This window comes from Lactuca virosa, chromosome 7, assembly GCF_052849685.1.
Source record: "Lactuca virosa cultivar CGN04683 chromosome 7, Lactuca_virosa_CGN04683_v6, whole genome shotgun sequence".
Lineage (NCBI taxonomy): Eukaryota > Viridiplantae > Streptophyta > Magnoliopsida > Asterales > Asteraceae > Lactuca > Lactuca virosa.
The window spans coordinates 21914076-21986164 of record NC_136432.1 but is presented as its reverse complement, the minus strand read 5'-3'; the positions used below and the strand labels follow the sequence as shown (position 1 = coordinate 21986164).

The 72089-nt window shown below is 37.1% G+C and overlaps 3 non-coding genes across 3 annotated transcripts; all 3 read left to right on the top strand.

Annotated features, from left to right (window-relative positions):
- Positions 1–1412: 1412 nt before the first annotated feature.
- On the top strand, positions 1413–1519 carry LOC145127952 (small nucleolar RNA R71). The gene has a single exon (XR_013716556.1). It is a non-coding gene; the product is annotated as a small nucleolar RNA R71 (small nucleolar RNA).
- A 61191-nt stretch (positions 1520–62710) lies between these two features.
- On the top strand, positions 62711–62789 carry LOC145128156 (small nucleolar RNA U83). The gene has a single exon (XR_013716757.1). It is a non-coding gene; the product is annotated as a small nucleolar RNA U83 (small nucleolar RNA).
- Positions 62790–62823: 34 nt separating this feature from the next.
- LOC145128151 (small nucleolar RNA snR60/Z15/Z230/Z193/J17) lies at positions 62824–62910 on the top strand. The gene has a single exon (XR_013716752.1). It is a non-coding gene; the product is annotated as a small nucleolar RNA snR60/Z15/Z230/Z193/J17 (small nucleolar RNA).
- Positions 62911–72089: the final 9179 nt, after the last annotated feature.

Here is a 72089-nt window from a genome sequence, read left to right as displayed (position 1 = left end):
AATTCCTCTTGGATGCGTCACCGAACGATTGGCCATGTGGATGGTCATTTTTGTTGCCTTCATTTTCTGAATATTTAGCTTTTGGTAGAACGAAAAAGGCATCAAATTTATGCTAGCCCCGGAATCGGCTAAAGCATAAGTCTTCAAATTGTTACCAAACTCACATGGAAGAGTGAGGCGTCCGGGATCTCCCATCTTCTTAGGTAACTCTCCCAATACAGCTCTTGAGCTTTGTTCACTAAGAATCACTTGAGAATTCTTCTTTAACTCATGTCGAGTGTCTATTAGATCTTGTAGGAGCTTCACGTATTCTGGAATTTTTGATAATGAATTAATAAAATGAGTATTAATTGGAATACCCTTTATTTGTTGAATAAACTCCAGATGTTCCCTTTCCAGTGGACTAAGATTAGCTCGGGACGGGAATGGAAAAGGCGGTTTAAAAGCTGTAACAGATACGAAAATTTTCTGTTCAGACCGGGTCCACGACGTGAGCATAGCGGGCTCACGACGTGAACTGGGTATTCCAGCAGATTCTTCATTTTCGAGTTTTGGCTTCTTCGCCTTTGGATCGGGCTGCGTTGGTTCCACTTCTAATGCCTCCAAGAATTCAGAGATTGCCTCTTCTTCAGTATCAAAAGCCATAACATGAGGTTGAGCTTTCTTTTTGGGAAGTTGTGAAGATAATTTATTAGTCACCAAAGCAGTGAGTTGACCGACTTGGACTTCTAGATTATTGATTGATGCTTGATGATTCTTTAATGAAGCTTGCTGGTTAATCATCATTTTGTGTTGTTCTTTCATCATATTCATGTGTTCCTTTAGCATTGCATCAGTATCATCATGTCTTCTCTCGGATGCTTCCATAAATCGGGTCAACATATTTTCCAAGTCTCCTTTCTTTTCGGCCGGTGGTTGCTCTTTTTGATAGAAGCCTCGCCCTGTCTGCTTATATTTTTCTTCTTTTTGCCTCTTGTACTCATCGTAAGGCAACCACTCTTTCTTTGGTTTTCTCCAGTCTTCATCATACTTGTCCCCAATTGAGTAGCAAACTTGAGCCTTCTTGTTCCCATGTTCATCCAAATGGCAATCCTTAGTCAAGTGTGGCCCACTACACCTTTCACACCCAACCCTTATTGCATGAATTGATTGGTCCATTTGGGTCAATCTCCAGTCCATAGTATTCAGCATCGCCATCATAGCAGCTATCTCTTCAGATTGTGCCCCCCCCACTGCCTTTTACTCCATCTTGTCTTGGGTTGTGGTACTCTCGAGAGTGTCTTGCGAATTCTTCAATTAACTCCTTGACCTCCCTTAGATTCTTCTTTGTCAATGGCCCTTGAGAGTCAAGGAGTTGTCTTGTCATAACATTGACTCCATCATAGAAAATAGACATCTCTTGTTGGATGTTTAGGTCATGTTGAGGACAATTCCTTAATAACCCCTTGTAGCGCTCCTAAGCTTCGTATAATGACTCCCCCGGTTGTTGCTCAAAGTTGGCTATTTCCTTCTTGAGTTTAGCTATCTTGGAAGGTAGGCAAAACTGATCTAGAAATTGCTCTCGCATTTGAGCCCAAGTAGTAATTGTACCAGGAAGAAGTGCTTTCAACCAGTCTTTTGCAGCTCCTTTGAAAGTTACTGGTAGCGTCCTTAGTAAGATGGTGTCTCTGTTAACATTCGGGACATTGAAATAGTCAGCAATGTCGTTGACTTCATTTAGATGCTTAAATGCATCCTCATGATCCTTCCCATAAAATGGGATATCTTTTAGTGCAGTGAGGATATGTCCCTTCAGCTCGAATGTGGTAGTGGCAGGTATCGCTGGTTGTACTAAACCTGGACCAACATCTTCACGAATTCGCTTCTTGTAAGCTCCCATTGACATTTCTTCAATGTTTGCCATTTCGTTCCTTGGCTCGTTCTCGGGTTCACTTGTATAAAGACCAAATTCTGTTTCTGATTCGTACTCGGACTCGTGTGGATTAGGAAATTGATCGAGAACTTCAAACTTGCTCTTTGAGGCTGAACTCGATTCTCCCGTTTTCTTTCCCGACTTCCTTGAAAAGGCTGATTTCAGTTCTTGTAAAGGCGACTTCTTATTATTCTTTTTGTGCAGCGTAGACTCCGGATCTTCAAGCGGTAGCACCAAAGGTGTGTTGGACCCTCTGGTTATGTACTCCTGAAAAATAAACAAAATAAAAAACGTAAATCTGAACTAAAATAGAAAAACAAACTAAAAACAAAGAAAACTAGGATCATAATATTCACGTCGTGAGCCTGTAAAACTCACGTCGTGAGTTCTGTAATGCCAAAAAAAATGAAACTGAAAAATAACTCTTTGCAGGTTTTACCCACAAAAAGGATCGATAAATTTAAAGCAAATAAATCAGCAATTACTAAGTCGTTCCCCAGCAACGGCGCCAAAAACTTGATGTGCACAAAAGTAGCCACTAATTTTATATTTATAACCTAACTAACTTAACTAACTAAAATGCACATAGGCAGTGTACCTAGTCGAATTATAGAATAGTTGGGTAAGTTGGGTGTCGATCACAGGGAACGGTGTTAACTAATTAATCTACTTACTACTAAATTAACCTATTTATTAACAGCTTAAAAGGGTTTTATCTGATTTTACAATATCAGACTAACTTTACTCAAATTTAATCAATTACTAAAAACACTCTTGTTTAGTTCGAATCCACTTCTTCCTTATGGTTAGCTAACATTTATGGATCATCAAGTTGGTCACCAAATATTTTATTATTAGCAATTTAAGTCCAAATTTGCTAATATTTGACTAATTCATGTAAAACTATGTATGGTCACACACAATCAAACACATAACCAGTTATAGATTATAGGTATGCCATGTAAGATTTATTATGCAAACACAATTATGGTCATAATTTATGTTTTCTAGCACAACTAAATTTATTTACTTTAATTACTATCTAAGATTTTGGTCGATCCTAGCTCTAGCAATTTAGTGTTCACTAATTCACTAGGCTAACAAGTTCATGCAGTTTAATGTTCACTAACTACACAGAACATGAATTCAAGCAACTAAAGAAATAATTATTAACATGCTAGGTAGTAACAAATCGAACACAAGCAAATTACCAACTAACAAATCCAATAGTCATTAAACTAAACCATATGTCAGAAGCTTCATCTAGCTAAACAGGAGTAGCTAGATTCAGCTACTCATACCAGCAAACAAACAAGTATAATTCATATTCAAAGATATAAACATATCAAAGTACCAAACAATCGAATGAATTATGTACTCTCTCTTCCATTGGTGTGAACTTTATTTCAGAACTTTTTCTTCTCTAAAAATCGTCTCCAAGTCTTCCCTCTATCAGCCAATAGGTCCCTATAGTTGTAATGGCCAAGAGTTTATATAGTTTTCCCGAAAGCCGTAAGTCACGTCGTGGCAAGAAGCTCCACGTCGTGATTTCAGAGTTATCCGTATCGGGCAAGGATTCTTGCTTCGAGCGTACTTATCTTCTGGAATATTCTTTCCACGTCGCGGGTATGTGATCCACGTCGTGGCATCGGTCTAAATCCGTGAACTTCTTCAACTTTTGAACTCCAAGTCTCCAATGTTCCATGTTTTGTCAATTTTTGTCCTTATCTTCGAAAATGCTTCTATTTGGCTGCAAAATATAATTTTAACTTATAAGTACCATTATTCAATGCAAATAACCAATTTATTAGTAAAAATGTAAATAAATATTGCCTAAAAATATGTATAAACATGGCAATATCAAAAATGCATGTATAATTATAGAAAACATAGATCCAAAGTATCTAGGGTTGCATGTGCACCATAGGAGTGTTATAGTGCTTAAAACCCAACAATGGTATCAGAGCCTAGGATTGTTTTCTGTTATATTTGATGCTTGTTAATTTTCAAAGCTAAAAAAATCAATTTCTGGCCTCTGACTGATGAACTAGCCGAGTCCACTGGTTGACTCGACGAGTGTGACAACCGTCAAAAATTGAGTCAAGTCCAAGTCAAACAAAGTCAACAAGTCAAAACCAATCGACTCAAGTAACCCTTGTATATTAGGGTTTACACTATGTAATTACTGTACAATGCAATATTTTAATGAGAGAAACATCATTTGGAAAGTTCGTGTGTTGAATTTCCTAAGTCTCAAATGCAATAAACATTGAACCAAAACGATAAAACATTATTGCACACTCATCGGGAGTGTGTACGACACTAAAACACGGTTTAACGGGGTTTACGAACCTTGCGTTATGAAGCCGGACACTCAAATTAATCACAAACGAAACCTCTCTAAATCGTTTTCACTCTATCTCTTTCTATTTGAAATCTCTCCCAAATCTCTCTTAAACGTTCCCATAACTTTTTGGAATCATTCGGGTCATCCCGACCCTTAACCGGGTCAAAAACCACTTGAAACGGGGTAAAAACGGGTAAAATAGCCTTAAGGACCCAAAACGGAAACTTCATGACCGAAGCCTCTCATCCGAAGGGATCAGGATCCGAAGCTCGCAGGATCCGAAGCTCTCAGGCCGAAGCCCCAGGACCGAAGTCCTTGTCCGAATCCGAAGTCTCGGCCCCCATCCGAGAGGCCTCGCAGACGGCCCCTTTTTACCGGTTTTTCGACTACGACTTCGTTTTAACTCCGTTTTTCATTATTTTAACGTGAGATTTTCACCCAAAACTTTATTTTATAAACTAAGGCCCCAAAATATATAAATCTCCAGGGTTTTTATAAAAATTTATTAAAAGAATTGGTGGTTGGACTAATTATTGAGGGAATATTTGCTTTTCCTTATTTTATGACAAAAGCAAGCCGCAACCACCTCACTCTATGATTAGCCACTCTTTCCCACTACTCCTTGTCACCTTAGTAGACCTTTACACCCAATCTCCAGCTCTTCCCACGTTCTAAGAGCTGGAGGATTGATCCTCTCTCCTCATTCTCCATAAAGTTCTTTCATTCTACACTTAGCAACCAAAGGACACTCTCCAAAATTCTCTCATCTTTTCTCTCAACTTCAAGAACTTCAAGGCTTTCTCCAGGGATTTCTTCCTTCAATTAGTAAGTATCTTCATCATTCACATAATTATTAAACTCCATTCTACTCAAATCATTGATATCTTACACAAATTCCATCTTATTCGGTGTTAGATTCTCGAATCATCAAGACATCTTCTTAGTGTTCTTGGGTTGAACACTTCCTCTATCTCACTTTAATCTACTGAAATCACATAAGGTGAGTTCATACCCCTACATTTACATGTTTTCTTAAGTTTTAAGGGGGGAATACAAGTAAAATCATCAAGAACACAATTAAACTTTTTCTAACAGATTACATCAGAAAAGATGGACTTTAATCACAGACTGTTTTGGTCAGCTTAAATATTTTAGTTTTCAAAACTGTTCCAGGTGAAAGTAGTTCAAACTCTTAGTTTTAAAATGGCTACTTGCACATCTCCATATGATGTTTCTACAATTTATGGTGATTTTTACAAAACTGCCTATCATTTCAGAGGCAAACCCGGACCAGTCTGTGATTATGGACATTTTGACCTCTGTTAGACATCACTAAAAATCATGATAAAATTTATGAACAAACTAGACTCATATTCCAAACTCTCACAATTTGTGGATTTGGATTTGGAGCTTTGATGATTTTTCTATAAATTTTCTAAGAACAGTAACAGAAACTGTATACAACAAAAAGTTGCTGTCAATTTCATTTCACCTTGTAACATGTTGAGCAAGGTGTATATCTTTATGTGATTATATGTTATTGCAATATATGACATTTTTTTCTTAATATTTAGACACAAATCAGTTTACAATTGGATTTTGACATATAAAATATAAAGAATAACAAGTGATTATAATCAAAGTACAACCGATACATTCAAACATTTAATAAACTATTTTGAATATAGTTTGCATACATTACTACGTACTACCTTTGGTTGATAAACTATAATAGGTATAGTTTATGAAATATTACATAACACATACATTTAAAAAGGGTACATTTATACAAAGGATATTTTCATTAAGCAAGGTACGGCCATACGGTACCAAGTTTTCATAACACGTAATTCCGTTAATGACTTTGTGAGACATTTACTTCAAATTACCATTAAGTCCTGCATTGTAACCAGAGTCTCCTTAAGGGAGAGCGTGATAGTTGTGTATAGATCTATATTGGGTTTGACAAACCCACACCTAAACTGCATGCAACAGTTAGACCGATAGGTCTGGGGTGACAAATGTCATAACATTTCCGACGCCCGAAGAACGTCGTTTTAGGCAACCTTGGTCATAGCATGGTTATAATAAACTCACACAAAGTATTAATAAATATTGGAATTTACGGGAACTTCATTAAAATTAAACGAGTTTATGTCGATTTAAACTTACATTATTTATTATAAGTAAGAAAAGTTACTTATACATTTCGGTCTTTGAATTTAAGACTACATATACATTTTAAGGAAAATATTGGATTTTCTAAAACAAATACTACTTTTACAAACGAAAGGCTTTTAATAATACCAAACAAAAGCTTATGAACTCACCAACCTTTGTGTTGACACTTTTTCAAACAACTTGTATTCTCAGGAAATCATTAAACAGGTAACCAAGTGCTTTTGAGGATGGGACACTAAGGCGTCTACTATTTCATATTTTGTCAACATATTGTAATTGATTCGTAAACATGTAATTCATACAATGATGTAACTTTTTCAATTATATATATATATATGTTGGTTGTGTTTGCTTGAATTACTATTACAATTGTTGTTATGATACTATACATGAAGTCCTCCACCCCCGGACGTTTCCTCCATCCTTTGTTTGGGGGTGTGACAGATTGGTATCAGAGCACAGTTTATAGTGAATTAAGTATATCAAACCACATAAGATATACAAACTATAAACACAATTGGGACTAATAGTCTCTGATTTGTGCATTTTTCAAATAAATATACTCTTAGAAAATAAATGATTTTCTTGATTAAAGTATACATACATACATTACATGCTCGCATGGTATCATAACTAGCGAAAACATAAAGCAAAAGAAGAAGAGTTGAACATTTTGAGTATGTCTTAGTATATGTGGATTAAATCTGGGAAGGATATAGCCTGATCAACTATATCTGTCCGGGAATTGACTTGCATATACCGGGGGATGGTCAGGATGGGCAACAAATCTAACAAACCTAATAACACACTACAAAGGATACTTTAAGAACTCAAAACTAAACATTTACAAACGGTCATATACTTGGAAACAAGGAAACTCAAATAAAATATTTTATACTTTCATTTTACCTCATAACCCAATGTATTGGGTCAATTAAAAGTATAAAATCGTATGTATCGTAAACATACCGGAAAACAACGTAATAATATACTTTATGTATAAAATATTTTCCTATAAATATACTTTTACTAAAAGAACATTGGTTTACAACTTATGACAGAACCATGCCGCCAAGGAAGGAGACTAGATTATCTAGCAGCACAGCACCACCCCCACTACCACTACCAACACCACCATCACCATCACCGACACTTCCACTACCACTACCAACACCTCCCTCACCATCACCGACACTTCTACCACCACTACCAACACCACCATAACCATCACCGACACCTCCACCACCATCACCATCACTGACACCTCCACCACCATCACCAACACCTCTGCCGCCGCTTCCACAATTTGATCCAACAATACTCCAAGCGGCAATAGCAGCAGCAGTAGCGGCAGCCGTGTCCCAAATTGTCTCTAATGGGAATGGTGGATCTGGGCCAGGTGTTACACCCTCTAACCAGGGCGACAGATGGGTGCGCACAAGAGAGTGTTCTTACAAAGACTTCACCAATGGCAAACCTGACAGTTTCAATGGGAGCGGGGGAGTCATCGCTTTAATGCAATGGTTTGAAAGGACCGAAGTAGTCTTTCAAGTGTGCTCTTGCCCCGAAGCGAACAAAGTTAAGTTCGCAGCCTTCACATTCATCGGTCGGGCCCTTACTTGGTGGAACTGCTGGATTAGTTCACTTACTCTCGAAGTCGCTAGCTCCATAACCTGGGCAGAACTAAAAACCTTGATGATGAAGGAGTACTGCCCGAGTGGCGAAATTCAAAAGCTGGAACAAGAACTTTGGAACCTCAGGATGACGGGCTCCGACCTTGAAACCTACACCACCCGATTCAATGAATTGGCCCTCCTCTTCCCAACAATGGTCACTCCAGAAGATAAGAAGGTGGAACGATACCTCTGGGGACTAACATCCCGGATTCACGATAGCGTACTAGCCTCGAAACCCACTACTTTTGCAAGTGCCAAAGAATTGGCACAACAACTTATCGACCATAGAGCCAGCCAAGGCACTATAGCGACCACCACTGATCAATCAAAAGGGGGAAACAACAAAAGGAAGTTTTGGAACCAAAAGAAGAGCCAACCAGCACAAGACCCCGCTAAGAAGCAACAAACTGTTGCTTTCTATGCTGCCACTACTGCTACCACTCCACCACCACCGAAGCCATATGCTGGAACCCTACCCAAGTGCAACAAGTGCAACTTTCACCACAATGGTGCTTGTAGGGAGATGCACTGTAACAACTGCGACAGGAAGGGGCACACTGCTCGTTTCTGTAAAGCGCCGGCTCGACCAATCAACCAAGTCGCCAGTACGGGGGCAACCCGAACCTGCTACAACTGTGGAGACGCAGGTCACTTCAAAAGAAACTGCCCCAAAGCACAAGCCCCTAATGCTGGTGGAGTAGGAAGAATCCTGGCAATAGGACATTGGGAAGCAGTTGAGGATCCCGCGGTGGTTACCGGTACGTTTCTCCTCAATAACTCTTATGCATGCGTACTATTCGATAGTGGAGCGGAGAGGAGTTTCGTGGGCCACCAATATAAACAATTACTTGAACAAAATCCCCAATCACTAAAGGATACTTATGTAGTAGAAATGGCAAATGGGAAAGTAGAACGCACTAGCGATATATACTCAGAGTGTACTCTCACTCTAGACAACCATACATTTAAAATTGACCTGATGCCGGTCACCATAAAAAGCTTCGACGTAATCATCGGGATGGATTGGTTAGTTCCTCACCGTGCCGACATTCTATGTTACGAAAGGGTCGTTCGCCTCAATCTACCAAATGGCGAAACCCTTCTCATCTATGGTGACAAGCCTAGTGCGAATTTACAAATCATCTCATGCATCAAAGCCCAAAAGTATCTCCGGAAGGAGTACCACGCCTTCTTGGCCCACGTAGTAGACAAGAAACAGGACGTGAAAGACATCAAAGACATCCCCGAAGTGTGTAACTTCCCAGATCTGTTCCCAGAAGATCTTCCTGGTGTACCACTCGCACGACAAGTCGATTTCAGAATTGACTAAATACCCGGAGCTACCCCCGTAGCCAGAGCTCCATACCGCCTCGCACCAACAGAAATGCAAGAGTTGTCCAGTCAGTTGAACGAGCTTTTGAGCAAATGGTTCATCAGACCAAGCTTCTCACCTTGGGGAGCACCAGTCCTTTTTGTAAAGAAGAAGGACGGATCCTTTCGCATGTGCATCGACTATCGGGAACTAAACAAACTCACCATCAAGAACCGATATCCTCTACCCCGAATCGACGACCTTTTCGACCAACTCCAAGGAGCAAATTTCTTCTCAAAGATCGACCTAAGGTCAGGTTACCATCAGCTACGAGTTCAAGAAGAAGATATTCCCAAAACTGCATTCAGAACTCGCTATGGGCACTACGAGTTTGTGGTGATGTCCTTCGGTTTAACAAACGCACCTGCGGTATTCATGGACCTAAAGAATAGAGTGTGTCGACCCTACCTAGACAAGTTTGTAATCGTATTCATCGACGATATCTTGATCTACTCGCGAAGCGAAGAAGAGCATCGCCTACATCTACGCCAAGTGCTAGAGACACTAAGAGCGGAGAAGCTTTATGCTAAGTTCTCTAAGTGTGAATTCTAGATTAGAGAAGTGGATTTCCTTGGCCATGTGGTAAGTGAGAAAGGCATACATGTGGATCCCTCCAAGATCAAGGCAATCGAGAATTGGTCAGCACCCAAGACGCCAACCAAAATTCGACAATTCCTTGGGCTTGCTGGCTACTACCGAAGATTTATACAAAACTTCTCCAAGATTGCGAAACCACTCACCACCTTGACGCAGAAAGGTGTGATATTCAAGTGGGAAAATAAACAAGAAATTGCTTTCCAAACGTTAAAACAAGCCCTATGCAGTGCACCGATCTTGTCTCTCCCAGAGGGAACCGAAGACTTCGTAGTGTACTGTGATGCTTCGAATCAAGGCCTCGGATGTGTGCTCATGCAGAGAGGGAAGGTTATCACGTATGCATCAAGACAGCTTAAGACGTACGAGGTTAATTATACTACGCACGACCTGGAATTAGGAGCAGTAGTATTCGCTTTGAAGATCTGGAGACACTACCTCTACGACACGAAATGCACTATCTTCACTGATCACAAAAGTCTTCAGCATATCCTCAATCAGAAAGAGCTCAACATGCGACAGAGGAGATGGGTAGAGTTGCTGAATGACTACGAGTGCGAAATTCGTTATCATCCGGGCAAGGCCAATATAGTGGCCGATGCTCTAAGCAGGAAGGAGTACTCGGGCCGCCGAGTAAAATCCTTAACAATGACAATCCATTCCCACCTGACCATACAAATCAAGGAAGCTCAACTGGAAGCTTTGAAACCAGAAAAGGTGGCAGGAGAGACATTAAGGGGAATGGATAAAAACTTAGAAGTCAAGGATGATGGAGCACGTTATATCATGAACTGGATTTGGACACCGAAGTTCGGTGGACTCCGAGACGTCGTCATGAATGAAGCACACAAGACTCGATACTCCATCCATCCCGGGTCGGATAAGATGTATCTGGACCTCAAGAAATTATACTGGTGGCCGAACATGAAAGCTGAGATTGCTACCTATGTGAGCAAGTGTCTGACTTGCGCCAAGGTCAAAATCGAATACCAGAAACCATCCGGGCTATTACAACAGCCGGATATACCTGAGTGGAAGTGGGAACGAATAACCATGGACTTCATAACCAAGCTGCCTAAGACATCGGGCGGGCTTGACACCATATGGGTAATCGTAGACAGATTGACCAAATCAGCACACTTCCTACCGATAAAAGAAACCGACAAGATGGAGAAGCTGACTAGAACGTACATCAAAGAGATTGTACGACTCCATGGTGTGCCGATATCCATTATCTCCGATAGAGATAGTAGATTTACCTCACGGTTTTGGCAGTCTCTACAAAAATCATTGGGAACTAGGCTTGACATGAGTACGGCCTACCACCCACAAACCGACGGACAGAGCGAACGAACCATTCAAACGTTGGAAGACATGTTAAGAGCTTGTGTGATAGACTTCGGTAAAGCATGGGATACCCATCTACCGCTTATCGAATTCTCCTACAATAACAGCTATCATACTAGCATCAAAGTCGCTCCATTCGAAGCTCTTTACGGTCGCAAATACAGATCACCCCTGTGTTGGGCTGAGGTCGGGGATACACAGCTAGCTAGAGGGCAAGTCTCTAATAGCACCCTCACTGGCCCTGAAATCATAAGGGAAACCACATAAAATATCGTTCAAATTCGAGAAAGACTGAAAGCGTCTCGCGATCGGCAAAAGAGTTACGCAGACAAACGACGCAAACCCTTGGAATTCCAGGTGGGTGATCGTGTACTACTAAAAGTTTCCCCTTGGAAAGGAATGATACGATTCGGCAAACGCAGGAAACTAAATCCAAGGTACATCGGGCCATTCGAAATCCTTGCTAGGATTGGGCCAGTAGCATACAAACTTCGATTACCTCAGGAACTCGACAAAGTACATCCCACATTTCACGTGTCGAACCTAAAGAAGTGTTTGTCTGATGAGACACTCGTAATACCACTTGACGAAATCGAAGTTAACGAAAATCTCCACTTCGTGGAGGAACCAGTCAAAATCATGGATCGGGAAATCAAACGAACGAAACAAAGTCGTATTCCCATCGTGAAGGTCCGTTGGAACGCTAAACGAGGGCCTGAGTTCACCTGGGAACGCGAAGATCAAATGAAACAAAAATACCCACATCTTTTCCCAAACTCCTGATGTCCCAGTCAAATGCAAATTTCGGGACGAAATTCCTTCTAACGGGGGGATGATGTGACAACCGTCAAAAATTGAGTCAAGTCCAAGTCAAACAAAGTCAACAAGTCAAAACCAATCGACTCAAGTAACCCTTGTATATTAGGGTTTACACTATGTAATTACTGTACAATGCAATATTTTAATGAGAGAAACATCATTTGGAAAGTTCGTGTGTTGAATTTCCTAAGTCTCAAATGCAATAAACATTGAACCAAAACGATAAAACATTATTGCACACTCATCGGAAGTGTGTACGACACTAAAACACGGTTTAACGGGGTTTACGAACCTTGCGTTATGAAGCCGGACACTCAAATTAATCACAAAAGAAACCTCTCTAAATCGTTTTCACTATATCTCTTTCTATTTGAAATCTCTCCCAAATCTCTCTTAAAAGTTCCCATAACTTTTTGGAATCATTCGGGTCATCCCGACCCTTAACCGGGTCAAAAACCACTTGAAACGGGGTAAAAACGGGTAAAATAGCCTTAAGGACCCAAAACGAAAACTTCATGACCGAAGCCTCTCATCCGAAGGGATCAGGATCCGAAGCTCTCAAGCCGAAGCCCCAGGACCGAAGTCCTTGTCCAAATCCGAAGTCTCGGCCCCCATCCGAGAGGCCTCGCAGACGGCCCCTTTTTACCGGTTTTTCGACTACGACTTCGTTTTAACTCCGTTTTTCATTATTTTAACGTGGGATTTTCACCCAAAACTTTATTTTATAAACTAAGGCCCCAAAATATATAAATCTCCAGGGTTTTTATAAAAATTTATTAAAAGAATTGGTGGTTGGACTAATTATTGAAGGAATATTTGCTTTTCCTTATTTTATGACAAAAGCAAGCCACCACCACCTCACTCTATGATTAGCCACTCTTTCCCACTACTCCTTGTCACCTTAGTGGACCTTTACACCCAATCTCCAGCTCTTCCCACGTTCTAAGAGCTGGAGGATTGATCCTCTCTCCTCATTCTCCATAAAGTTCTTTCATTCTACACTTAGCAATCAAAGGACACTCTCCAAAATTCTCTCATCTTTTCTCTCAACTTCAAGAACTTCAAGGCTTTCTCCAGGGATTTCTTCCTTCAATTAGTAAGTATCTTCATCATTCACATAATTATTAAACTCCATTCTACTCAAATCATTGATATCTTACACAAATTCCATCTTATTCGGTGTTAGATTCTCGAATCATCAAGACATCTTCTTAGTGTTCTTGGGTTGAACACTTCCTCTATCTCACCTTAATCTACTGAAATCACATAAGGTGAGTTCATACCCCTACATTTCCATGTTTTCTTAAGTTTTAAGGGGGGAATACAAGTAAAATCATTAAGAACACAATTAAACTTTTTCTAACAGATTACATCAGAAAAGATGGACTTTAATCACGGACTGTTTTGGTCAGCTTAAATATTTTAGTTTTCAAAACTGTTCCAGGTGAAAGTAGTTCAAACTCTTAGCTTTAAAATGGCTACTTGCACATCTCCATATGATGTTTCTACAATTTATGGTGATTTTTACAAAACTGCCTATCATTTCATAGGCAAACCCGGACCAGTCTGTGATTATGGACATTTTGACCTCTGTTAGACATCACTAAAAATCATGATAAAATTTATGAACAAACTAGACTCATATTCCAAACTCTCACAATTTGTGGATTTGGATTTGGAGCTTTGATGATTTTTCTATAAATTTTCTAAGAACAGTAACAGAAACTGTATACAACAAAAAGTTGCTGTCAATTTCATTTCACCTTGTAACATGTTGAGCAAGGTGTATATCTTTATGTGATTATATGTTATTGCAATATATGACATTTTTTTCTTAATATTTAGACACAAATCAGTTTACAAATGGATTTGGACATATAAAATATAAAGAATAACAAGTGATTATAATCAAAGTACAACCGATACATTCAAACATTTAATAAACTATTTTGAATATAGTTTGCATACATTACTACGTACTACCCTTGGTTGATAAACTATAATAGGTATAGTTTATGAAATATTACATAACACATACATTTAAAAAGGGTACATTTATACAAAGGATATTTTCATTAAGCAAGGTACGGCCATACGGTACCAAGTTTTCATAACACGTAATTCCGTTAATGACTTTGTGAGACATTTACTTCAAATTACCATTAAGTCCTGCATTGTAACCAGAGTCTCCTTGAGGGAGAGCGTGATAGTTGTGTATAGATCTATATTGGGTTTGACAAACCCACACCTAAACTGCATGCAACAGTTAGACCGATAGGTCTGGGGTGACAAATGTCATAACATTTCCGACGCCCGAAGAACGTCGTTTTAGGCAACCTTGGTCATAGCATGGTTATAATAAACTCACACAAAGTATTAATAAATATTGGAATTTACGGGAACTTCATTAAAATTAAACGAGTTTATGTCGATTTAAACTTACATTATTTATTATAAGTAAGAAAAGTTACTTATACATTTCGGTCTTTGAATTTAAGACTACATATAAATTTTAAGGAAAATATTGGATTTTCTAAAACAAATACTACTTTTACAAACGAAAGGCTTTTAATAATACCAAACAAAAGCTTATGAACTCACCAACCTTTGTGTTGACACTTTTTCAAACAACTTGTATTCTTAGGAAATCATTAAACAGGTAACCAAGTGCTTTTGAGGATGGGACGCTAAGGCGTCTACTATTTCATATTTTGTCAACATATTGTAATTGATTCGTAAACATGTAATTCATACAATGATGTAACTTTTTCAATTATATATATGTTGGTTGTGTTTGCTTGAATTACTATTACAATTGTTGTTATGATACTATACATGAAGTCCTCCACCCCCGGACGTTTCCGCCATCCTTGGTTTGGGGGTGTGACAACGAGTCCACTCAGTAAAAGGGCAACTCGACGAGTTGAGTTCATGTACTCGTCGAGTAGATGCTTCTGATTGCAGAAATTCGAGTTCTTGGCCAGAATTGGACTAAGATCATTACCACAAACTGTTTTGTAATCATAAAAAATGTATTTTATGATTTGGTAATGATGATCCTCATCCAATTAAAGGACAATTGTCAAATTTTAAGATAATTAAATAATTATTTGTATTATTTGATATGAATTGCCTTGCTATATGAGTTAGATTAGATCAATAGAATATTATATGATAATATGGTTAGTTAAAATTGATCTAAGTTGTTCTAGAAGTGAGTTTTGTAACTTGTCCTCAAGTTATATGAAGAGTCTCATTCATGAACATTAAAAACTCATGAGTTTTCATAAGTTATGGAAACCAAAAGTTTTGAAAGTTACAAAACTTGCCCTCTAGTTTTGGAATTTGTAAAGTCTCACTAATGAAACATTTAATTCCAAACCTTAGAATTTTAAAAGTTTAAAATTCAACCTTTATACTATTATAATATTCTAAGTTTAATAATATATATATATATATATATATATATATATATATATATATATATATATATATATATATGTATGTATGTATGTATGTATGTATGTATAAGATAAGTCAGTCTTACCGTTAGTAGGCGTCATTCATGAAGCCAGTCTATAAGGGGGTATAAGGTTACTGCTTATAAAATGGCAGTTTAATGGGTGTCCACTCTCACCCACCGCTTCCTTGACTGGTGGAGGGTCGTTAGCCGAACGGGTAGGATAGGACATTAATTCTCGTTAAAAGTATAATGATAATTATAAAGTAATTAAACTTTTATTAAATTCCCAATCTTAGTTACTTTAGGAAAATGTGAATATGGTGCTATTCCATGAAATTGCACTTTGAACCTTGTGAAGTCATTAGTGGAGCGTGTGTGGTTAACCGGTACACTAATTTGGGACTAACAAGGGTGGCAAAGGGTAGCTTGATGTTAATCGTAGATCAATGGAGTGTGTGTGGTTAACCGACACATTGATTAGGTGATTTGTAACATTAAGAGTACCAAACACATTTGCATGGTTATTCACACCTTGTTTGTGATCCTCGGCATCCCAGTCACAAACTTGAAGGGCACAATCAAGATTTAAACATGTCATTGAAAAGTTCGATGAATCTCAAAAGAATCTAGGAATTTCAATCCAATTAAAACTTAATAATCAATTTCGTTTTTCATGGTGGAAATTGGTAAATCGTCATTTACCTACCTTCAAATATTTTGCAATTGGATTACGACATCCCTCTTCCGAATTGTAAAATATTGTGTTGGGTCCTAGCCTTAATATTTCATTTGGGTGTTATATTAAGGATTTTCATCTAATCTAAACTTTGTTCTTTTTCTTTTTAGATGTCTATTCCAAAGAATGCTTCAGGCTCCAACCCTTTAGCTCATTCTCCCTCATGAATTTGGTTGGGAGAACTATCTTCTATGGGTCAAACTTTAACGATTGGATAAGAAACATTCATATGGCCCTTCGCTATGAGGACAAAGAATATGTCTTGGAAAAAGAGCTGAAGGAGATAGATGAACAAATTGCTACTCCCAAACAAATCGAGGAATACAAGGTTCATGAGAGGGACGCGACAAAGGTGTCGTGCATTATGATTCCTACCATGACTGCTGAGCTTCAAAAGTCCTATGAGGACTCCTGGCCCTTCGAAATGCACCAAGATTTGATGGAAAGATACCATAAAAGTGCTCGGCAGGAAAGGTAAGAGATCATTACCTCCATGATCACAACCAAAATGAAGGATGGAGAGTCCATCACGGCCCACTTGCAAAAGATGCATAGATATATGGACCGCTTGCTGAAGTTGAATGTGAACTTCGATGAAGAGTTGGCCATTGACATCATCCTACATTCGTTGCCTTCTTGTTATGATCAGTTCCGTATGACCTATCATATGAACAAGGAGGAGGTCACTCTTAGCAAGCTTCAAGGCCTTCTAAGAACTGCAGAAAGCAACTTGAAGGGCAAGTCAGTTGTACCTACTCCTACTGATGTTGCCCCTGTTCTGGAAATTGGACATGGGAAAGGGAAGAAGATGAAGGCTCCTTCTGAGAGCCGCAAGAGAAAGTATCTTGATGGATCCTCTTCCAGTGGGACCAAAGCTGGTTCTGCTAATCCCTCTACCAATCCAAAGGATGCAGAGTGCTTCCATTGTCATGAAAAAGGGAACTGGAAATGAAGCCACCTTAAATACTTGCAGGACATTAAGGATGGGAAGATAAAGCCCACCTTCGCAGGTATTTACACTATTCTGTCTAATAACTCATCACATGCTAATTCTTGGGTCCTTGATACAGGCTGTGGTATTCACATTTGTTCTGATATGCATGGACTAAAAGGAAGTAAGGATGTGGAGCACGGGAAGATAAACTTAATCATGGGAAATAGGAAGGTGTCGCCTGTGACTAAGATTAAAGTTAACTCTTTATTGCTTAGTAGTGGGTTAAATTTAGATTTGAATAATTGTTGTTACTCATCGGATATGATGAGAAATATTATTTCCTTTCATAGTTTGTATAAACAAGGTTTTACCTTTTCTTTTAATAATGAAATTGGTGGTATTAATGATTATTATAATGATGTTTTTTATTTTGAAGCATTACCTTGTAATTCTATATATGAAATTGTGAAGGTTGTAGATAACCTAGGAAATAATGTGTTGAATATTGATTCGTCCAATGTTTTGGACAAGGCATGCTTGTGGCATTGTCGTCTTGGACATGTCAACAAGAAGCGCATAGACCAACTCCAAAGGGCTGGAGTTTTGGACTCATTCAACTTGAAGTCGGATGACACTTGCGAATCTTGTTTGCTTGGGAAGATGACAAAGTCACCCTTCACTGGTACTTGTGAAAGGGGTGAGGGTTTATTGGATTTCATACACACAGATGTGTGTGGACTCTTCAGAACCGCCACAAGGGATGCTAACCGCTTATATGTGACTTTTACTGATGATTATAGTAGATATGGGTATATTTACTTAATCAAGCATAAGTCAGAAACTTTTGAAAAGTTCAAAGAGTTTAAGCAGGAAGTGGAGAATCAATTGGGCGGGAAGATAAAGATGCTGCAATCCGATCAAGGAGGAGAGTATCTTAGTATCGAGTTCCACGACTATCTTAAGGACTGTGGAATTGTTTCACAGTTGACGCCACCTAGGACACCGCAGTTGAATGGTGTGGCTGAGAGGCGCAATCGAACCTTGTTGGACATGGTTCATTCCATGATGAGTCAAGCTTTGTTGCCTATACCATTATGGGGGTATGCCTTAGATACTGCCGCACATATCCTTAATCTAGTCCCTACTAAGAAGGTTGCCAAAACACCTCACGAAATGTGGACAGGGAAGGTTCCCTCGTTAGATCACATCAAGGTTTGGGGCTGCGAGGCTTTCGTAAGACGAGAGACTCACGACAAACTCGAACCTCATAGTGAGCGATGTATTTTCATCGTCTACCCACATAAATCCTTTGGATATCTCTTCTACAGACCGAGTGACAATGTTGTCTTCGTTGCGAGGAGAGGAGTTTTCCGAGAGAGAGAGAGAACTCATATTCCAAGAGGACAGTGGGAGGCAAATTGACCTTGAAGAGCTTCAAGAGTTAAGTGATGAAGGAACTGTTGGATTAGTGTCTAAGTCCATAACTATAATTGGTATATACTTGACCCGACCCGGCATGGTCCATTTGGGTTGCATGGCATCAGAACATTTGGGTAGACCTTTTAATGAGAAGAAGATATTTGTGACATATTAATATATTATAAGTTCTAATATATTAATATGAAATCATATTATTTAATTAGTATTGATCAAGAATTAATTTGGAATTAATTTAGTGATAAAAAAAACTAATTAAATATATGGGAATTGATTGTGTAAATCATTAATTCTTATATATGTGGGTTTGTGATCCATGATTCTTTATGTTGGGTTTAACCCATGTGGTGGCCCATGGATACTCCATGGAGGTTAAAACCCATGGAGCATAAGGAATGGGTAAAGTCATGGGTTACATGGTGTAACCCTAATAGCCACACTATATAAAGACCCCATTGGTTGGAGAAATTGGCACTAGTGCATAATATAGAGGGCAAGCCAATTTCTATGAACTCATATCTTCTCTCATGGTTATTCCAAATGTTTATGATGTTGTGTGAACCATTTGAGGTGTCACACTTGGGGCACTAGGCTCTTAAGCTTCATGGAATCAAGCACCAAACAAGAGGTATGTAATTCTACTAGATTTTATATTATGTGTACTTTATATTATGCTAGTTAGAACAATACATTGGAAATTTGATATTTGCATGTATAATAGAGAAAACATAGATCCAAGGTATTTAGGGCTGCATGTACACCATAAGAGTGTTAGAATGCTCAAAACCCATCAGTGGTATCAAAGCCACATGTTGTTTTCTATTATATTTGATGCAAATGTATTTTTTTTTTTCAAGTTGAAGAAAAAAAAACATGAAGTTTGTCATATTTTAAGATAATTACTTGATTTTATGAAAAACTAATTATTTTTAAATTTTGAGTCACTTTACTACAAGAGTTGAATTAGGTCAATTTATTAAAAGATAGAATGATATGATTATTTTATTTGTTTTAAAAGTTTGAAACTCAAACCCTAGAATTTTAAAAGTTTAAAACTCAAACCTTATACTATTATTATAATTTTAATTATATAGATATGTATAAGATAAAGTCAATCTTACCGTTAGTAGGCCTCATTCACGAAGCCGGTCTATAAGGGGGGTATAAGGTTACTGCCTATAAAATGGCAGTTTAATGGGTGTCCACTCTCACCCACCGCTTCCTTGACTGGTGGAGGGTCGTTAGCCGAACGGGTAGGAAAGGACTATAATTCTCCCTTCATTAAAAGTATAATGACAAATACTAAGTAACTAAACACTTATAAATTCCCAATCTTAGTTACTTAGAAAAATGTGAAACAAGTGCTAACCCATTAAACTACACTTTGTACCTTACCAAGTCGATTAGTGGAGTGTGTGTGGTTAACCGGCACGCTAATAACGACTAGTAAGAGTGGCAAAGGGTAACTTGACCTTATTATAGATCGGTGGAGCAGTGTGGCTAACCGGCACATCGATTAGGTGATAAAGTTAAGGGTACCAAGTCAATTTGCATGGTTATTCACACCTTGTTTGTGATCCTCGGCATCCCAGTCACAAACTTGAGAGGGCACAATCGAGATTCAAACATGCCATTGAAAGTTCAATGTATCTCAAAAGATCTAGGAGTTTCAAATCCAATTAAAACTTAATTATATTTCATTTTTCATGGTGGAAATTGATAAATCGTCATTTACCTACCTTCAACTATTTTATAACTCGGATTACGGCATCCCTCTTCCAGTTATAAATAGGTTGTTGGATCCTAGCCTTAATATTTCATATTGGGTGTTATATTAAGGACTTTAAATCAACTAACTTGAATTTCTCCCTTATAGATGTCTCCTTCAGACAACTATGGTCTTCCCAAATCTTTAGGAACAAGCTATCCTAATGAAGATGATATCCCAAATGGCAATCAAGGTGAAAGATCAATCCCTTTGTTGTGCATTAGTGGGACTGGAAATCATACTTCACTTCCTCCACCTCCTCCAATAAATCTCCCTATCCCACAAGTTTCAAGACTTGATAAGCTCTAAGTCACTCAATCCCTATCCCACAAGTTTCAAGACTTGATAAGTTCTAAGTCACTCAATCCCTATTGGATAGAAACTTGGTATCATGCAAGTTGTATTGTGTGATGAATGAGATTTTTCATTTTTGGTAAATTAAGACTAATTCCTTGTTCACATTCGCATGTGAGTCAAGAGAAGGACTAACGGATCGGGTACATTAGGTTGTGCACTAGTCAGGTCTACCACAAAGGTTGATAAGATTATTCGTTATGATTTACTAAAGTTTAGTAAATATGGTTATGCTTACAAGTTTAAGTGTAATTCTGAAACATTGGAAAGTTTCAATATATGGCAGAACGGATAAGAAGAATCAAATAAGGCAGAAAGATAAAAGTTTCTCCAATCTGAAGAGATGGGAGAGTACTTGAGTATCTTGTTTTATGATTATCTTAGTGATTATGAAACCATATCACAATTGATTCTCTAAGGACACCTTAGTGTATTTGTTTGACTAAGGAGAGGAATCATGAATTGTTGAATCGTTAAATCAAAAGATGAAACATACTTCGTTCCAAATCAAATCTTAGAGTCATACTCCAAGATTGAGGCTTGAGTGACATAATCTTAAGAAAGGTTTAAAACACTTGTCAAATGTAGAGTAAAATGTTTTCTTACTCTGGTACATTTGAAATTGGTAATTTGTGATATTTTGGATAAAATAAAGACCAACTAAGGCCAATTGTGTGAAGTGTTTGTCTTGATAAGAATCCCCACTAACTCTGGAATATTTGTTTTGTCAAGGAATGGTTCTTGACAAGAGAGTCTTATATGTCAAGAGGACAGTGGGAGTCTAAAAGATCCTGAAATAATTTCAAGAACTAATCAAGAGTATTGTTAATCACTAGCCCACGACCTTCAGTCCATATGTATTTGGATTTGCCACTAACCTTGTCTTGTGATTATGGTTATGAAAAATTCACATGGATAGGAACACATACACCATAAAATCTAAGTGTCATAAGGTTTTTATCCGACTCATGAAAATGATGGTGAGGAAACTCTTTCACTAAGTAGATTTTAAGTAGATAGCAATTGAGAGAATGACAAAAGGTCTAAACATTATGATTACGGCATCCCTCTTCATAATTGTTTAGACACACAAGTGAGCTATCTAAGGAAAGGTGTATGATTTTGATAAAGTCTTATCAAAGCAATTGCGTATCAGAAATCTGAACTTTGGTAAGAAAGTCAACAAAGTATTGTTTTCTAGAAGTCCAGCTGATTTCTGAGTACATGTCAAAGCTAGTGGGAGCATAAGTGTTATACTAGTAAGATAATAATCATTATGATAGTGGGAGCATGATGATTATGTTGCAAGTTAGTAATGTTAATTATAGAAAACAAAAGTTTCAATTCACTTTGAAAAGTTGTTTTCCTATAATTAAGGGAGAGGATTTTATACTTCATTCCAATTCTACAAGCTTAGATTGAGATTTTAATCAACTTTAGTCAAGGATATATATGAATGTTATGTTGGAATGGTTCAACATTAGGAAATTCTATATATGTTGCGTTCTCAAAATTCGATTATGATTACGGCATACCTCTTCATAGCTCGAATTATGAGAACATGGCAAATAAAAAAAAATTATAGCATGAATCATGTCCCATATGCTTTGGATATAGGTTTGATTACATGTGCTATAATATTTATTATTTATCCATTCTAAATTTTCCAAATGCCTAGGACATTAGGAGGGAAAAAGGAATAGAACTGGATATGACTAAAATGATTAAGCAATTGTCGAGGACAATCTGAGGTTTACCAAAGATTGGTTTCTCATGGACAATTGGAAGTATATAGTTAGGACCATATTGACATATTCTGAAAAGAGGCAACTCTTGTTCAGAAGTGATAGTCAAAATGGTAATGTGGAGTTGTTTCCATAGGTGGAAGTTATTCTTTGAATCTGTGTAAGATTAAAGAACTTAATGCAAAGAAGGATGTTCAAAGGAATGTACCTTGAATTTGAGACTTCATTTCCATGGAATTGCTTTCCATTGGAATACTCTATCGATCTGTTTCACAAAGAGAGGACCATATGTAAACATAGTGTGCATACTTGGAGTATCGCATATCTATTGTTTAGACAAACATAGTGTGCATGCTTGGAGCATGGCATCACTACTGTTTTAATTCAAGTATTAAGTTGATTAATCAAAACATAAATAATGAGTAATCAATATAGTGCTTAGATAAAAGGTGTTTTTATTTACACTCAAAGTGTTGGGGCCATATTAGATTAGTATTATTCTTATGTTTCACTTTGCATGTTTTGACTTCCAGAATAACTAGGTCATTCTTCCCGAATGATTAAGTTATTCAAACCATCCACAGTCAGTCATATGTTGGAAGTAGATATGAATCAAGACTGTCGTGAAGTTGGATTGTAGATGTCCAAGATGTTGGACATAGCAAGAGTTGCTACAACATTCATGAGTGCTCATAAGTTCTGAGTATTGGATTCAACCCACGCTCATTTGAATCACTTCATCGATTTTATCACGAGTGAATCAAGAGACGATAATATCTTATATTCCTCAAACCCAGAGATATGAGTTGTTGACTATAAGTTGGTTATACATTGATTGCACGAAAACGCATTGGTAACTCGATGTTATAAAACGTGCCTTTGTGTATAATTCAACAAGTAGTCAGTACAAGCATATGAGTCGAAGTTTATCCATTCCTTTTACCTTCGGGATAAAAGCGATATATGTGGGCCCCTCGATGATTTAGTGATGACAAAATGTAAGTGCTCAGCGGGGCCTGGACTGATTTGATTTGTTCAATTAGTCAGTCGTCATAAATTGGAAATCGGGAAACAACAAATGGACAGAGAGAATGATTATAATCCATGTCTCAGTCCATATGATATCTAGAATGGAGGAATATATGATCACTTATCTGATGGACGCGTCATTGATTTGTTCAGAGTTCGGCAACAGCTTTTAAGAGCTACGATTGCTGGTCAGGTTGTGAAGTTATACTTGCAATAATAGTTATTAGACTTATCCAAGTGGGAGACTGTTGGATTAGTGTCTAAGTTCATAACTATAATTGGTATATACTGTTGTGTTTTCTACGCATCAAATACACTCTAAAACTAGGCAGCGGAAAAATCGAAACAACGATATACCTAAGTGTACATGCATCCTATGGATCTATGGCTTCATGCTAATTACATCAACCCTAGAAAACTAAAACATAAGTAAGAAAACATACCTCTTATGTAGCCCTTGATCTCCATGCTTGAGATCTTAAACCTCCATGAAGTTGCTTGGATGAAAGGATCCAAACCAGAATCCCTCTAATGGTATCACACCCAATGACACCAAAGAGTGGAATAAAAATAACTAGGAGAAGGGTCAATTTCACAAACCCAAAGGGGTTAGAAATCGTCCCTAAGAGGGGGAGGAAGAAGGGATGGCGAAACTTCAAGCCAAGGTGCAAGGAAGAATGAAATCCCTAAGGCCCTATTTATAGCCTTGGATGCCTCCTAGGGTTTAGTACTCCTTCCCATGTGGGATGGAGGCCTAACCACGAAATTTCACTCCTTTCCCATGTGGGATGGAGTGATTTTCATCCAACCCTAATTCCATAAGGTTCTGGAACATTCCTGATTAACCAACTATCGATTAATGAACATTCAACCCTTTAATTAATTAAACTGTTAATTAATTCCCAAAATATATTTCCAAAATATATTTCCAATTAGTTTCTAATTAATTATTAACAATAATAATTAATAAACCAATTTCTCCTTTATTTATTCTACTCAATTTGGGTCTTGAGGGCAACCCAAAAGGACCATGCTATTATTAGAAATATTAGCAATAGTTAATGACCTTGGACACTATTCCAACAGTCTCCCACTTGGACAAGTCATCAACTATATGAGGACCAATATTTCTCAATAATCAACAGAGAGTTAGCCATCCAATGCAACTACCGAACTCTTGATCTAATCCAGATTCAGCCCTTAGATAAGTGATAAACTATCCCTTCGTTCTATGATATCTGTATGAATTCGAGACATGTATAATGGTCAATCTCAAGAATTCAATATTATGTTTCCCGATATAGATTTGTGACGACTGCATCTGACTACTAAATTGAACACATCAATTCCAGTCAGGGCTCGGCCAAGCACTTTAGATGTCAGCACCAAATCATCGAGGGGCCCATAGATATCGCTTCTCCTATTAAGGCAGAAGGAACGAATAAACTTCGACTACATAGTTTTTGTCTATTTCATCATGTCACACATGGACATACCCTTTATAACTACCAGTTACGGTTAGCGTTGGAGTAGACCAATGCATAACAAAATCATAGAGCAAAACCCCACATGTATCTAGGTTTGAAGAATAGAAGATATTATCGTCTTAGAATTACTCGTGACTGAATCCATGAAGTAATCTCTAAGCGTGGGTTGGTCCAATACTTAAATCTCTATTAAGCACTCATGAGTGTTAGCGCAATCACTATGTTATGTCCGATCAATATAGACAATCCACTAATACTCATGACAGTCTTGAATCACTACTTACTTCCAAGAGTATGACCGACTGTGGACGTTTGAGTAAATTAATACTCGGGAAGTGGGTTCCAAACATGCAAAAGTGAGAACGCAGTGATAGGCTAATTGAAATGACCGAAATCCATCATATATTAAGATCACCACTTGATAATCGCCAAATCAAATTAAAACTTATACTGCTTAAAGTTCTCGGGTTTTAAAACAAACCAAACTAAGAGTGTTTAAGCCAATTCATTTGCAAATCTAATGCCTCTCGACTTTTTCTGACTGTCAGACATGGTCAATGACATCGGCTTATGGAATGGGTCGACAAGATTATCTTTCGATATGAATCATTGACTATGATGTCTTTACATTTGACTCACTATCAAATGTGTCGGTACTTACTGAGTATGTTTCATGTGAGCTCGTGTGACTTGGGATCCATACTCGAGGTAAGTTCACCCAAAGTCACAAGAAACTTCATAAGGACCATCAATGATTGAATTTCAACAAAGATGTCACTAATGAATCGCTTTCAGTCACATTGTCCACTAACCAACTGCAATATACTCTAAGTATGTTAAATCCACTATGGTGTATTACCTGGTACTCTTTCAAGCTAATATATCACCATTCAGTAAAAGCACGAATTCTGACTGCGAGCGGAATTGCCTTTATTAGTGCGGAACTTAGCATCAATGTCACTCTTACAATGATCTCTTCCATACTATCAAGATCATCTCTTCTATCCTCCAAGGTTACTTAAGAATGTTCTTGATCTTGATTCATTGATTCTTGCCAAATTGATCTAATCAAAATTGTCATGCTCAAGGCATACGAGTCATTGGATCAAGTACATGTCATGGCATTTATGATCGATCCCATAGCAGAAGCATGTGGGACACGACTCATTTGCTTTAGCTCAATAGTAGAACTAGGACATTAGCATTGCTCAATGTTATGCCAGCCTAAACTCCTTTTTGAGTTCTGCATGTTGAGTTTTCTCAACATTCAATGTACTTTGGCTTAATCCAATGAATCACTTTGATCTATCTCCATAGATCCTTATTATGTACGTGTTTTGTATCTCCCATGTATATCATAGCGAAACAGTTCTCATACCAAGCCAAGCTTTTACACTTGCTAAGTTAGAATATGTTTTCTTATGAATCGTACACTATATATGTACAATACAAGGGTGACTACAGTGCTCCCACTAGCACTGACATATATATGGCTTATCTATGTTTCTCGAAATTCAAACTCCTTAAAATTTCTCATTGAAACAAAGAATCCAATTACTCCCACTAGCTTTGACATATATATATGGCTTATCTTTATTTCTCGAAATTCAAACTCTTTGAAATTTCTTATTGAAATAATGATCCATCTTGCGACATGCTTATTTCGGTCCATAAATGAACTTGTTAAGCTTACACATCCTTCACAACCTTTCTTGGTTTGATTATGTGTTTGTTCCTATCCATATCTGTCTCTTCTTGAAGATCCACTTATACCTAATGGTTAAGGTCAAGTGCTTGATCTACCAAGTTTCAACATACATGGATTGAATCTCGCTTTCCAATTCCTCTTTCTATATTGTTGCCTTTAGGGCCTACCATAGCTTCCGATAGCTGGTACACTCTGATTGCTATCTACCAGTGACTCAAATACCTTAGCAATATAAACTCTTATATAACTAGGAATCAAAGAGACCTCCTTAAACCCATACATTAGAACGGGTGAGCCTAGTCGATGTAAGACTGACAATGTCAATATTTAAACACGCGAGGGCGCATGTTGTAACTTTCTTATACATATAATAGACACAATTCTAATATATATAAATATAAGGGGTAAATTTAAAACTCTTTAAATTTAGTTGTCTATTATTAATTCTAATTAATTGCGAGGACGCAATGTAACAATTAATAAATCAGAAGGGGGTAATATTCAAATTTATAAATCTCTTGTATAAATAATATTAAATATTTAAATTCACTATTTAAATAATAGATAAATATTCAAATTCAAATAAACACATAAATATTCAAATTCAAATAAACATATTTAAACAATATTTATCTATTAATAAATATTCAAATTCAAATAAACACATAAATATTCAAATTCAAATAAACATATTTAAACAATATTTATCAATTTCCAGATTTAAAACATTTTAAAATTTGGTAATTATCCATATTTGATAAAGCTTCATATTTGAAAAATGGAAAAAATCTGAAAACCCTAATTCTGCTGAGCTCACGTCGTGAGCTCTAAGCTCTCACGTCGTGAGCTGCGACTAAGGTATTATCAATTACGAATTTTTCAATAATCCTTCTACCATTCAATTTCAAACAAAGTTTTACAGAAAACATGGATCTAGGGTGAACATAACCATGAACCAATGGCTCTGACACCACTGTTGTGTTTTCTACGCATCAAATACACTCTAAAACTAGGCAGCGGAAAAATCGAAACAACAATATACCTAAGTGTACATGCATCCTATGGATCTATGGCTTCATGCTAATTACATCAACCCTAGAAAACTAAAACATAAGTAAGAAAACATACCTCTTATGTAGCCCTTGATCTCCATGCTTGAGATCTTAAACCTCCATGAAGTTGCTTGGATGAAAGGATCCAAACCAGAATCCCTCTAATGGTATCACACCCAATGACACCAAAGAGTGGAATAAAAATAACTAGGAGAAGGGTCAATTTCACAAACCCAAAGGGGTTAGAAATCGTCCCTAAGAGGGGGAGGAAGAAGGGATGGCGAAACTTCAAGCCAAGGTGCAAGGAGGAATGAAATCCCTAAGGCCCTATTTATAGCCTTGGATGCCTCCTAGGGTTTAGTACTCCTTCCCATGTGGGATGGAGGCCTAACCACGAAATTTCACTCCTTTCCCATGTGGGATGGAGTGATTTTCATCCAACCCTAATTCCATATGGTTCTGGAACATTCCTGATTAACCAACTATCGATTAATGAACATTCAACCCTTTAATTAATTAAACTGTTAATTAATTCCCAAAATATATTTCCAAAATATATTTCCAATTAGTTTCTAATTAATTATTAACCATAATAATTAATAAACCAATTTCTCCTTTATTTATTCTACTCAATTTGGGTCTTGAGGGCAACCCAAAAGGACCCTGCTATTATTAGAAATATTAGCAATAGTTAATGACCTTGGACACTATTCCAACATATACTTGACCCGACCCGGCATGGTCCATTTGGGTTGCATGGCATCAGAACATTTGGGTAGACCTTTTAATGAGAAGAAGATATTTGTGACATATTAATATATTATAAGTTCTAATATATTAATATGAAATCATATTATTTAATTAGTATTGATCAAGAATTAATTTGGAATTAATTTAGTGATCAAAAAAGAAACTAATTAAATATATGGGGATTGATTGTGTAAATCATTAATTCTTATATATGTGGGCTTGTGATCCATGATTCTTTATGTTGGGTTTAACCCATGTGGTGGCCCATGGATACTCCATGGAGGTTAAAACCCATGGAGCATAAGGAATGGGTAAAGTCATGGGTTACATGGTGTAACCCTAATAGCCACACTATATAAAGACCCCATTGGTTGGAGAAATTGGCACTAGTGCATAATATAGAGGGCAAGCCAATTTCTATGAACTCATATCTTCTCTCATGGTTATTCCAAATGTTTATGATGTTGTGTTGTTGGATAAGGTGTCTAAGTCCATAACTATTTCTGGTATGTACTTGACCCGACCCGACATGGTCCATTTGGGTTGCATGGCACAATGCAATTGGATAAACTAAAATGAGAGAAATAACACTTATGGTTTATTAATATATTATAAGTTCTAATATATTAATAATATTATTTAATTAGTTTGATCAAGAATTAATTTAGAATTAATTAAGTGATCAAAAGATAACTAATTAAATATATGGGTAGATTATGTAAATCTTCCATATCTTATATAGTGGGCTAAGAGGCTCCATGGATTATCAAGTTGGGTTCCACCCATAGGATGCTCCATGGGAGTTACAAACCCATGGGTCATGGAAATGAAGAGTCATGACACATTAGGGTTTACATGGTGTAACCCTAGATGTGTCAACACTATATAAGAAACCTATTCTCCACCAAAATCGGTGACACTAAGAAACAAGAGGGCTAGAGCCGATTTTGCAAGTGTAAGATTCTCTCAAAGTTTACTCATTTGCATTTGGTGTTGTGTGAAGCATTTGAGGCATCACACTTGGGGTGCTAGGCTCACAAGGTTTCAAGGATCATAATCAACAACAAGGTAAGTTATTCTATCTTTAATTCAAGTTAAAAATGTTCCCCATGTATGCTAGATAGGAATATAACCTTGGAATTCAACTTTGCATGATTATTAGACAAACATAGATACAAGGTTATTAGGGTTGCATGTACACTTAGGAAGTGTTAGAATGCTCAAAACCCATCAGTGGTATCAGAGCCAGGTTTGTTTGTCGTTTTTTTTTGTGTGTAAACAGCTTGAAAAAAAAATCGTTAAATTACAAGTTTTTTTTAAGTGTAATTTTTGATTCTTGAAAGTGTTCATATTCATGTTCTTGAACTTATGAAGATTAGATTATCATAGGAATTGTTTGTAACCTTCATGGTAGTTTAATTCATGATCATAATGTGTTTTAATGGAGTCCATAACTTGTCCTCAAGTTATGGAAAACCAAAAGTCTCACTTTTATTAAAGCCATTAAAAGAACACAAGAGTCATAAAAATGAAGAGTCTTCATTTTTATTACTCAATTAATTCATAAGTTATAAGAAATGAAAAGTTTTGGAAGTTTACAAAACTTGCCCTCAAGTTTTGGAACATGTAAAGTCTTGATTAAAACTTTAGTTCCAACCCTTAGAATTTTAAAAGTTAAAATTCAACCCTTATACTTTATAATATTATAAGTTACTAATATATATATGTATAACAACAAGTCGTCTTACCGCTAGTACGCCTCATTCACGAAGCCGGTCTATAAGGGGGGTATAAGGTTGTTGCCTATAAAATGGCAACTTAATGGGTGTCCACTCTCACCCACCGCTTCCTTGATCGGTGGAGGGTCGTTAGCCGAACGGGTAAGACAAGGACTTATAAATTCTCATTAAAAGTATGATGAATATTATAAAGTAACTAAATGCTTTTATTAAATTCCCAATCTTAGTTACTTTAGGAAAATGTGAATAAGGTGCTAATCCATGAAATTACACTTTACACTTTGTTTAAGTCGTTGGTGGAGCGTGTGTGGTTAACCGGCACACTAACTTGGACTTAACAAGGTAGGTAAAGGGTGACTTAAGGTTTACCATAGCATCGGTGGAGCGTGTGTGGTTTACCGGCACATCGATTGAGTGATAAACCTTGAGGGTACCAAGTGATTTGCATGGTTACTTCACACCTCGTTTTGTGATCCTCGGTATCCCAGCCACAAAACTTGGAAGGCACACTCGAGATTGAAACATGCCTTTGAAAAGTTCATTGAATCTCAAAAGAATCTAGGAATTTCTAAGAACCAATTAAAAACCTAATATTTATATTTCGTTTTTCATGGTGGAAATTGGTGAATCGTCATTCACCTACCTTTCAAATATGTTATAGCTTGGATTACGGCATACCTCTTCTAAGTTATAATATATTGTGATTGGATCCTAGCCTTATTATTACATTTGGGTGTTTTATTAAGGACTCTCTTAATATCTAAACTAATCTTGTTCTCTTCTTTCAGATGTCTTCAAACAATGCTGCTTCTGGCTCTAATCCTAATGGCTCCTTTACCCTTATGAACTTGTGTGGGAAAGTCACTTTTGATGGATCCAACTTCAATGAATGGATCAGAAACATCAGGATGATTACCCGCTACGAGGACAAAGAATATATCCTTGACAAGGAGCTTAAGGAGATTGATGAGACCACTGCAACTCCCCAGGAGATCGCTGACTTCCGGGCACATGAAAGGGATGCTACAAAAGTGGCATGCATCATGTTGGCCACCATGACAGCGGAACTCCAAAAGTCCTATGAGGACTTCTACCCTTTTGAAATGCACCAAGATCTGATGGAAAGATACCATCAAAGTGCACGACAAGAGAGGTATGAAATCATATGCTCTATCATAACAACCATGATGAAGGACGGGGAATCTGTCACGAGCCACATGCAGAAAATGCAAAGGTATGTGGATCGGTTGCTGAAGCTTAATGTGAACTTCCCTGAGGAGCTTGCAATAGATATCATTTTGCACTCCTTACCACCGTGCTATGATCAATTCCGCATGACATATCACATGAATAAGGAAGAGGTCACACTCAGCAAACTTCAGGGACTCCTCAAGACCGCAGAAACAGGTCTTAAGGGTAAGTCGGTTGTTAACACTCCTACTCCAAACTCCGCCCCGGTTTTGGCAATCGGGAAAGGTAGAGGGAAGAAGAGGAAGAGCTCTTCGAAGGTTACCAAGGCTAGGACCCTTGATGGCTCTTCTTCAAGTGGAACCAAAAAAGGTTTTGTCACTCCTTCTTCTGACCCTAAAGAGGCTGAATGCTTCTATTGCCATGAAAAGTCACATCGGAAGCGGAACTGCCCAAAGTACCAGCAAGATGTGAAGGATGGGAAAGTTAAACCCAACCATGCAGGTATTTACACTATCTTATCTAATAACTCACCCCATTCTAACTCTTGGGTCCTTGATACCGGTTGTGGTATTCATATATGTTCTGATTTGCAGGGACTAAGAAGAAGTGAGAATGTGGAGCATGGAAGAATAAACTTAATCATGGGGAATAGGAAAGCTTTACCTGTCACCAAGATTGGAGTTTATACTTTATCGCTAAGTAGTGGGTTTAGTTTAGATTTGAATAAATGTTGTTATTCGCCAGAAATGGCAAGAAATATTATTTCCTTTCATGCATTGTATAAACAAGGTTTCACCTTTTCATTTGATAATGAAGTTGGTTCGATTAATGCTTTCTTTAATAATGTTCTTTATTTTAAAGCATTACCTTGTGATGGTGTGTATGAAACTGTATCTGTGGTTGATAACTTAGGAAATAATGTATTGTGTATTGAGTCTGTTAATGATAATAACTTGGATAAAGCATCATTATGGCATTGTCGTCTTGGACATATAAGCAAGAAACGCATAGGCCAACTCCAAAAGGATGGAGTATTGGAGTCATTTGACCTAAAGTCAGATGATAGTTGCGAATCATGCTTACTTGGAAAAATGACAAAGTCACCCTTCACAGGTTCTTGTGAGAGGGGTGAAGGTTTGTTGGATCTTATACACACGGCTGTGTGTGGGCCCTTCAAACATGCCACAAGGGATTCTAATCGTTATTATTTGACTTTTACTGATGATTACAGTAGATATGGATATGTCTACTTAATCAAGCATAAGTCAGAGACTTTTGAGTGGTTTAAAGAGTTTAAACAGGAAGTCGAGAATCAATTGGGCAGGAACATTAAGATGCTTCGATCCGATCGAGGTGGTGAGTATCTTAGTTCAAAGTTCCTCGACTATCTTAGGGAATGTGGGATTGTCTCACAATTGACACCTCCCAGGACACCGCAGTTGAATGGTGTAGCTGAGAGGCGTAATCGAACCTTGTTGGATATGGTTCGTTCCATGATGAGTCGAGCTTCGCTACCAATCTCATTTTGGGGTATGCCTTAGAGACTGCCGCCCATATCCTTAATCTAGTTCCCACAAAGAAAGTTGCCAAAACTCCTCATGAGATGTGGACTGGTAAAGTACCCAAACTAGACCACATTAAGATTTGGGGTTGCGAGGCTTTCGTGAGACGCGAGACTCATGATAAGCTCGAACCTCGAAGTGAGAGGTGTATTTTCATCGGCTACCCACAGAAATCCTTTGGTTACCTCTTCTACAGACCTGGTGAGAATGTGGTCTTTGTAGCTAGGAGGGCTTTCTTTCGAGAGAGAGAGTTCATAAGCCAAGGAGACAGTGGGAGGCAAGTTGACCTTGAAGAAATTCAAGAGTCAAGTGGTGAAGGACTTCAAACCCTAGCACTCAACTTGAGGAGGAAACTCCTGTTGAGCCAATTGACAAGTCTGTACCTCTGAGGCGTTCCACAAGGGTTAGGAATGCACCTGAGCATTACTATGGATTCTATATTACTACGGAAGGTGATACACTTATCAGTGATGAGACACTGATAGGTCTGGATGAACCTAACAGTTACGCGGAAGCCATGGCAGGCCCTGAGTCAGCCAAGTGGAAAGAGGCAATGGACAGCGAGATACAGTCCATGTATGACAATCAAGTTTGGAACTTGGTTGAGAATGTACCAGGTCGTAAGACTATAGGGTGCAAATGGATCTTCAAGAAGAAGACCGACATGGATGGTAATGTACACACTTATAAGGCACGACTGGTTGCAAAGGGTTTCTCACAAACTCCGGGAGTTGATTATGATGAGACCTTTTCTCCAGTGGCCAAGATTAAGTCTATTAGGGTTCTGTTAGCCATAGCTGCATTTCATGACTATGAAATATGGCAAATGGATGTCAAAACCGCTTTCCTTAATGGAAAGTTGGCTGAGGATGTTTACATGAGTCAGCCAGAGGGTTTTGTCAATACAGAGTACCCTAATAAAGTGTGTAAGCTTGAGAAATCCATTTATGGGTTAAAGCAAGCACCTCGCAGATGGAATCTTTGCTTTGATGAGAAAGTCAAAGAATTTGGCTTTTCTAGGAGTGAAGATGAATCTTGTGTATATGTCAAGGCTAGTGGGAGTATAGTTAGCTTTTTGGTATTGTATGTGGATAACATACTACTCATAGGAAATGACATCCCAACTCTGCAGGAAGTTAACTCCTGGCTTGGGAAGTGTTTCTCTATGAAGGACCTAGGAGAAGCTGCCTATATTCTAGGGATAAGGATCTTGAGAGACCGGAGTAAAAGACTAATTGGACTTAGTCATAGTACCTACTTGGATAAGGTGCTGAAGAGATTCGACATGCAGGACTCCAAGAAAGGAGAGTTACCCATCCAGAGTAACGCCAGATTGAGTAAGACACAAAGCCCTAGTACTGAGGCTGAGATAGCAGAAATGAGTCGAATACCTTATGCTTTGGCTGTAGGATCGATCATGTATGCTATGACGTGTACTCGACCTGATGTAGCCTTTTCTTTGAGCATGGTTAGCAGGTATCAGGGGAACCCTGGCAAGGCACACTGGACTGCGGTAAAGAATATCCTCAAGTACCTACGGAGGACTAAGGACTGGGTCCTTACCCTCGGTGGGAGTGAAGACTTGAGAGTTTTAGGGTATAGTGATGCTAGCTTTCAGACTGATAGGGATAATTTCCGCTCTCAGTCAGGCTGGGTCTTTACCTTAAATGGAGGAGCAATTTCTTGGAAGAGTTCCAAGCAAGAGACAGTGGCTGATTCAACTTGCGAATCAGAGTATATAGCAGCTAGCGAGGCAGCAAAGGAGGCGATATGGCTGAAGAACTTCATTGGAGACGTTGGAGTTGTACCAGCTATTAAAGAGCCAATGGAAATTTTCTGTGATAGTGAAAGTGCAGTTGCCTTAGCCAAGGAACCAAGGGATCACGGGAGATCCAGACACATCGACAGAAAATACCATTTCATCAGACATCGAATAGAAGAAGGACTCCTCGTGGCAAAGAGGGTATCATCGGATGAGAATCCAGCAGATCCCCTTACGAAGGGACTGACTCGGGTTAAGCATCTCCAGCATGCTCGGAGCATAGGGCTGAAGGATGATATTAGATTTAGTAGTTAGATAACCTTGAAATTTGTAAAGTGTAATTGACATTAGATGATGAATAAAAGGTGTTTTATTTATGAGTAAAGTGTTGCTATCTCTTGTCGATCGTTTACTATATTTCTTTTGCATGTTTTGACTTCCAGAATAATTATGTTTGGTATATCATATTATTCGAACCTCTACAGTCGGTCATATGTCGGAAGTAGGTATGAATCAAGATTGTCATGATTGGTTGCAGAGGTCTAAGTTGTTGGACATGGCTACAACACTCATGAGTGCTCATAAGTTCTGAGCATTGGACTCAACCCACGCTCACTGGAATCACTTCATGGAATTTATCTCGAGTGATCGTGAGACGGTAATATCATATAAGTCTTCAAACCTAGAGATATGATTTGTTACTTATGAGTTGGTTATGCATTGATTGTACGTTAACGCATTGGTAACTCAATGTTATAAAACGTGCTTTTGTGTATAATTCAATGAGTGGTAGAATAAACATATGAGTCGAAGTTTATCTGTTCCTTCTTGGATTAGAAGCTGATATCTGGGCCCCTCGATGATTTTGTTTTGACCTATGTACCGGGCCCGGTCAGAACTAAGTTGATGTGTTCAATTAAGTTCTTTGTCAAACAAATCGGAAATCGGGAAACAAACTGCTGGACAATAAGTAAGACATTGTTCCATGTATTTGTCCGGCTGATATCTAGAACAGAGGATTATATGATCACTTATCTTAAATGGCGTATCATCATCTTCTCAGTTCCGAGAGACCTTGAAAGAGCTACGATTGCCGATCGGTTCCTGAAGTATTGCAGTTATAGTTATTAGACTTATCCAAGTGGGAGACTGTTGGATAAGGTGTCGAAGTCCATAACTATTTATGGTATGTACTTGACCCGACCCGACATGGTTCATTTGGGTTGCATGGCACCATGCAATTGGATAAACTAAAATGAGATAAATAACACTTATGGTTTATTAATATATTATAAGTTCTAATATATTAATAATATTATTTAATTAGTTTGATCAAGAATTAATTAAGAATTAATTAAGTGATCAAAAGATAACTAATTAAATATATGGGTAGATTACGTAAATCTTCCATATCTTATATAGTGGGCTAAGAGGCTCCATGGATTATCAAGTTGGGTTCCACCCATAGGATGCTCCATGGATGCTCCATGGGAGTTACAAACCCATGGGTCATGGAAATGAAGAGTCATGACACATTAGGGTTTACATGGTGTAACCCTAGATGTGTCAACACTATATAAGAAAACCATTCTCCACCAAAATCGGTGACACTAAGAAACAAGAGGGCTAGAGCCGATTTTGCAAGTGTAAGATTCTCTCAAAGTTTACTCCTTTTCATTTGGTGTTGTGTGAAGCATTTGAGGCATCACACTTGGGGTGCTAGGCTCACAAGGTTTCAAGGATCATAATCAACAACAAGGTAAGTTATTCTATCTTTCATTCAAGTTAAAAATGTTCCCCATGTATGCTAGATAGGAATATAACCTTGGAATTCAACTTTGCATGATTATTAGACAAATATAGATCCAAGGTTATTAGGGTTGCATGTACACTTAGGAAGTGTTATAATGCTCAAAACCCATCAGTGTGAACCATTTGAGGTGTCACACTTGGGGCACTAGGCTCTTAAGCTTCATGGAATCAAGCACCAAACAAGAGGTATGTAATTCTACTAGATTTTATATTATGTGTACTTTATATTATGCTAGTTAGAACAATACCTTGGAAATTTGATATTTGCATGTATAATAGAGAAAACATAGATCCAAGGTATTTAGGGCTGCATGTACACCATAAGAGTGTTAGAATGCTCAAAACCCATAAGGAACCTCAAACACTGGCACTCAACCTGAGGAGGAAACTCCTGTTGAACCTATTGACGAGTCATTACCTCTTCGACGTTCCTCTCGAGTTAGGATGGCACCTGAGTTTTATGGCTTTCATATTACTACTGAAGTTGATACGCTTATCAGTGATAGCACACTGGTAAATTTGGCTGAACCATCTAACTACAAGGAAGCCATGGTAGGCCCCGAGTTTGCTAAATGGAAAGAGGGAATGGACAGTGAGATTCAGTCCATGTATGACAATCAAGTTTGGAACTTGGTTGACAATGTACCGGGTTGTAAGACAGTCGGGTGCAAATGGATCTTCAAGAAGAAGACCGACATGGATGGGAAAGTACACATATATAAGGTGCGACTGGTTGCGAAGGGCTTTAATCAAACTCAAGGAGTTGACTATGATGAGACCTTCTCACCAGTAGCGAAGATTAAATCTATAAGGGTTATGTTAGCCATAGCCACATTTCATGACTATGAAATATGACAAATTGATGTCAAAACCGCTTTCCTTAATGGAAAGTTGGCTGAAGATGTTTACATGTGTCATCCAGAGGGTTTTTTCAATGCAAAGTACCCTAATAGAGTGTGTAAGCTTGAGAAATCCATCTATGGATTGAAACAAGCATCTCGCAGATGGAATCTTTGTTTCGATGACAAAGTCAAAGAGTTTGGATTTTCGAGAAGCGAGGATGAGTCATGTGTATATGTCAAAGCCAGTGGGAGTATAGTAAGATTTCGGGTGTTGTATGTGGATGACATACTACTCATAGGAAACGACATCCCAACCTTGCAGGAGGTTAAGTTCTGGCTTGGGAAGTATTTCGCTATGAAGGACCTTGGAGAAGCTACTTATATTCTAGGGATAAGGATAATGAGAAATATGAGTAAAAGACTAATAAGACTTAGTCAAAGTTCCTACTTGGACAAGGTGTTGAAGCGTTTCATCATGGAGAACTCAAAGAAAGGTGACTTACCTATCTAAAGCAATACCAAACTAAGTAAGACTCAGAGTCCAAGTACAGAGGCTGAGATAGCAGAGATGAGTCGAGTACCAAATGCTTCCGCGGTTGGCTCGATCATGTATGCTATGACTTGTACTTGCCCTGATGTGGCCTTTGCTTTGAGCATGGTCAGCAAATATCAAGGGAATCCTGGTAGAGCTCACTGGACTGCAGTAAAGAAAATTCTTAAGTACATGTGGAGGACTAAGGGCTGCGTCCTTACCTTCGGTCGGAGTGATGACTTGAGAGTGATAGGGTATTGTGACGCTGGTTTTCAGACCGACAAAGATAATTTGCGCTCTCAGTCGGGCTGGGTGCTTACCCTAAATGGAGGAGCAGTAACATGGAAAAGTTCCAAGCAGGAGACTGTAGCTAATTCAACGTGTGAGTCAGAGTACATAGCCACGAGCGAAGCATCGAAAGAGGCGATACAGTTGAAAAACTTCATCAGAGACCTTGGAGTTGTTCCATCCATAAAGGAGCATGTGGAGATTTTCTGCGATAATGAAGGGGCGGTTGCCTTAACAAAGGAACTGAGAAATCATGGTAGATCCAGGCATATCAACAGAAAGTACCACTTCATAAGACATCAAGTAGAAGAAGGACACCTTGTGGTGAAGAGGATATCGTCAGAGGACAACCCAACAGATCCCCTCACGAAGGGACTGAGTAGGGTTAGGCACTTGCAGCATGCAAGGGGCATTGGGCTAACGGATGATATTAGTTTTAGTGATTAGATAAATGTTTAGAAACTTGTAATAGCTAAATTGTAATTGACATTTGATGATTGAATAAAATGAGTTTTATCTATAAGTAAATTACTGTCTTGTGTCAATTATTTACTATTCTTTCACTTTTGCATGTTCTGACTTCCAGAATAATAAGATTATGCAAACTATCCACAGTCGATCATACTTTGGAAGTAGGTTATGAGGTTAGACTGTCATGAATTTGGCGTGTAGATTGTCTAAGGCGTTAGACATAGCAAAAGTATGCTACAACGTTCATGAGTGCTCCTGAAATAAGATTTGAGTATTGGATTAAACTCGCGCTCACCTAAATCACTTCATGGAATTTATCATGTGTGATTGTGAGACGATAATATCATATAGTCTTCAAACCAAGATATATGAGTTGTTGACTACGAGTTGGTTGTGCATTGATGATACGAAAACGCACCAGTAACTTGATGTTATAAAACGTATCGTTGTGCATGATTTAATGAGTGGTTAGTACAAGCATATAATGTCGAAGTTTATATGTTCCTTTTATCCTAAGAGGATTAAAAGCGATATCTTGGGCCCCTCGATGATTTTTTTTGACTTATGTGACGGGCCCGGTCAGGATGTGTTCAATTATGTTCTATGTCAGACAAATCGGAAATCGAAAACAAACTGCAGGACAATAAGTATGACTATGTTCCATGTATTTGTTCGCATGATATCTTGAAGAATATAGGAGTATATGATCCATTATCTAAAGAACGCGTCACTAACTAGATCAGAGTTCGACAACGGCTTTTGAAAGCTACGATTGCTAATCGGATCCTGAAGTTGCATTGGCAGTTATAGTTATTAGACTTATCCAAATGGGAGACTGTTGGATTTGGTGTCTAAGCCCATAACTATAACTGGGATGTACTTGACTCGATTGTAGCATGGTCCTTTTGGGTTGCCTTCACCAATGCAATTTGATAGGATGGACTTGTGAGAATAAGGTTATTTGTGATTTATTAATATATTATAAGTGTAATATATTAATTGAGAAATCATATTATTTAATTAGTATTGATCAAGAATTAATTTGGAATTAATTTAGTGATCAAAAGAGACTAATTAAATATACGAGGACTGATTAATTAAATCAATGATTCTTATAGTGTGGGCCAATGATCCATGGTTAATTAGGATGGGCTAAACCAATATGATAGTCCATGGAGGTTTAACCCATGGAGCCTAAGTAATATGAAAGGTCATGGTGCATTAGGGTTTTCATGGATGAAACCCTAGACTTTTTAACACTATAAAAGCAACGCCCTATAGCCAAAATCGGTTGCCCATTCATTCTAAGAGAGTGATAATTGATTTTGTGCTAACTAGCCTATTCTCTCAAGTCTCCTCTTGCATTTGGCGTTTGTGACACATTAGAGGCATCACACTTGAGGTGCTAAAGCTTTCTAAGGCCAAGAACTACAACTACATCAAGAGGTATTCATGTAACTATGAGTTTTATATTGTATATCCTCTATTGTATGCTAGTTAGGATGTATGCTTTGGAAAATTGAAAATGCATGTATAATTAGAGAAAATTGAAAATGCATGTATAACCATGAGATGTATTTGAACCCGATCAACACATACGGGCCCCGCCCTGGGGTCTATTTCAACCCAAAAATATGATAAAAGGCCCCACCCTGGGGTTTATTTCAACCCATCATACAAACTCATGTAAACCAGACAACAGTTATCAGCCAAAATAATACAATGGGCTGGCATTGGTGCCTTCAACCCATGGATACATTGAGAAAACTCACCTCACAGATAGATGAGAAAACTAAATACCACGTCGCTTCGAGATCAACTTTACCAGTCACCTTAATGAATTCAGTGACACAATCTCAGCACACATATCAAAACACCTAAAATACCCCTAGGTCAAACCCTAGTCAAAATCCCGGTCAAAGTCAACTGGGTTAACCGAGTTGATACAGTGAGTACGTAGGGCGTACTACATGCTTGACCAAAGTCGGGGAGTTGACCATATACGCCCAGCGTACGCGGTTGCCATCAACTTCATCCATTAAGTTCTTAATCCTTAAACACTTATGTCCAAAATCCAGATCTATACCCAAAAAGGTGTCCTTAACCATAAAGTTTCCAACTTTATGGTTTTGCATGGCTATTAAGACCTTAACATCAAAACCCTAGCTTCTTTATCCATTAAGACAACCTAGATCATACATGGAAAGAAACTAAAGTCCAAGATCACATTTTTATGACTTAACACACCCTAAAACATCTGAAAGGACGACTCAAACATCTTGGAGTATTCCATACTCACAAAGATCAAGTTTGGGGTAAAAAGGGTGCCAACATTAAGCTAAAACTAGATCTAAATGAAATACTCATCAAGGTTGGAGCTTTATACCTCAAAAAGGTGCACAAGGGAGTGTAGATGCTAGATCTAAGGTATTGACGAAAACTCTATAACTTCAAAGCTCTTCCTTCACCCCCAAAAGCTCCAAGATGGCACCAAAAGACTCTCCAAGCTTCAAAATGCACTCACACACTTTAGGGTTTCGAAATAAGGAAGGAGGATGGAGTTAAGAGAGTGCATGAGGCCATAAAGATGTTTAAATAGGGTCAAATCCCTAAAAATTAAGGTTTTCACCCTTGCTATGTATGCCCAACGTACTAACCGTACGCCCAGCATACGCAAGTTATGTCCAAAATTACAAAATTTTCTTAGGGGTCAACTTTACAAATCAAGTACCCACCAAGGGTCAAAATGGAAAATACCTAGAAATCAAGATGTTACATGGATAGATGAAATAAAAAATATTCCAAAAGTCCGACCAACCTTACTTGATTATACACAAAAAGTCTATTTTACGGTTAGTTTATATTTAAAATTAAATTTTGTTTTTTGTAATCACGATCATGCCATTAATATATATATATATATATATATATATATATATATATATATATATATATATATATATATATATATATATATATATATATATATATGGGAAAGCTCACTTGAGATTCTAAAAAAATAGAGATCTTGAAGTTTAATCTTAGCCACAGATTTTTCATTTGCTGCTCTAACGCTCCAACATACCGACAGCGGTGGAGTACGACTAATCATAAAACTTATATATATATATATATATATATATATATATATATATATATATATATATATATATATATATATATATATATATATGTTAGCTCACATATTAAGTAATCACATATGATTATGGTGGTTGGTGGTAGAGGAGGTGGTGACGGTCGAGGGGGCGGTGGTATAGGTGACGAAGGTGGCAGTGGTGGTGTAACACCCCGGTATTCAGGTACTTTTAAATTCATTCTTATGGTTTTAATTATGTCATTTTGGTCCCTGTAATAGAAGGAAGTAGCCATGAGAAGCCCTAGTGACAATTTTGTAATTTTGGGACAGGAGGTACGCTAAGCATACATTAAGGTACGCTGAGCATACTAGGGTGCGCCCTAGTACGCTGGGCGCACTTTTTTCTGGAGGAAAACCTAAGTTTTAGGGTTTGAGGGGTATTTAAACATCCTTATGGGTCATTTATCCCCACCTTTTCAGCCTCCAAAGCCTTAGAGTCGTTCTTGCAAAACCCTAGCCCCTTAGAGTGTGATTTGAGCCTTAAAGTGTGTTCTTTGTGTATTAGTGGAAGGATAACTTGCATCAAGAAGCCTTGAAGTGGAAGCAAGCTTGTGGCTCTAGGATCTTTACCCCTTTGTGAAGCTCCAGAAGGTATAAAGTCTATACCTTTATGTTTTGGTTGTTAGATCCCATCTTTAGGAGTTTTATGTTGTTTTTCTTGTCCGGAAGGTCCCTAACTATGCATGTTTGGTTATTGGCATTTTGAGTTGTCCTTCCAGACCCTAGGAAGGGTCCTAAGCCATAAAAATGAGATCCCAATGGCTAGAATTGTCTCATGCATCTTGTAGAGGGTCTTAATGGATTAAGACCTTGTATTAAGGACTTTATGGATGTGCAAAGTCATAAAGTTGGAGACTTTATAACTTTAGGGTGCAATTGGACCATAAATCTGAAATATGGGCTTAAGTGCTTAAGCCATTAAGCACTTATTGAGGATTTGGGGTTTGTGAAGTTACGCCCCGCGTACTTGGTCAGCCACCTCGTAAGCTGGTCAATGCGAGTCAGCCCTTGTTGAGTTGACTCAGCTGGGTTGACTCAGTTGGTTTAGTGGGTTTGACCATTTGACATTGACCAGCTGACTTTGAGTTTGACCAAGTTTGACCACGTTGGACTTTGAGGGTATTTTGGGTATTTCACGATTTTGATGGAATTGGTTACTTGGGTGGATGTTGGTATTGAGTAGAGAGCTGAGATTCGGAGTCAGACTTAATCAGTTTTGTCCAGTTTGTGAGGGTAGTTTTCGTCACTGTACTTACGGGTCGAAGGCACCAAGGTCGGCCCATTGGTTTGATAATCTGATATTCGTTGATATGTTGAGTAAGGAATAGATATGCATGCTAGTTTTGCTATGCTATTCTAGTAGATATGTAGGACTACCTGTGATAATGTTTGTTTATCTGTTATGATTTTATCTGTTATATGTCGACATATTGTGTGGGTTGGGTTGAGGTTGTACTGCTCCGTGCTGTAGCCTAAAAACCCTGGAGCAAGCCAGATATAAGATGAGGGATGGGAGGGCATGCCAGACTCATACTGAGGGCTCATGAGCATTCCAGATACAAGCTGAGGGTCGGGAAGGGCATGCCAGACTCGTACTGAGGGATTAGTGGTATTCAGTCCGAGGACTGACCAGGCGGGGGAGCAAGCCAGACATAAGCTGTGGGCCAAGGGCAAGTCAGACTTATGATGTGGGCTCAGGGGTAATCCAGTCTGTTAGTTGTGGACCCATTGCATGTTGTTATTATATATGTGATATTTGTTGTGTATGGGTATTTTGGGGGAACTCACTAAGCTTTGGCCTTACAGTTTTGGATTATGTTTCAGGTACCTCGGAGGATTGCAGGAAGGCGAAGGCGTGATCGTGCACCTCCTCATGTTTTTTTTATGATTTTGGGAAGACTCTGATATTAAACCTGTTTTGAAAACTATTTTGTAAACAATGATGATCTATGGGTTGTTTTAAAAGTTTTAATTTTTTATGAATTTCACGGATGTTGCAGGTGGGGTTGGTTGGGGGCAGAGATGGTGGTAGTGGTTGTGGCGTTTGTGGTGGTGGGGAACGTGGCGGGGGAAAAACGAATAGACGATATTGAATAACCATTTATGATTATAACTCTCCCACCACACCGGTACGCCGGAGCGCTAGAGCTGCAAATGAGAAATTTAAGGTTGAAGTTGAATCTCAAGATCTCTATTTTTTTCGGAATCTAAACGGAACCTAATTATATATAGAGGAATGATCATTTGAGAACTCAAAGTTTTCCGAGAACCCAAGAACTAAAGGTGGAACGTTAGATCAAAATTTTTAATGACCTAGATCAAAAGTGGCATAATTGTAATTATAAGTGAATTTAATGACATTTTTGGTTTTTATCAAAGGACCTTAGGGTAAATTTGGTATAGAAAATATTTTTCTTTCAAAAATCAATAAAATATATAATACCAATTAATTCAAAATCCATAAATTACCCCCCTCTCTCTCTCTCTCTATCTCTCTCTTATTTCACGTCTTTTGGGCAACATCTCTTCATTCTCCATCGACCGCCTCCCTCCTCCCTCCATCGACTGCCTCCCACTTCCCTCCATTGACCACCGCTACCTGTGTCACTGATCAATGATGATTTTCAATCCACACTCATTAATATCTATATCATCGACGGAAGATATGAAAAAGACCTTACAATCGCATTTGAGGTTCACTTCACTTTATATCGATTGAACCGATCCGTCATCTGATGTAAAAGAATCGTTTGGAAAATACTTTGTTGATGGGATCCATATGATTGTCGATCAATTGCGACAGTTTGTTGAGGAGTTACAGGGCGCTGATAGTGCCTCAGTTTAAGATATTGAGTGTATACTAGAGGATGTCCATCAAAAAAAGCATCCGATTACTTCTTATTTCTATCGTCGCATCGCCTCCTACCGCCTCCACACTCACGTTCTTCCTCATAGAGTTGAGAAATTCTGATTTGGAAGTGATCACAATATTTTACCCCCAATTTATCAATATTTGGTTGGACCAATGCAACAATTCACCAACTTCGATCTCTACACGAATTTATTAGCGAAATTGAATTCATAATCGTAGAAACCTCATCCATTTAACAGGTTAGTTATACAACATTTCTTCATCTTTCAGAATTCAGAATTCCAGTTCCAATTCCAATTCCATAGGTTACATTTGTATCTAAATCTGAATTTCATGTCACTGTAAACTCAACGTCTTTGTGAGTTTGATTTTTGCTCTCCATTTTTTATTTATGTTTCAAATAGTATACGATTTCCTTTGTTGAATTACATTTACTGAAAGAAGTATTGCAATATATTGATTGATTGATTGCATTAAAAAATACAAACAGAAAGGCAGAGGAACATATATCGATCACCATGAACCTCACAAAATTTTGGATTCATGCAGTTGAAAACTGGAATGCCAACAGGTCAGTTTTGCCAATTGAGAATTCTCTTAGAGGTAGCATCCATAGAAACTATGATCTATTACTTTAACACATGTTACATATTGTTGGAGAGGTACAACTTTCTGTTAGACACTGTTTGTTAGCCAATCATGATGTCAAAATAGAAGATCTTAAAAAGATTCTCAGTCATCTACAAGTATGTTCTTCATGTTAATTATTCTTTATTTTTTAGTTTTACTATTTTTATAAAGATGTGTTACATGTGTTTTCAAGCTCTTTCATAGTGCGAGCACACATTAACAAGGCTAAAAGTGGTCAGGGAAGCTGTAAATGATACATCCGGTGCTGCACAGGTAAATCACTCCTTATGGAGCAATTATTAGCAAGATTTTGAGGGTATTAATTAGGGCTTATTGTTCAGATAGTTTAATGAAAATGTGTGATTTTGAGTCTTATATCTCAAATACTCTCAAGTACAACTTCTTGTGGATCAAAGATTGCAACTTTGTCGTTTTAGGAGAAAATATAGAAAAGCATAAGGTACTTTATCATTTTATTGATTTAGCCATTGAATAGAATTATTGTTTCCATTGTTAGTGTTGAGACAATGTTTTTGGTTTCTCTTGGATCTGCTCTTCTTACCATCCTTGGCCTATGGGTTCGCGTTCAGCTACAAAATCTTTCCAAGGTAATAAATTGAGTAAATTACATGAATGGTCCCTATGGTTTAGGGTAATTTGCGCGTTTGGTCCCTAACTTATTTTTTTAACTCGAAAGGACCTTACTGTTTGTTTTTGTTACGCGCTTGGTACCTGTCTTACCTAAAAAGACTATTTGTCCCTTGGTTTTTTAATTTATTTAAATAAACACACCCCGACCCCACCCTACTTACCTTACCGTACCTGCACCATCATTTTTCCCTATTTAAATAATAGTCTTTTTAGGTAAGACAGAGACCAAGCGCGTAACAAAAATAAATAATAGGGACCTTCCGAGTCAAAAAAATAAGTTAGAGACCAAACGCGCGAATTACCCCAAACCATAGGGACCATTCATGTAATTTACTCAAATAAATTATGTTAGTTTTTTAATTAGGAAATCACAGAAAGTTAATAATTTTTGTTGGTTTTTCTGGTTTATTTATTTGACTGAGAAAACTAAGAAGGCGAAAGTGGAAGTTGGAACAAATACTGTTGATGCATCCATGGATGAGTGGCTGCAAGTTTGTATTTTTCATTTCATGCTTCCACACCCACAATCATACAACTGGATCTTGAATTTGTTTCAATAATAGAGCCACTCATTTGTTTGTTACAACATTCTACTTCATAAAATGGATAGATTTTTCAAAGTATAATGTATTAATAAGAAAATAACTAAAAGTAAAATGTTAATTGTAGTGGAATGTGACATATATATAATAAACAAATAGATGAAAGCATGTTCCTATTTTGTTGCATTTAGTAGTATATAATAAAGGTGTTATTAAAGAGAAAATCATTAAATTACATTTACTAAAACAAGTGAATCACATATGAAGTACATGTGATTCACATGTAATTCACATATGAATCACATGTGATTCAAATGTAAATCACATGTAATTGACATATGAATCATATGTAAATCACATGTAATTTATATATGAATCAAATGTAAATCACATGTAATTCACATGTATATCACAAGTGACTCACAAATAAATTACGTCTGTAACATTCCGTTTAAAATCAATTAAATAACTAGTAAACTCAAAAGCCCCGAGATGTAATATTTGTTATTATTTTATATAATGGTAGCCAAAATCAATAATATTTAGCGGGGTGTTGGTTTCGGGGAACCAAATGATATAATTTTGGATTTTGAGGGTTAAAAGTGTAAGTTCTGGATTTAATTTGAAAAGGATTTCAGAAGTCAGGGTGTGTTTGGTAATTATGTGACTTAAATTGAAAGGATTTGAAGGCTTAGGGGGCTGATTGGTAATTTCGAGACCTATTATGAAAGGACTTTTGTAGACAGGTGCTAAAGGGGTAAATTCCAGGCCTAGATTGAAAAAGATCTTGGGAGGAGGGACTGAAGTTGGCAAATGGCACACATGTTTGAAATGTGACATGGGGTTAACTCTCGCATCCTTTCCCCCTCATTTCTTTGCACAAACCCTAACCCTACGTTGCTATACAACCAGCCGCCATCACCATGTGTAGCATCTTCGGCTGCCACCATGAGAAGCTCCAAGACCGCCACATGCCACCTCGCTGTGGAGCACCACCACCCTAGCTCTGCTGCCGGAGACGTCGTGGCAGCCGGATGAACCATCGGAGTCGTCGTAAACAGCTGGAGAGACCATCGAGACGAAGGAGGAAGCTGTGAACGGCAGGATATGGATCGTGCACGAAGGAAGGCTCTCGGTAAGGACAATCGCCACCCCTCTATCCTTTTTCTTCGTTTTTCTATGAACCCGACATCGTGAACGCCGGTTGTGGTCGCTGGTGGCCATAGGTTGATTCCAGTCGTCGCCTTCCACCCAAGGTGGCTGAGTTGGAGGTGTTTACGTGTTTAGATTGTATATGTGAGGGTGTGTGTGGGTTTGATCGACTGGAAACCAAGGAAGGCCCGCCACCACCAGCGTGAGGTGGTGGCTGCCACCCACTGCCATCTTCTACAACCTTTTGCTGCCACCAGCCACCGTGGGAAGGTGGTTGGGTGTTTAGGAACTTATTTCTTGGGTTAATGTTGTATAGATATTTGCTTGGCCAGGAAAAAACGAAGAGAACTCGTCACCGCCACCTGATGCCGCTGTTCCGCCACCTGTTACCGCCGTTCTGCCACTGCTAGCCACCATCTCGGGTGGCTGTGGACTTTCGGGTGCGTTCAGATTGATGTTTGGAGTGATTTTGGTGTTGTGTTGGCCCAAGAACATGACCACCACCACCGCAAGGTGGTGGCTGCCGCCGTGAACCACCGCCATCCACCACTGCCCGAGGTGGTAGTAGGTGGTACCCGACTTGATTAGTTTTTAATTAATGTAATAACTTAATTATTGGATTAATTGATTTTGTGGTTGGTTGTAAACCCTAATTAGGGTTTATAAAACCCTAATTTTAGGAATATGTATTTTGGATATGTCGGGACCCGCGTTGGACCATTGGTTTTGTAATTTTGAACTATGCACGACTAGGTTTGGACTAGTAGAGTAATGGAATTAATGGATTAAGTCCTTAATGGGTTAAGTAGGAACACTTAACCCTAACCGTCATTTTATGTGAAAAACCCTAATTAGGTTTGGGTTCTTATTGGGCCATTTATTGGACTAAGCTGCTGTGGGCCAATTGGGAACATATTTATGGACTAAGGAAATTATTGGGCTTTAGGATAAGACCCATTAGAGAGGCTTGGGCCCAATTTGGAAAATTAGGCCATAAGTGGGCCATAATTGGGCCTGGAGGATTATTAGCTATTGGGCCATCAGAATGCCAAGTGTTTGGACTAGAATAAATGGTTGGGCCTTAAGATAAGCCCATGTAGAGGTTTAGGCCCAATTTAGAAAATTGGGCCATATGTTGGGCCTTGGTTGATTATTGGGTTTGTGGGCCATTAGAGTTTGAGTTTGGGCCTTTGTTTTGGACCAAACTAGGTTAGGGGTAAGTGAGTCTCCTTACCCCAAGTATGGAATTATGGTTATGCATTGGAACGCAATTATTAATTGGGTGTCATTTTGATGTTGACAGTTCGGAAATCTGTCAACCAACAATGAGAGTTTTATTCGCGGAACTTCATTAGTGTCAGGTGAGTCTCCTCACCATACCAATGGGTCTAAGGCACCAAGGCCGGCCCATTTATTTAGTTGTGATGCTTATTGTGAATGTGCTATCGATACATTATGTATTTATGTGAAGACCATGCGGGGGTTCCCATGGAAAATAGTTATATGTGTTGTGTGGTATGCTAGCTATTATGTGATATGTGAAATGCTAGATATTTCTATGATATGCGGTATGCTAGTTGACTCTGTGTTACTTTCATGGAAGACCTCAGGAGGTTTCTGAGGCAGTTGGATATAAGGCCATGTGGGGTTCCCATGGCATTCCAGGCTAAGACCATGTGGGGGTTCCCATGGAAGTGAGCTAAGACCATGTAGGGGTTCCCATGGCATACAGTGTAAGACCATGGAGGGTTTCCATGGCACCTTTATATGTTTTTTTGTACGGCTTATAGGATTTGCATATGTGTACTGTTAATTGATTATGTGTCATGTTGGTATGACATATGTATGGAAGACCCCGGGGGGTTCCCGTGGCATTAGTTAAGACCATGTGGGGGTTCCCATAGCAGTGGGCTAAAACCACGTGGGGGTTCCAGTGGCACCCATAGTAAGACCTTGGAGGGTTTCCACGGCTTCCTTATATGTTTATATGATATGGTTACGTGATTGATATGGCTTATGTGATTGTTATGCCTTATGTGATTGACATGGCTCATATGATTGATATGGCATATGTGATTGATATGGTTGATGTAGCTTTTATAGCTAATATGGATTATATGGTTATGTGGATTGTGTGGGGTATGCTCTAAGGAACTCACTAAGCTTTGTGCTTACGGTTTACAGTTTTGGTTTCAGGTATCATCAATTTGGAAAAGAAGGGCTTGGAGTGATCGTAGTGCACACACCTATGATTTCCGCAATGAATGATTTTGGGATAAACTCTGATAAATGTTTTACTTAATGATGATTTTAAATGTTTGAAATAAATGGTATCAATGTTTTAGCTATATTAAAAATGAAATTTTTACCCTTGATTTTTGGCACGTTACAAGTTGGTACAGAGCCTTGGTTTGAGGGATTCGGACATACTTTCGGGTGTGTCTGAACTCAAACTGAGGATCTATAAAGTTTTCAAAAAGAAAAATGTTTTCAAGGAAAAGGTTTTCTAAGACAGGAAAAGGTTTTCTAAGACAGGAAAAGGTGTGGTGCATGCAATCAGTCGAGCTCAAGTAAGTTTCCCCAGAATAACCATATATGTTATCTGTTATCACATGGTTTATGAATCTGAGAATCGCATGCTAGTTAGGGATTGGAGAGATGCCTTTATATATTGTATAAGCTAGTAGACTTGCATGCTAGTGCTGAGTAGTCAGTGATAGATTTGGCCTGATATGTGATGCTTGTAGCCTTGGAATATTGGATGCCATGCTAGAATGAAAATGATTATTGGTATTAGTAACTGCTAAGTGTATGCTTTTAAAATTGTATACGGTTAGGATCTTATAGACTTAGAATAATTGATTTGGCCGTATTTCATGTTCATTGTCTGGTTGTGGTCCTAGGGTAGAGTCTATTATTCGGTAGTTTATTAGATCTTGTTCTGTGTACAATTTGCATGCATAAGGCAGCTGACAGTGAGGATGGATGTGCTAGGTTTTGAGAATTCTAACACTCCTATGGTGTACATGCGACCCTAAATACCGTGGATCTATGTTTTCTCTATTACACATGCAAATATCAATTTTCCAAGGTATTACCCTCTTTGTTGTAGCTTGATTCCATGAAGCTTAAGAGCCTAGTGCCCCAAGTGTGACACCTCAAATGGTTCACACAACATCATGAACATCTTGGAATAACCATGAGAGAGGATACTTGACTCATAGACATCGGCTTGCCCACTTTTGTATGTACTAGTGCCAATTTCACCAACCAATGGGGTCTTTATATAGTGTGGCTATTAGGGTTACACCATGTAACTCATGACTTTACCCACTCCTTATGCTCCATGGGTTTTAACCTCCATGGAGTATTCATGAGTCACCACATGGGTTAAACCCAACATAATGAATCGTGGATCATAAGCCCACATATATAAGAATGAATGATTTACACAATCAATCCCCATATATTTAATTAGTCTCTTTTGATCACTAAATTAATTCGAAATTAATTCTTGATCAATACTAATTAAATAATATGATTTCATATTAATATATTAGAACTTATAATATATTAATATGTCACAAATATCCTTTTCTCACAAAACGTCTATCCAAATGTTCCGATGCCATGCAACCCAAATGGACCATGTTGGGTCGGGTCAATTATGTACCAATTATAGTTATGGACTTAGACACTAATCCAACAGTCTCCCACTCGGATAAGTCTAATAACTATTATTTCAAGTCTAATAACCTTTTGTTTTCTATAATTAACATTGCTAACTTGCAACACTAACCATAATAATCATGCTCCCACTAGCACAATTAATATTATCTCACTAGCACAACACTTATGCTCCCACTAGCTTTTACATGTACTCAGAAATCAACTGGACTTCTAGAAATCAATACTTTATTGACTTTCTTGCCAAAGTTCAGATTTCTGATACAAGATTACTTTGATAAGACTTTATCAAAATCATAAACCACTCCTTATATAGCTCACATGTGTGTCTAAACAATTATGAAGAGGGATGACGTAGTCATAATGTTTATACCTTTTGCTATTCTCACAAGTCCATGTTAGTGTGCCGGTTAACCACACGCGCTCCACTAATGACTTTGAGAATGCAAAACTCACAATTACTATCTACTTAAAATCTACTTAGTGAAAGCGTTTCCTCACCATCATTTTCATGAATCGGAGAGAAACCTTATGACACTTAGATTTTTTATGGTGTATGTGTTCCTATCCATGTGAATTTGTCATAGCTATAATCACAAGACAAGGTTAGTGACAAATCCAAACTCATATGGACTGAACTTGCCCAATCTCATTTTTCTTGCCACCCGGCAGCACAAGGGCCTACCATCGCTTCCAGGTTGTTATGCAAACAAATGAGAACTTACAGAACTCACAAGCATAGTGAACTTAAACTGGAATGGGCACACAAATATGTCAATACAATGGGTTACAAACCTCAAGTTGTGGCTAGCCATTAACAATACTCTTGATTAGTTCTTAAAACTTTCTCAAGATCTTTTAAGACTCCCACTGACCTCTTGACATATAAGATTCTCTTGTCAAGAACCATTCCTTGACACAACAAATATTCAAGAGTTAGTGCAGATTCTTATCAAGTTAAACACTTCATACAATTGGTCTTAGTTGTTCTTTGTCTTATCCAAAACATCATAACTTACCAATCTCAAATGTACAAGAGTAGAAAACATTTTACTCTACATTTGACAAGTGTTTTACACCTTTTTAAGATTATGTCACTTAAGGCTCAATCTTGGAGTATGACTCTAAGATTTGATTTTGGAACCAAGTATGATTTATCTTTTGATTTAACCATTTCAAGAATTCATGATTCCTCTCCTTAGCCAAACAAATGCACTAAGGTGTCCTTAGAGGATCAATTGTGATATGGTTTCACAATCACCAAGATAACCATAAAACAAGATACTCAAGTACTTTCCCTTCTCTTCAGATTGGAGAAACTTTTATCTTTCTGCCTTATTTGATTCTTCTCATCTGTTCTGCCATACATTGAAACTTTTCCAATGTTTCAGAATTACACTTGAACTTGTAAGCATAACCATATTTACTAAACTTTAGTAAATCATGACGAATAATCTTATCATTCTTTGTGGTGAACCTGATCAGCGCACAGCCTAGTGCACCCGATCCTTTAGTCCTTCTCTTGACTCACATATACATGTGAACAAGGACTTAGTCTTAATTTTCCAAAAATGACAATTCTCATTCATCACACAATATAAGTTGCATGATTCCAAGTTTCTATCCAACTGAAACTCGGGTGATGAGAATCTTTCCTTATTTGGTAAATTATGACACTACCACAAATGAAAGAATCAAATCCATTTTCCAATACTGCTTATCAATGGAAACATATAAACAACAATTTTTTTCACAAATGCAATTGTAAGGATACTTAAAATAAATAAAATCAAAATTTTCTTTTATTTTTAAACCTTGTGGAAAAACTTATCCTTACAATGCAAATACATATGAAAAACATGTTGTTATCTATTCCTAAGCAACATATCATAACTCTTAAGCAGCAGCTCAAAATTCTGATCATCGAACCATGCGATCGAAATCGATCTTCGTGATCAGAATCAGCACACTCTTTCTTTAAGCTTCCTTTGATTCTTCCAAAACATCAAAATGTAATTACATTACATCATGTATTAAGAATCTCCAAAAGAGACTTCATAGAGTTAGATAATGGACTTTAACCTGAAGCAAAGTCAAACCTTTTTGACTTTTACCATCCTTATGAACTTTCAGGTAAATTCGACAGCTTCGCAACCAATGCCCCTTCTTTTGGCAAAAGAAACATATGGACTCTTTGGAAATGGTACATGAGATTATCTCAGACTTATCCTTTCTCTTTACCATTAGGTCAAATGATTTGACCATGGCCGATCCCTTTCCATTGGGAAGAGAAAGCTTTTCCGGACTTCTAATGTTACCATTGTCAATGTCCATGGAAGTTTGGGAAGTTGATCTTCCAATCAAATTTTGCTTTACCAGTGCCCCAAATCATTGCTGATTTAGCAGCATCAAGCAAATAGGTAAGATTACTAAGGGTCATGTTGTGATCTGTCATCAGGGAGTGACTGAAGAACCAAGTCAACAGCCAGCTACCTCGAGACTTCGACACCCGACTCTCCCGGCTTGCCAATATGTGACTTAACCTCCAAGATGTAAGCATATATAGTCATTTCTTGCCAATAGGGATTGAGTGACTTAGAACTTTTCAAGTCCTGAAACTTGTGGGATAGGGAGAATTATTGGAGGAGGTGGAGGAAGTGAAGCATGATTTCCATTCCCATTAATGCACAACAAAGGGATTCATCTTCAATAGGAAAGCTTGTTCCTAAAGATTTGGGAAGACCATAGTTGTCTGAAACTAGACATCTATAATGGGAGAAGTTCAAGTTTAGTTGATTTAAAGTCATTAATATAACACCCAATATGAAATATTAAGGCTAGGATCCAACAACCTATTTATAACCGGAAGAGGGATGCCGTAATCCAAGCTATAAAATAGTTGAAGGTATGTAAATGACGATTTACCAATTTCCACCATGAAAACGAAATATAATTAAGTTTTAATTGGATTTGAAACTCCTAGATCTTTTGAGATACATTGAACTTTCAATGGCATGTTTGAATCTCGATTGTGCCCTCTCAAGTTTGTGACTGGGATGACGAGGATCACAAACAAGGTGTGACTAACCATGCAAATTAACTTGGTACCCTTAACTTTATCACCTAATTGATGTGCCGGATAACCACACACTGTTGGGTCAAAATTATGGTTTATACTTTGCTTTTCTAAGAAAATGTATTTTTATGTCTAGGACCGTAAACATCTCAGTGTTTACGGCCATATATGTGTTTACGGTCAGTTTTTACGGCCGTGAACAGGTTTACGGCCGTAAACCCATTCACGGCCCATGTCTACTATATATAGGGCAAGGATTGCATAATTGCTATAGAATAGGAGAGCTTAAGTGTGTGAAACCCAAGGTGTTCTAGAGAGAGAGAAAAGAGAGTGTGTGTTAGTGTGTGTGAATCTTGTATCCGGATCTTCATTCATATCAATACATACAAGATTCATCATCTTCTTCTTCTCCTTCTCTTCTATTTGATCTGACATCATCCGTTTGATTAGGATTCCGCACCATCAAACGGATTTGATTGATACACAAGCAGATTAGGGACTTACAATTGCGTTCAAAGCCAATTCTGAAGAAAAGTTCAACTGCTCAAGATGAAGTCATTCATTGAAGATTCATATGTTCATCTTGAAGTCATGAAGATATCGAAGATTAAAGCTGAAGCCAAAGCTCCCAATGAAGATGAACAGAAAAGGAGTGTACGGCCAAGAGAGAGAGAAAGGAGCTTTAGTGTGTGTTAGTGTGTGTGAATCTTGTATCTGGATCTTCATTCTAATCAAATCATACAAGATTCATCATCTTCTTCTTCTCCTTCTCTTCTATTTTGATCTGGCATCATCCGTTTGATTGGGATTCCGCACCATCAAACGGATCTGATTGATACACAAGCATTTTGGGGACTTACACAAGCATTTGTTCATAGTTTTCCTCTATGCACAAATTTAGGGGGAGAATTAAAAAAATCAAACAAAAATCAGAAAATTAAAAAAATCCAAAAATAGTGTTATTTCTGTTTTTATTTTTCTATTCAGAAAAATTAAAAAAATCCAAAAATATTTTTGTTTATGTTTTATTTCTTTTTCAGAAAATATGAAAAACCCAAAAAATATTGTGTGCTAAATTTTTGTTTATGTTTTATTTCTTTTTCAGAAAATATGAAAAACCCAAAAAATATTGTGTGCTAAATTTTCTTTTAGTTTTGTTTTGTCTTGAAGTTTGTGTCGAAGATTTCTGAGCCAAGGCTTCATCCGTGATCATCGAAGAATTCTCATTCGAAGGAGCAAGAAATGAAGATTATTCTTTCGACATTTAATCTTTCAACTCCAGAAGCAAGGTGAAGCTGACTTGAAGACTATGTGACGGATTGCATTGAAGCCTCCTCAATCAGTCTGCTGCTATCTTAAACCTGATGAAGTGATCCAGAAGATTAGTTATCTCTATTATTCTCTCTGAAGATTCTCAAGCTGAAAGCGCTATCTTTCAAGAATCTTTTCAAGAAGCCTCCTCACCCGACCTGCGTTCAAAGCCAAATTCTGAAGAAAAGCCCAACTGCTCAAGATGAATTCATTCATGGAAGATTCATATGTTCATCTTGAAGTCATGAAGAATTTGAAGATTAATGCTGAAGCCAAGCTCCCACTGAAGATTAACAAGAAAAGCCAGCTACTTTTTAGGGGGAGCTTGTTGGGTCAATTAAGAAAAGAAAGCTATAAACCAAGGGGGAGATTGTTGGGTCAAAATTATGGTTTATACTTTGCTTTTCTAAGAAAATGTATTTTTATGTCTAGGACCGTAAACAGCTCAGTGTTTACGGCCATATATGTGTTTACGGTCAGTGTTTACGGCCGTGAACAGGTTTACGGCCGTAAACCCATTCACGGCCCATGTCTACTATATATAGGGTGAGGGGTGCATAATTGCTATAGAATAGGAGAGCTTAAGTGTGTGAAACCCAAGGTGTTCTAGAGAGAGAGAGAGAGAGAGAGAGAAAAGAGAGTGTGTGTTAGTGTGTGTGAATCTTGTATCCGGATCTTCATTCATATCAATACATACAAGATTCATCATATTCTTCTTCTCCTTCTCTTCTATTTGATCTGACATCATCCGTTTGATTGGGATTCCGCACCATCAAACGGATCTGATTGATACACAAGCAGATTAGGGACTTACACACACGCTCCACCAATCTATGATAAACTTAAGTTACCCTTCGCCACACATTGTCAGTCCCATGTTAGTGTGTCGGTTAACCACACACGCTCCACTAACGACTTAACAAAGGTGCAAAGTGTAATTTCATGGGTTAGCACGCACCATTTCACATTTTCCTAAGTAACTAAAATTGGGAATTTATAAGTGTTTAGTTACTTAGTATTTATCATTATACTTTTAATGAAGGGAGAATTATAGTCCTTATCCTACCCGTTCGGCTAACGACCCTCCACCAGTCAAGGAAGCGGTGGGTGAGAGTGGACACCCATTAAACTGTCATTTTATAGGCAGTAACCTTATACCCCCTTATAGACCGGCTTCGTGAATGAGGCCTACTAACGGTAAGATTGACTTTATCTTATACATATCTATATAATTAAAATTATAATAATAGTATAAGGTTTGAGTTTTAAACTTTTAAAATTCTAGGGTTTGATTTGGAATTAAAGCATTCATAAGCAATTCCAAAACTTGAGGGCAAGTATTGAAACTATTCAAAACTCTTGGATTTTCATAACTTATGAGTTTAATTAAAGTATTAAAAACTTTAATGTAGAGACTCTTGAACATCCATAACTTGAGGACAAGCTATGAAGTTCATAAAACTATTTATGACAAAGATGACTCTTCATTTGTGTAACCTATGACACTTTTATGAGTTTTAAGATTCATAAATGTGAATTTTCATATAACTTGAGGACAAGTTACAAAAACACATTTTATGAACTACTTTTAGATCAATATGGATTGAAAACAACTAACACATAATTTTTTTTCCATAATATAAATTAACTCATAAACAAGGTAACACAAAAAACTTTTGGTAATCCATAACTTGAGGACAAGTTATGGACTCCATACAATTTCATTAAGATCAAGAATTACACTAACAAACAATTTGCACATAATTCCTATGATCTAATAAAACTCATAAGCATGAACAATCCATATCAACAATTTTCAAGAATCATATAAACATATATAAAACTTGAAACTTTGATAATAACTTTGAAACTGGTTTACCATAATCGTTACCACATCAAAAACAGGTTTTATAAGTCCAAAATAGTTTAAGGTAATGATTCTAGACCAATTCCAACCTTAAAACACGAAGATATGCTTTCAGGGGGTCCAACTCGTCGAGTGCATGAACCAACTCGTCGAGTTGGATGATTTTACACATGGACTCGTCGAGTCCATCAGTGGACTCGGCGGGCCCCAACCCAGAACAGCAAAAACTTCGATTTTCAGCAAATATAAGCAAGTATAATTGAAAACAAGCCTAGGCTCTGATACCACTGTTGGGTTTTGAGCATTCTAACACTCCTATGGTTTACATGCAACCCTTAATACCTTGGATCTATGTTTTCTCTTATACACACGCAAATATCAATTTTCCAAGGTATTACCCTAACTAGCATACAATCATATGTAATAGGATAACCAAACTAGATAGAATACATACCTCTTTGTTGTAGCTTGATTCCATGAAGCTTAAGAGCCTAGTGCCCCAAGTGTGACACCTTAAATGGTTCACACAACATCATGAACATCTTGGAATAACCATGAGAGAGGATACTTGACTCATAGAAATTGGCTTGCCCTCTTGTGTATGCACTAGTGACAATTTCACCAACCAATGGGGTCTTTATATAATGTGGCTATTAGGGTTACACCATGTAACTCATGACTTTACCCATTCCTTATGCTCCATGAGTTTTAACCTCCATGGAGTATTCATGAGTCACCACATGGGTTAAACCCAACATAAGGAATCATGGATCATACGCCCACATATATAAGAATGAATGATTTACACAATCATTCCCCATATATTTAATTAGTCTCTTTTGATCACTAAATTAATTCCAAATTAATTCTTGATCAATACTAATTAAATAATATGATTTCATATTAATATATTAGAACTTATAATATATTAATATGTCACAAATATCCTCTTCTCACAAAACGTCTATCCAAATGTTCTGATGCCATGCAACCCAAATGGATTATGTCGGGTCGGGTCAAGTATGTACCAATTATAGTTATGGACTTAGACACTAATCCAACAGGATGGATGTGGATAGCGCGAGTTACGATATGTGGGCTAAATGTTCTATGATAGTCCTTTGGATTGGAGTGCTACTTCACGAATGCTGATTGCTTTGTGCTTTGTGGAACTCTTGAGTGATGAGAGTCAGCTACTAAGTGGATATGACGATATCCAGGAGGTGGATGGCTGGCATCATGGGGAGTTCTTCTACAGCTGATGGCAAGGCAAGGTTAGGAACCTAGGAAAGTCTAGGATATGCTCCAATGAGTTAGTGGGGCGGTTCGTTGAGGTTGGGAACATAGGGGAGCCTAGGAGTTGCTTTGGTGGGTATTGTGTTGCTGTTTAGCGGATATTTGGTGCACAAGTGGAGTAGGTGACTTAGAGGATTCGAGAGGATTGTTGAGGAATGTATGGATATGTGTGGAAGGTAGTATGGGCCCGTACTACTGAAAGAACAGGATCCATACTCGAATCAGTGAGAGTATTGGAGAATCTAAGAAGCTTATGGGAAGGAGAATTCTGGGTTATGCTCTGATAGTGAGGATAACTGCTTTGCCAGATGAGGATGAGCATACATAAGGAAGGACCAGGGCTTGGTCCTGGCTCCGGTGGTGAGCCAGTTAGTGGAAGGACTGCCAGGGTTTTGAGTTCGTTGTAGATCTCTTGTATCGGACGACACAGATTGATTATGCGTTCTATTACGCTTTCGGGATTGGAGACTATGTCTTGGGAGTAGTCGCAGCCCGGGTAGGGTAGAAGTTGCTCCATCTATTGTAGTTCAGCCGTTGACGATTGAGTTGGTGGGTGTGTCAGGGTGCGATACCCTGATTGATATGATTTCTAGAGTCAAGAGTGAGGGATTGATTTGGAGCACATTGGGAAGAGAGTACCAGATCAGGTGCATATATTGGAGGGTCACGGAAAGAGACCCAAGAGTTTGGGTCAGCTCTTGAGAGGCCAGCAGGGTCGGATTCTGTGCAGTGCTTACGGGAAACCGCACGAGGGAGTTTTTCGTTTCAATGGTTTTAGTAAGTGTATCTCCGGGTTTGCTTCCCTGCTTGTGTTTGGATTATACGTTCAACATTATCATATGTCATTTGCATACCGTGATTTACGGGATGGTTAGTGAAAAGTTGTATCCCTCCTTGATGGTTTGGAACATCCAATGTTATATGGGTCTATGGTCGAGATCGGTTCAGAGACGTAATGCAGAAGGTCTACGGTCAGGATTGGTGACTCAGCCATTATGCTTGGGTCGGCTTTTGGAAGCGCCAGGGTAAGTGGTCTACTGCAGAGGCTTTGGCCTGGGCATCGGTTATTTGGACTTCAAGATATAAGTGTGGCATCATTTCAAGACGTCTGAGATTACTAGTTTCGCTAGGATTCGGGAAGTGTTCGTCTGATTTTTAGGAGTTGTGTGGTCTTTGGGGGTTTGGGACAGTAATAAAACACTAGAACAGGTAAGCAGCAGGTTGTCAACAATTTGGTTATTAAAGAGTACAAAGGATTGGAAAAATCTCATGTATTGCGAAGACTTAGTCGAATCTAAGTGGGGGAGAATCGAGCAGGTATTCAGGACAGGGTCAGGTATGAGACTGGGATGGGTTTCTCATCCTCATCGAGGAAAATGGCGGCCCAAGTGGCTATTTGGTTTGAGGGTTGTGTGAGTTTGGAGTTCGGAAAAAACTCCCCAGCATTTGAAGCGCGTCTTCTTGGGGCTTGATAGTGGAATTTGGCGAAGCAGGTTGGGGCTCCAGTCATGAATTGAGTTCAGTTCGGGTGTTCGGTCGAGTGCGTGCTCGACTCTGTATGTGTTTCGGATTGATATATTAGAGGTAAGGCATTGGGCTGCAGACAATTAGGATGAAAATAGTGTAAGACTACGGGGGAGCCGTAACATTCACTAATGGTCAGTTAGGATGAAATTGTTGTAAGACTACGGGGGATCCGTATCATTCACTAATGATCAGTTAGGACGAAAGTGTTGTAAGACAACGTGGGAGCCGTAGCATTCACTAATGGTCAGTAGGGTGAAAGTGTTGTAAGACTACGGGGGAGCCGTAGCATTCACTCATGGTCAGTAGGGTGAAAGTGTTGTAAGACTACGGGGGAGCCATAACATTCACTAGTAGTCAGATAGTGTGGAGAATGATGTAAGACTGCGGGGAAGCCGTAGCATTCACAAGCAGTCAGATAGTGCGGGGGTGCAGAAAGACTGTAGGGTAGTCGTGGCATTCACGGATTCGTTCAGATGACTTAGGACAGGATGGGCCAGTTCGCAAGGTTGTGAGTAGGTCACAACACAACTGAGGTTAGGAAATGGTAGGCCGTATGAGACCGGATATGATGTAAGACTACAGTTATTCTGGTAGCATTCACCTTTTTGTGTCGATTCAGTGGCGACAGGTTGTCAGCCTATCATGATCAAATGGATCAAAGGATTGAAGGAGCTATGAGTAGCGGTATAGATAGGGCAGTTATTGTCAGACGAGGTATCCTTCGGAGGTCATGTGGGACAGTTGTGCGTGTGTTTCTGGCTCAACAATCGGGTAGGTGTCCGGTGTTCCGGACAATTGGCAGACAAGTTGGGACCAGGGAGGTCCCGGTTGTTCTTCAGGAAAGCAGCTATGTGGCAGCAAGATGAGTTGGAGTGGTTTCAGTGATTTGGGGTCCATGTGTGGAGTTGCTTGTCATTCGAGGCATATACTAAGTTGTTTACAGTTTGACTAAATAATATCAGAAGTGGAATAGCCAGTTGAGAGATAAGTGCAGTGAACTCGACAATGATTCGATATGGGCGGTCTGTCAGGAAGACAGACCATCTCGAGACTATAGATTTCAGACGGAGTGGAAGTGATCATGATGTAAGAAATTCGTTCATCTATAGATTGGAGAACCCTGCGAGGGTTGGTTTCTGTTGCCTTGGGAAGGCTATGGTATGCTCGGGATTATGGTTATGTTGCTCAAGTTATTTGGAGTGTCGGGAGTGGTAAGGAATGATTTCGAGGACGAAATCTAATTTAAGTGGGGGAGAGTTGTAACATTCCGTTTAAAGTCAATTAAATAAATAGTAAACTCAAAAGCCCCGAGATGTAATATTTGTTATTGTTTTAAATAATGGTAGCCAAAATCAATAATATTTAGCGGGGTGTTGGTTTCGGGGAACCAAATGATATAATTTTGGATTTTGGGGGTTAAAAGTGTAAGTTCTGGATTTAATTTGAAAAGGATTTCAGAAGTCAGGGTGTGTTTGGTAATTAATGGACTTAAATTGAAAGGATTTGAAGGCTTAGGGGTTGATTGGTAATTTCGAGACCTATTATGAAAGGACTTTTGGCGACAGGGGCTAAAGGGGTAAATTTTGGGCCTAAATTGAAAAGATCTTGGGAGGAGGGACTGAAGTTGGCAAATAGAACACATGTTTTAAATGAGACACGGGGTTAACTCCCGCGTCCCTTCCCCCTCATTTCTTTGCACAAACCCTAACCCTACGTCGCTATACCACCAACCGCCATCATCATGTGTAGCATCTTCAGCCGCCACCATGAGAACCAAATTGTTATATCACCACCCATAAACTGAGTCCACTGATTTCCTTCTTCCCTGAAAGTTTTACACAAATCTTTTTCAGTGATTATTATCTACTTCTTATTCTATGTTCTTAGTGATTTCAGGGTTTTTTTTTCCTGAAATTGGCCGATGATTAAATTCTAAATCAAATACAAGCATATGTCTGAACTAAATCGTGTTGTAGAATCTAGTCTTCTCTATGAGGCCATTAAAGTTTGTATCTTTAATCGTTTTTTCACCAGCCAATGATGATTGTATTGATGTTTGCGTAAGAATGATAAATCATGATTACACAAAATACTGCCTTCCTTCTGAGGTGTTTTGAATTTTCTTTATCTCTTTGTGGAAATTGAGAGTTTCAAGTGATGATTTTGCATAGTTCAAATGATACTCAGTGATTAAACATCTTTTTAGTCTTTCGCTCCAATTTGATGAACCCTAAAATTCTTTTTTCTATTTGTTATTTTTCTCATGGCTGGGTAAAGGTAATTCACCTTTCCTTTTATCTCTATCTTCTCACAATTATGAAATCTTATGACTTAGTGTATGTCATAGCTGAAAATGGTAATTACCGGTTAAGGAGGCTAAAGGAGAGGTCACCCCTGAACATGTTGAATTGCTACACCTTGGTTTAGTCATTATTTTGATTTATTTAACTTTGTTGTGTATCAGAACATGTCTATTCTATGTTTATGTGATTAAATATTATGAACATTTACGGTTATATGTGTAGGATTCTTAAAGAATATCAAGTGACAGGAAATTACAAGATCCATGTCTGAAGTTATGGATGGACAAGTCTATTCGGTCAAATTGATTAGTAACATATATTCTATTAGAATGTATTACTAGTTTACTTAGATTTCAATATTTTATTCTTAAAGAATAAATGTAATTGTTAACCATTATTATATATATTCTTTCAGAATGAATGTCATGTATGTATGTTTATAGTTGTATTTGTTGAGAATAAATGTAATTATTGATTTTAAGATATTAAAATTCTTTTCATATAAAATTTATATTCATTAAAAATTATTAATCTTGATAATATATGTTTATAGTATTCTATCAGAATTTATTGTTTTTTTCAAGATAATCATAAACACATTATTTTAGAATATCCGAATTAATATATTTATTATCCAAAAAATCAGATTTTTAAAGTTTAGAGAACTAATTATTCCTTAAAATTTGCAATTTTCATTTTTTAAATTTATATTAATTGACTAAAATACCCTTAGAATGAAATTCGATGGTATTTTTTAATTATTTTTAATTTAATAATATGTATTAATCACTTTCTTAAAATAAGTTAAATGATTGGCCCACATTCATTCCTACATCCACACAATAATTAGTTAGAATATAATAACCTAAGCCTATATATATATATATATATATATATATATATATATATATATATATATATATATATATATATATATATATATATATATATATATATTTGAAGTTTTTAAACATAAATTTTTTTATTATTTTTTGATACGCTAGTGGTTAAAGATGCCTTGGCCCATAAAACATTATACGAAATGTGACAGAAAAATTATTAACACATGTCAATGCAATAGTAGTTATCATGTCGACATGAACTATGAATTATATAAATGATTCCACCCTACAAGAGTACTACATGTCTCTATTTAATTTAGAAAAAATTAAATCAATTGTCCTTGTGGTTTCATAGATTCATAAATTTTGTCCTTAATATTTGTTTGTTTCATAGATGATGAGTATGGTTTCAAAATCTTTGGTGGTCTCAATTTAAAAAGACTTTTATATAATTTTATCGTTTTTTTGGTTAAGTAGAATTTATGTTAGTCTTTATTATGATAAGCCAAACTTTAATTATTTAAAAGTTTTTAATTGCTAAAAGTTTATGATATATAACCATGAGTTAAAAAAACGGTTTAACACATTAATTTAAATAAAATTACTCATATTCTAGTAAATTGTCATTTCTATATTTTTTTTTTGAAATAACAAACTAGCCTATTAATATTAGCTATTGTAACATTATATATATATATATATATATATATATATATATATAAATAAGAAAAAAATTCAAATGTTTTTTCAGCGATTTTAAATATACAGTAGCGATTTTTATATTTGTAAAGTAAAAAAAAACAGATATATCAAAGTATTTTTCTTCTATGTATTTCTATTGATTTTTTAGATTTTAGGTTTATATATATATATATATATATATATATATATATATATATATATATATATATGTATATATAAAAGTTCAAATAAAAACAATAAATAAACTGAGACCACGAGAACACTTTTTTCTGTTATTATTTTACTATGTATTTTGTGTGTGTTGAATTGTAGTAAATTCCAGTGTGAACTCATTTCCATTGAACTCATTTCTACATGTGAGTATATATATATATATATATATATATATATATATATATATATATATATATATATATATATATATATATATATATATAAAATAATGTATGAGATGTCAAATAAATATTGAACCTGAAAACATCGTGGGTTTCTCCGTATCTTGCTATACAATGTAGGTATAATTATAACATATAATAATAAAACGCTTATGGGTTCTTCATATATATATATATATATATATATATATATATATATATATATATATATATATATATATATATATATATATATATATATATATATATATATATAATATTTGTATGGAAATATGGTCTTTAAATTGAATATTTATAAAAATGATCTTATGGATTCTCTCTGCATCGTGTCTTACCAATTTAAGAAGAAGAAATTAATTCACTAAGGTATCGTGAGTCTACGCATCTACGTCGACACAGGAGATACCATCCCAGTAGAGCCTTTTCACGTGTTAGGGACATCTATCTAGATCATCTCAAACGGAATTTATTCATAACATAAACTAAATACTCCATCACGTTATAACTTGCCCAAGCTCAAATCTAAACCAATTAGCATGATATATCCTTTAAAACTATAACTCGTCGTAACACTTCAAAATATCTATTGAAACAATAATACATTTCAAACTTTTAAGCAAACTTGTCCCTTTATCAATTACTTAAAAGAAAGAACCAAATCAAGTCATATTCTCAAATACTCTTAAACTTATGACAAGAGTTATAATATGAACCAAAACAATAAATACATTTTTATTTGCAATATTTTTCTAAATTAATAATAAAAGTCTATAGAAAAGAACTAACTTATAAAACTCATTTCATATTATGAAATTACTCGAATCATGTTTACAAACATTTTTTATGTTTGAAAACTCATTAATTTAAAACAACAGTCCTAACTCTTTCTTGCAAATAATCATAATCATATGAGAACGTTAACATTTAATTTATAAGAAATAACTTGTTTGCTATATATCCCATGATAAAACTCCACATGTAATCACCTTAATAGTACTACACTTAATATTTTGTCTTTTTCTCTAATAATTTTCAGATGCTACTCAATATATATATATATATATATATATATATATATATATATATATATATATATATATATATATATATATATCTATATATATATATATATATATATATATATATATATATATATATATCTATATATATATATATATATATATATATATATATACTAGTCGTTTAGCCGCGCCAAGCAGCGGGTACAAATAGTTTGTTTCGACAGATATTTTTAATGGCGTCGATTAGTTTCCTTTAGGGGTGAGCTAGTTTGTTGCCGCCATTTGACGGACTGTTTTGTGTCGGATAGTTTATTTCAACGGATAATGTTTAGCTAGGTATATAGTCGGACAATACGGTGAACAAATAAGTAAATGTACTTCTAAATTGCAATGTTTATTCTAAAAATAGAATTATTTAAATGTTACAGAAGCATGTTATTTATATTGTTTCATCTCATTCTTATTCCTTTTTTAAAAAAAAAATTGTTTCCATCTCTTGTTTTGGAAATGTTATTAAAAATCAAAAGTTATATATATATATATATATATATATATATATATATATATATATATATATATATATATAGATGCTCGGTTTGATTTTTTTATACATATATCATTTTTAAATAATTAATACTCATATTTATAATTACCACAAACCAATAATAATAAATACTAAAAACAAATAATTTAAGCACGATAAAAGATACCAATGATTTAGTATTTTTTGAGTCTTTTTTCTGAAAAAAATAATAACATATTTTATTTATACATTTAATAGCTTGTTTTTTACTATTATTTCGGTCTTAGATTATATAAATAAAATTTTATATTTTTAAATACTTTATCTTTTGATTATCAAGAAGACCAAGAAGAAGAAAAATTAAATTCAAGGACTGCTCGCTATCGGTAAGAGAAAGACTACATGTTTTTTAACGGCCGAAAATATACAACTAAAAGAGAAAACTATATGGGTGAGCTAGGACAATTATAGTACATAGACACAACAATTAAAGTAAAATACATGTGAAATTAAAGAAATCATAAATTACAGGGTGGGAACTAAGAAATTGACTTTTTAACAACTACCAAGGTGTAACACCCGTCAAAAGTAGGTCAATAACAATCACATGTGAATATATCAATCATGTAATGTGATTTTGTTAAAACTAGTAATGTAGTAAACTTACTATGTATTTCATGATAATTCTAATATAAATATGAACTTTCATACATACTTTATAGTATAAATAAAAGTATACGTCCATACGATTCCAAAAATATACAAAACATCGAAATCTGGCTTCACGTGAAGAAGTTATGATAAACCGAACACTATAAAATCTTTATAACAAGAGGAATTTAGAATAAGCATCGAATTAGCTATTGTATTCTAAAAGAGAGTTGTAGTACTCGGAATTACCTACGCGTGCATATAAAGAACGTAAAAAACGGAGTTCGTATGCAAAAGTTATGGCCTTCCGAAGATGTCGCTGTCAGAAACCTAATTTGACTGAACTCACGACGTGAGCATAAAAACTCACGACGTGAGGAGTCAAACCGCCATATTTCGGATCTAGAAGGTGTGACGAGGCTGCGAGGGGATAAGATCCAAACTCACGACGTGAACAATGAGTTTTTCATGTCGTGAGGGCCAAAAATCTCACTATAAATAGCAAGATCGACCCCAACCATTCTTACACCTGAACTTCTTTCTCCTCTCTCCTTTGCTGAAGCCCTCTTGCATCCCGAGCCCCGACGACCTCGTACGTTGACCGTTTCTGCTTAGACTACATAAAATCACGCTATTAAGGTGAGTTTCACGGCCCCACTTTCTAATATTTACAGGGGAAAACGCATGCTAAATATTGTATATACGTTATTATTATGTCTATATGATAGTATATTAATATCAACGTAGATAGTTATAATAACCGGGATATAGTAATTTCGTATTTGAAAGTATACAACTATCGTAAAGTTGTTAGCATGTTATTGTTATAGTAGTATACTAATGTAGATCTTGAGTTATACTTAGGATTCTATATATATGTTGTGTGCGATATAGTTCCGAAGTTATATTCGGAAGTTCTATATGTTAATTGATAAGTATGTTGTTATTGTTGGTTTTATGTTAAGATAAAACCTGGTATGTTATATGTCGTTATTGTTAGTTTTATGTCAAGATAAAACTTGGTATGTTATATATTGTTATTGTGGTTTTATGTTAAGATAAAACCGAGTTTTACCTCAAGTTATAGTTGTTGTACTACCGCAAGGTGTGATCCTTGTACTACCGCAAGGTGTAATCCTTGTACTACCGCAATGTGTGATCCTTGTAATAATAATAAGAGGTATAAAACTAATTCATACAGTCGCAGCTACAGACTCATGGTTGCACAACTTTAGAAGCATTATACTTTGTCGATATACAAGTATGAATGTTATGTATAAGTTCCCCAAAGACTTATACTCTAAGTATAAGAATCTAGTAGGTATGTTATTTGTATATTAAGTAGACCACTATACCTATTCTACTTACTCGTATAGAATTGAAATAGATTTATACGTAGCGGTTTTACTCGTATAGAATTGAAATAGATTTATACATAGCAACTTTCGTTTGTATGGAATTACAAACACTTATAATCATAGTATATGAGACTTATAGGTAAACTACTTATTTGGTAAGTAAACTTTTATATCTAGGAAATATATACTAAACGTTGGAGAGTTAAAATGATACTTTCAAAACTATACTTTTGAACTTGGAAAATGTATTATTTTTATATGGAGTCAAAACCTGTGGACTCACCAACTTTATGTTGACGTATATTTAAATGCATGTGTTTTCAGGAAGTTGATAACTATGATACGAGAAATGACGTTACACTGCCCGGTGTTTCCGCCGACGGCCGGGGTGTGACAGATTGGTATCAGAGCTATTAACTATAGTGAATTAGTACTTTCTTAGGAAAGCACGACTATAGTTTAGGGCTTACTCTGTTAGGTTTAGGTATATCCCTTAGCCTACAAATATAAAGTATTATTAATTATACTACTAAAGGACTACTTACGGGAGCGGTGAAAAGGATAGACATGTCGATTTGGGTTGCTGGATTTCAGAACGGCTATATGCTAAAATGATCCTGCCCTTTAACTGTCCTGACTGGCCGGTGCCTTATCAGCTAGACCTGAAGTAACAAACAATAACTAATAGAGCATGAATACAACAAAGAATAAATATAGAGTCATATATGAAGACTCAGACCCGCGATGAGAATACACCTAAATACCCGGAATGTTTCTTGATCTCAAGGATTTAGATCAGATATTCCAACTAAAGTTCATATGTGCATAGATCTTATCACAACTAGGTGTAGGTGTACAACTATATTTTATTATGATCATATCATATGAACTATTTAAATTGGGAGTAATATTTGATAGACTAAACACTTGGTGATCTAAAATGTATAGGAACTAAACAAAATGCCTAGATGAAATAGCGCTCGTCTAAACCTTAACCAACGAACAGAACCACAACAACAACAACCGCAACCACCACCACCAGAAACAAACCCTCCAATAAGTTCAGCAGAACTTGAAGAAATCATAGCTCAGAGAATCGCTGCAGCTCTTGCTAATGTCGGAAGAGGAGGAGTTAGAAACGAAGGCAATGTAGGGACCGCCAGAATGTGTACCTACAAGGATTTTATGAATTGCAAACCTAAGAGCTTCCATGGAACGAAAGGGGTTGTTAGCCTGAACCGGTGGATTGAAAAGGCAGAATCAGTATTTCAAATAAGCTTCTGTCCGGACGAATGTAAGGTACGATTTGCTGCATGTACCTTCGCTGATGCAGCACTTACATGGTGGAACACCCATGTGAATACAACGGGTATTGATGCTGCCAATTCCATGCAATGGGAAGAGCTGAAGAGGATGCTAGTAGAGGAGTATTGTCCCAGGGAGGAAATACATAAGCTGGAACAAGAATTGTGGACCCTAACCATGAAGGGTTCAGAGATAAATGCTTATACCGCTAGATTCACTGATCTTGCGGTGATGTGTCCAGCACTAGTAACCCCAGAATACAAGAAGATCGAGCGATATATCTGGGGTGTAGCATCGCAAATCAAAGGAATGGTGATCGCATCGAAGCCTACAACATATGACAGTGCAAAGCGTATAGCTCATCAGCTAACCAGCACAGAAATCCAAATGGGATTTATAGCTGAGTCTCCCGAATCTGGAACGAACAAGCGCAAATTTAATGGGAAGAATCCGATACAATCATCTGAGGAGAGACAAGATGTGGCAACTAATTATGCAGCCACAACAACAATACCCACACAACCACGACGGTATGAAGGAAAACTCCCAAAATGCACTCAGTGTAGCCGTCACCATCTAGGTAACTGCTTTATATGCACTCACTGCAAGAAAAAGGGACACACCGCCAATTTTTGCAGGAGCAAAACACTTACAACAGAAAATCAAGGAACAAACACTGGAACAGGCTATGATGAAGGAAGAGTGTGTTTTGAGTGTGGTGAAATTGGACATATCAAGAAGGAATGTCCAAAGTTAAGGAGTCAAGGAAGCTAGGTCGTGGCAGGGCATTCGTAACAGGAAGCAGGGAAGCTATCCAGGACCCTGCAGTGGAATCTAGTACAAGATAAATTTCGGGACGAAATTTTATCAACGGGGGGAGAATGTAACACCCGTCAAAAGTAGGTCAATAACAATCACATGTGAATATATCAATCATGTAATGTGATTTTGTTAAAACCAGTAATGTAGTAAACTTACTATGTATTTCATGATAATTCTAATATAAATATGAACTTTCATACATACTTTATAGTATAAATAAAAGTATACATCCATACGATTCCAAAAATATACAAAACATCGAAATTTGGCTTCACGTGAAGAAGTTATGATAAACCGAACACTATAAAATCTTTATAACAAGAGGAATTTAAAATAAGCTTAGAATTAGCTATTGTATTCTAAACAAGAGAGTTGTAGTACTCGGAATTACCTACGCGTGCATATAAAGAACGTCAAAAACGGAGTTCGTATGCAAAAGTTATGGCCTTCCGAAGATGTCGCTGTCAGAAACCCTAATTTGACTGAACTCACGACGTGAGCATAAAAACTCACGACGTGAGGAGTCAAACTGCCATATTTCGGATCTAGAAGGTGTGACGAGGCTGCGAGGGGATAAGATTCAAACTCACGACGTGAACAATGAGTTTTTCACGTCGTGAGGGCCAAAAATCTTACTATAAATAGCAAGATCGACCCCAGCCATTCTTACACCTGAACTTCTTTCTCCTCTCTCCTTTGCTGAAGCCCTCTTGCATCCCGATCCCCGACGACCTCGTACGCTGACCGTTTCTGCTTAGACTACATAAAATCACGCTATTAAGGTGAGTTTCACGGCCCCACTTTCTAATATTTTCGGGGGAAAACGCATGCTAAATATTGTATATATGTTATTATTATGTCTATATGATAGTATATTAATATCAACGTAGATAGTTATAATAACTGGGATATAGTAATTTCGTATTTGAAAGTATACAACTATCGTAAAGTTGTTAGCATGTTATTGTTATAGTAGTATACTAATGTAGATCTTGAGTTATACTTAGGATTCTATATATATGTTGTGTGCGATATAGTTCCGAAGTTATATTCGGAAGTTCTATATGTTAATTGATAAGTATGTTGTTATTGTTGGTTTTATGTTAAGATAAAACCGAGTTTTACCTCAAGTTATAGTTGTTGTACTACCGCAAGGTGTGATCCTTGTACTACCGCAAGGAGTAATCCTTGTACTACCGCAATGTGTGATCCTTGTAATAATAATAAGAGGTATAAAACTAAGTCATACAGTCGCAGCTACAGACTCATGGTTGCACAACTTTAGAAGCATTATACTTTGTCGATATACAAGTATGAATGTTAAGTATAAGTTCCCCAAAGACTTATACTCTAAGTATAAGAATCTAGTAGGTATGTTATTTGTATATTAAGTAGACCACTATACCTATTCTACTTACTCGTATAGAATTGAAATAGATTTATACGTAGCGGTTTTACTCATATAGAATTGAAATAGATTTATACGTA